Genomic DNA, 72089 nt, shown 5'->3' with positions numbered 1-72089 from the left:
AGCTTAGGGCTATAGTCCCGCATCTACGTTGAGATAAGCAAAAACAGTGGGTGACTATAGAAAATTACAGACTGAGGCCGGTGACCCTAGGAGAACGGCTATGGGCCACAAGGAAATCCTTCCCAAAATGCGCCATTAAACATTTTGCTGTGGGCTCGCTGCTGCGTCTGTGGTGGAACAGGGGTGAAATGAAGGGTCTCGCAACCTGGCCTTCCCCAATGAGCTGCATCTGGGCCCCGCTGATCGGAAATGACATCACAGACCCACAATGGTTTTAGGGATGGTATGAGGCAGGGTTTGAAAGAGTGGGCCACCCGATAAAGCACCAAGGCTGCTTGGACATCCAGGAACTTGAGACAGGCCTCCGAATAGGACCCGTGGAAGTGTTGAAGTTTCTCCAGCTGAAGAGAGTTGTAACCGCACAGAAATGGAAGAAGCTTGTTCGAGAGCTAACTCCCTTTGAGAAACTCATGAGTGAATCGACACATTGCAAAGGACTAATTTCCCAATTATACGCAGCGATCCTTAACGCCATGGGGCCCACAATGGAAAACTTGTGGAAAAGATGGGAAGAAAACATGGGCCAAATTATGACGGATGCTCTATGGGCCAAGATGTGCTCATCAGCCCACAAAACATTAATCTCGGCGAGTACAAGAATCACGGAGTAAAACTGTTACATAGATGGCTGTTCGACCCCCTGAGACTCTTAAAGATGTTTCCCCAGATAAGTCTCATGAGCTGGAGAGGCTGTGGAAATCCTGCAGACTATTGGCATATGTGGTGGTCCTGTCCCAAGTCACAGGCTTACTGGAAGGAGGTTCTGGCATGGATCAGGAAGATAGAGGGAATCCCCCGGGCCTTGGACCCGAGCCTGGCGTCTAACATTGTATCAGCCTTGATAGCCTGAGAAGAGTCCCCACATGACTCGTTTCCTGCTCCTCGCAGCAAGGGCCTGCCTCACCATGGACTGGAAGTCACCGGCCCTCCCATCAGAAGAGGCCTGGGCTAGGGAAGCTATGGACTTGTACAAGATGGAAAACATCACTGGCCTCTTGCATGACATTTCGCCGGGCAGGGAAATGGAATGGGCCCCATTCCTAGAAACCTACAGATAATGGGTCCTCAGCCGCCCACTTGCTGATGTCGAACTTCACCGCTGGACATGGAGGAATAATGAAAGTGTCCCATCTGAACAAGGAGGGCTGTAGGGGGGGCAAAGGGATGTATTCCTACTGACCAAACGTTTACTGGTTATGATGTTAGATTGATTGATAAATGCTCAATAAAATTAAATAAAAATAAAAATATATATATATATATATTATATAGTGGCTCTGTAGTTATGGTTAAGTTGCTGTTACCATAGGAAGAGCACTTTTTTGGGTGGCTTATAACTTCGCTCCCCCTGGATGAATCCTCACCAAACTTTGCAAAAAAAGTATATGGCCACTCTGATTTTTTTTGCAAAGTTTGGTGAGGATTCGTCCAGGGGGGTAGTTATAGGGGGGGTCCCAAAATGTCTTTTTTCCCATAGACTGAATGGGGAAAAACTTTGCGCACGGCTACAGGCCAAACCACTGGACCGATTTTCACCAAATTTGTGGCAGGGGCTTGGTCCCAAAAGCTTGCTTTTGTGAATTTGGTGACAGTCCGTGCAGTACTTTTCTTTAAAACGACCAAAAAGTAGGTCTAAAAAAAATTGTGATATTTATGTCCGCTCCGCGGTCACACTTCACTGTTCTCTCTACGGACAAGATACCGATTGGCTAAGGGGCTGGCGTCATGACTGCGGACACGCGACATCTTTGCCAATTGGCTGCAGTGAGCTGTGTTCTGCATCAGATTGTTTGGATGCGCCCGACATCTTGGATCCGCCAACAGCGCAGCGGCGACCAGCAGCAAAATGCTATTTCGAAAACGGTTTTGCTGTGTCAGAGTGCTTGGGGAGGTTCAGACAGTAAGAGATGAGTGAAAAAATGTATTTGTTCAGGTGGTAGGTGTTAATGATGTATTCCCTATGCCCGCCTTGTTCGGGATGTTTGTAAGTACAGAAAATGCAGGGTCTCATAAGGGTAGTATTTCAGTCCGTGCTGTGCGCAGGCAACCTGAAACTGTTCTAAGGACACGCGTGGTGTTAGCGAACATTGAAATTGAGTACATGCTGTTATTAAATAATTTTTTTTCTATGGGTGTGCTATTGATTTGTATGCCGCCATGAGTGTGACATGCTGCAGTGGTTAGGCCAGGGCCTAGAGTCTTGGATGCATGGCCATAGGCCGTAGGCCGAAGGCCATACGTCCAAGACTCTAGGCCCTGGCCACAACCACCGCAGCATGTCACAGAAATGGATACATGTCACAGAAATGGATACACTTGTAGTATTGCTCATCGATCAGATGGTTGTGGGTAGTATGTACAGTCTTGGGTGGATGGCCGAAGGCCATGCACCCAAGAACAAAGTTATAAGCACTGGAGGTATAAGCCACTGTACACCCATACATTGTAATATGTATGGACATACAGCTAGGAGTCTAGCCTGTGGCACAACCACTGAAGCATATCACACCTATAGATATACCCGTACTACCGCACATCACTCAAGTGGTTGTGGGGAGGGCCTGCAGTCTTGGATGAATGGCCGAAGGCCATGCAACCAAGAACAAACTTATAAGCTCTAAAGTTATAAGCCAAAGGGGCATCTGACCCCAGGGAGGGATGCATGAGGTGGCCCCCCCCTATCTGCCCCCAGGGAGGGTTGCATGAGGTGGGGTCCTCCATTTGGGGTGGGGGGGTGAGGGCCACCCCCTGTTGCAGTACATCATTCGCTGCCAATTTAGGGTGCCCCTCAGCCCCCCCTAAAAAGCAGCCTATGAATTTGTATGATTTATTTTGTTTACCCAACTTCGCTTGGTGCAGGTGGCCACATTAGTGTGGCAATCTGCCCCCAGGGTGCCCAAACACTACTGCCTCATCTATTGGGGGTCCTGCCCCACCTTTTGTGGTGGCCCCCCCACCCCTAATGGCTGGGGGGACACCTCATGCTGCCCTCCCTGAGCCTCCTAGAAAGGGCTGCATGATGTGCCCCCCCACCGTTCGGTGTGGGTGAGGAGAGGGCTGTCACAAATGGTGGGACAGGCCCCCCAGTGGGTGGGGCAGTAAGGTTTGGGCACCCCGGGGCCAGATTGGCACACCAATGTGCCCCTCTGTACCAGGGCAAGTTTCGTAAACAAAGATAAAATGGAAAATGGTGGATCGCTTTTTAGGGGGGGCTCTGGGGCACCCCAAAGGGTCTGGGAAGTTTCTAATGGGATGGGGCATCGAGCCCTCCCCCCCAACCGCAATGGAGTGGGTGCCATGTCATGCAGCCCTCCCTGGGACCAGATATCTGCTCCTAGGAACGGACGCCTGAGCCCAGGGAGGAGTTCAGGACAGCCCCCCCCATTATCTGCCCCTGGGGAGGGCTACATGAGATAGGCCGCCCCTCCAATTTGGCCCTGTGTGGTTTTCCACGGGTGTCCTCTTTTGGAAAATGCATGGAGTTCCCTGTTTTCCCTGCTGGCTTTGACGCCCTAGGCCCAAATCTGTAGGTTGCCCACATGAACAAAATGGGCAGCGGCGAAATGCTTGGGGTGACCAGTGGGTTACCCTTTTCCTTTTGCGCCCCTGGTAGGTGCACCTACACATGTGAGATACCGTTTTCATCGGGACACCTCTGGGAATGCGAGAAGGTAGGCCATGTGGTGTTGGCGGTGTGTTTCGATGAGTGGCCAGAGGGAAATGTCTGAGAATTGTCTGCATTTCCAGCCAATTTCAGAGACATTTCCCTGTGTCCACTCACTGAAACACGTCGCCACCAATAGATGTCATACCTGCTCGCGTTCCCACAGGTGTCCCGACGAAAAAGGTACCTCACAAGTGTGGGTGCACCTACCGGGGGCGCAAAAGGAAAGGTAACCGGCTGGTAACCCCAAGCCTTTTGACACAGCACAATTTGTTCATGTGGGCAACCTACAGATTTGGGCCTAGGGTGTCGAAGCCAGCAAGGAAAACAGGGAACCCCATGCATTTCCCAAAAGAGGACACCCATGGGAATGCACAGAGGGCTGACTTGCGCGAAGCGGCCCAGAATTTATTACCCAGAACCCCAGACAAAGTGAACATTGTGTTTTTTCCCCACCAAATATCACAATTTGTCGGGGATTGTGGCTAATAAAAACTGGGGCAAATTGCGCAAGGCAGACCTCTGTGGATTCCCAGGGGTGTCCTCTTTTGGAAAATGCATGGGGTTCCCTGTTTTCTTTGCTGGCTTCGACACCCTAGGCCCACGTCTGTAGGCTGCCCACATGAACACAATGGGCAGTGGCGAAAGGCTTGGGGTGACCAGTGGGTTACCCTTTTCCTTTTGCGCCCCCGGTAGGTGCACCCACACATGTGAGGAACCGTTTTCATCGGGACACCTGTGGGAACGCGGGACGGTAGGCCATGTGCTGTTGGCGGTGTGTTTCGGTGAGTGGCCAGAGGGAAATGTCTGAGAATTGTGTGCATTTCCAGCCAATTTCAGAGACATTTCCCTGTGTCCACTCACCGAAACACGTCGCCACCAACAGATGTCATACCTGCTCGCGTTCCCACAGGTGTCCCGACGAAAAAGGTACCTCACATGTGTGGGTGAACCTACGGGGGGCGCAAAAGGAAAAGGGTAACCCGCTGGTAACCCCAAGCCTTTTGACCCAGCACAATTTGTTCATGTGGGCAACCTACAGATTTGGGCCTAGGATGTCGAAGCCAGCAAGGAAAACAGGGAACCCCATGCATTTCCCAAAAGAGGACACTTGTGGGAATGCGCAGAGGTCTGACTTGCGCGAAGCGGCCCAGAATTTATTACCCAGAACTCCAGACAAAGTGAACATTGTGTTTTTTCCCCACCAAATATCACACTTTGTCGGGGATTGGGGCTAATAAAAACTGGGGCAATTTGCGCAAGGCAGACCTCTGTGGATTCCCACAGGTGTCCTCTTTTGGGAAATGCATGGGGTTCCCTGTTTCTCCCGGTGGCTTGGACACCCGAGGCCCATATCTGTATGTTGTGCCGGTCGGCAGAGTGTCTGAGATTCCGCTCTGAAAACAGACTTGGGGTTACTTGTGTTTTAGGCTTTCCCCTTTGCGGCCAGGTAGGTGCACCCACACATGTGAGGTACCGTTTTCATCGGGACACCTGTGGGAACGCGGGATGGTAGGCCATGTGTTGTTGGAGGCATGCTTCGACGGGTGAGCCGAGCGAAATGTGAGGAAAATGCATTTTTTCCCCCACATTTTGGACTTTGCGGGGGTGTCTGGGTAATACATTCTGGGGGGATTTGGGCATATCATACCTCTGCGGATTCCTACGGGTGTCCTCTTTTCGGAAATGCATGGGGTTCCCTGTTTTCCCCGTTGGCTTGGACACCCGAGGCCCAAATCCGTATGTTTTGCCGGTCGGCAGAGCATCTCAAATTCCGGTCAGAAAACAGACTTGGGGTTACTTGTGTTTTAGGCTTTCCCCTTGGCGGCCAGGTAGGTGCAACCACACATGTGAGGTACTGTTTTCATTGGGACACCTGTGGGAATGCGGGACGGTAGGCCATGTGTTGTTTGGGGCGTGTTTCGATGGGTGCGCCGAGCGAAATGTGCGGAAAAAGCGTTTTTTTACCCACATTTCGGACTTTGCAGGGGTGTCTGGGTAATAAATTCTGGGGCGATGTGCGCAAATCATACCTCTGCGGATTCCCATGGGTGTCCTCTTTTCGGAAATGCATGGGGTTCCCTGTTTTCCTTGGTGGCTTGGACACCCAAGGCCCATATCTGTATGTTGTGCCGGTCGGCAGAATGTCTGAGATTCCGCTCTGAAAACAGACTTGGGGTTACTTGTGTTTTAGGCTTTCCCCTTGGCAGCCAGGTAGGTGCACCCACACATGTGAGGTACCGTTTTCATCGGGACACCTGTGGGAACGCGGGACGGTAGGCCATGTGTTGTTGGGGGCGTGTTTCAATGGGTGCGCCGAGCAAAATGTGCGGAAAAAGCATTTTTTTCCCCACATTTCGGACTTTGCGGGGCTGTCTGGGTAATAAATTCTGGGGCGAAGTGCACAAATCATACCTCTGCGGATTCCCACGGGTGTCCTATTTTCGGAAATGTATGGGGTTCCCTGTTTTCCTTGGTGGCTTGGACACCCGAGGTCCATATCTGTATGTTGTGCCGGTCGGCAGAATGTCTGAGATTCTGCTCTGAAAACGGACTTGGGGTTACTTGTGTTTTAGGCTTTCCCCTTGGCGGTCAGGTATGTGCACCCACACATGTGAGGTACAGTTTTCATCGGGACACCTGTGGGAACGCGGGACGGTAGGCCATGTGTTGTTGGGGGCGTGTTTCGATGGGTGCGCCGAGCGAAATGTGCGGAAAAAGCATTTTTTTCCCCACATTTCGGACTTTGCAGGGTTGTCTGGGTAATACATTCTGGGGTGATGTGCGCAAATCATACCTCTGCGGATTCCCACGGGTGTCCTCTTTTTGGAAATGCATGGGGTTCCCTGTTTTCCTTGGTGGCTTGGACACCCGAAGCCCATATCTGTATGTTGTGCCGGTCGGCAGAATGTCTGAGATTCTGCTCTGAAAACAGACTTGGGGTTACTTGTGTTTTAGGCTTTCCCCTTGGCGGCCAGGTAGGTTGCACCCACACATGTGAGGTAGCGTTTCCATCGGGACACCTGTGGGAACGCGGGACGGTAGGCCATGTGTTGTGTTTGTGTGGTTTTCATAACGTTTTGACCCATTTGCTGGTGCCCTTTGTCTCACAACCCTTTCATTTCCCAAATGTGACCTACATTTAGTCGCTGCTTTAGCCACCATACACTTTTGTAACCTGCACAAGTCACCTACCCTTGAAAAGGTCTGCCTGTGCTCTTTCAAAAAATGTATGCTTGCCGTTCCTCACCACGTTGGTTTTCATGATTTACACATGCTAAGTGCGTCTGGTCAGGCCGTGAGCGTAAAACTCCTGTGCACCATGGCTCAGTGTTTGGCTTGTGGTATTGCTTGTTTTGTAAAACACTACAAAAAATGTGTGCTCTCCTAACTGCAAGAGTCGGGGGAATGTAGTGGAACATTGCTTTTCTCAAAATTCATAGACGCCATTGCCGTACCAAGCCAACCATGTCCAACACATAACTTTGTTTTCGGTCATTTTCCCGCTTTTCCCCCAATCAATGGCAGTTTCCCCTACCTAGTTGTTGCCTGACCTATGCAAATCACCCCTTCCTAAACTTGGAATTCTGTCTACTTTTCAGAAAGATATGCCTTTTTGTCCTCCAATTCAGCTTTCCTGCCCTTTTCTTCCATTCCCTCCATGCATGACCAATTGGCAAAAATGGCCCAATCGCCTACCTCTCACAAAACGGGTGATAACCACATCAAAATATTTATTTTCCATTTCCACTCAACCTGTTCTTGAAAGCCAGGAAATTGGGGAACCCAGCACAGCAAACCATTTGTTCCTAGCTCTTACAAGGAAAAAATCACAGGCTTCTTTGTACATCATTTTATTGGCATTTTTTGAAAAGACCCAACATTTTCGCCCTTTTTGCTTATTTTCTCTCACCCCCCTACAGCAACCTGGGATTGCTGGGTGGCGTTACGACCGCCTACATGTGGGAATAAAAGGAGCCAAATTTGGCCGAGATATCTCATGTAACAAAAAAGTTACAAGCCATTGAATGGCCACATACCGAAATCACCAAAAAGGCCCTGGCACTGGGGAGAAATACCCATGGCACTTAAAGGGTTAAAAAGTTGTAGCAGAGACATGTAATATAGTTCTTTCTCTTGAAGAGTTTTTAATGACAATTTGACATGATTAATTAAGCTTCATTTGGTAAATTTCACTAAGCTGCCTTCACAATCTGTCACTCTATATCTACATTTGCTTTCATTGGGTTTTATATTATTTTTGTATGCAAAGTTTTGAGCTATGTGGTATAGACACATGTTTTCCAAAGTGCTACTCCTGTTTGGATAGTATGTGTCCAGTAAATTGTTTTTTAAAATGTCTTGGCTGTTGGGATCATTTCTGGCAATTGTTTCTATGTCCTCATATGATTTCAGAACTCTTTTTTATAGATTTAGCAGAACCAAGACTTAGCCATACTATGTTGTCTGATTTTCCATACCAAGCAGTACCCGTTAAACGATCTGCCGCTTCATAGGCGCCACATTCTCTATGAGAGGGCATTTTTATGCCTAGGCTGTGCAATTTCTGAGATAGTGTTTTGTCTGATGATAGGTGATCCCATAGGTCTTGAAGCTCTGTTTTTTCTGCTTTTGTAAAGTAGGCTGTAACATATTGTGCAACAGCAGTGGAATTGTCTGCAATGTACTGCACATCTATGTTTGCATTCCATTAGAGGGCAATGATTGCATTGTAATCATTGATATATTTGGATTCTTCTGTTCTTTTTATGTAATATGTGTTAGGTGATTTACCTTTAACACTATGTTGAACTGAAGACATGAAGTTGTTCACTTCACCTGTTTCTGTAACTGGTCTAGGAAAACCAAAGCGCCATTTGGTGTAGTATTTCCCTTTGTTTTTGTATTTGCGACGACAATATTTGCCACATTTGTGTCTTTGAAATTGTAAAATCTGCCCATGCAGGTCACTATGTGTCCCAAGTGAAGGGATTTCACAAGTGACATATTTCCGTATGAACTGCAAAACAGTGGCATCACTGTCGTGAACAAATTTAGGCGCACCGTTGATCCATAAAAGCATGTGAATATGTGGTGCTCCTCTCGCTTGGTATTCTTTTCTCCAAAAGAAGTGTTGCACTTCTCCGAGGGGAGGAACAGTTATATTGCAAATAAAGTGTAGCATAGCAATGAAACGATGATGGAAATATTGTGACACATTAACTGGATCTAGAGAGCAAAGTTCTCCAGGTGTTATCTATATTGGTTTTGTTGTTGTTTGATATGCGTAGGAACTCATGTAAATCTTCCCATGCATATTCTGCACAACTTAGTGTAACAAACCACGTCTGCGTTCCAAGGTTTCTGATCATATAACGTACGTCTGCGTTCCGTCGGAACCAGTATTCTTTTGTACCATGCATGTTTGCAAACAGATTTGTTATACTTGATTGTAAAACCTCATCTTTTTCTTGTACTTTTTGTATTAATTGCGTAGCTGACATATTTTGAAAGTGGGTTCCAGATTTCAAAATGTTTGCAACTCCGTAACATAGGGTTGCTAGTTCACTTTAAAAGAGTAGGTGGAATATGTATTCCAGATTTTGTCTAAATCTGGGATCTTGCGAATGCATTCGTAATGAGCGGTATTCTGATGCTGTAATATGAGTGGGTATATCATTGTATCTTCCACCTTTGCCAGTAGGAAATAGCAGTGGAAAGGCATGTGCTTATATACTTTTTTTCCCATATGCTCATTGGTGACCCTTTGGTTTGTCGCATTTAGTAAGTTTCTAGTGCATCATCTATGCTTTCATTGGAATGTTGGTACACCATTAAAGAATGCTCTATTGAACGTTGCACTCCCAGAGTGTGTACATTTTCTGTTAGATCTAATTGCAAATAAACTGCTTTGCCACAAATGCCTTTCACCAATTCAGAGAGAGGTAATTTTGCTGGTTTTGGTTGAAGGCGTATAATTGCTTGAAATGGGGGGAACTGTTAGAATTATGATGCTCTCAGACAAATTGAGTTGTTGCAGGGTTTTTGGTAGTGGGAACAATTCCAAATTATTTGTGATAGCACGTGAAGGAGTTTGGTTGTTGTCCAGTTTTGTACTGCAGTAACTGCAACATATTAGGGGTTCACTTATTTGGTATTTGTTTTCTGCTAAAAGGTAGAGAGCTAATTCAAACCATTTGGAATCTTCATTGTCTTTTATTTTGTATGCTATGTCTATATTTTTTGTGTATCTTTTGTAAAACTTTCTGCGGCAACACACACACACATGGTTTGGTACTTCAGCCAATGCACTTTTAAATTTTAGTATTTCTTTTTTGTATGTGTGTAATAGAAGGTTGCTATGTGCAGAATTGTTGCAAGTCTGTTCAAAAACTATTGCATTTTGTAAGTGGCTTTCACTTCCAAAATATTTTCTCTCGATACGGTCGATTTCTTCTTGTAGGTATTTGGGTGTACCATGCAGAAGAGTGTTATTTAAATTGGCTAAATCTGAAGCTGGATTTTTAGCATAGTTTATTTTATACACTAGATTTCTTACATTTGAATGATGTATTGGTATCCTTTTGATATCATGGAAGGTGCTTTTGCAAATACGTCCTGAAATGCAGGCTAATGAATGTCCTTGTAATCCTGTGTATTTGCGCACTGGACAGATATCCATATTTTGCAGCACTTTCATTTTAAGTTTGTCTTTACCTTTCACATACTGATTGAGGAACTGACGTAAAGATTTGAAAGATTTGTTAGGAATGGCACACATTGACGTGCATGGCCATTTGTATACTGGACGGTCTAGTTCAGTCGAATTGAGAGGTAATTCTGAGTTATCAGGGGTTACTTTTCTAAGCAGTGTTTCTTGTTCTATGATGGTATTATTGATTTTTTCATACCCTCGTCCACTGCTATGGATGGCAATTGTGTTTGTTTGATTTTGTTTGTATGCTTCTTCATTACAATATGGTTCTGTGGTTGTTGTGTGACTCCATTCACCTCCACAAATATGTAAGAAGTTATTTTTGTTGACATTCTGTTTATTGATAAGTTTCTTTTGTAGTTTGGTACTTAGTTTTTTAGTGGTTTAATTCTATTTAACACTAATATAAATAACTTCCTTTTGAGAAGGATTGCACTGTCCACGAGAGCTTGCAGGATTAATTTTCTACGGTAGGTTTTAAGGGTTGAGGATGATTTTGGTCCTTTTCTTATTAGATTCTGAAGGACTCTGTGGTGAAACATTTTTGCTAAAATACTTTTTTAACTATGGGTTTCGTGTTACTATATCAGGATTAATAGGAGCGTTGTTAGCAGTAATGGTAGCCGATTTTTGGTAAAGAGTTTTGTGTTTCGTGACACATTTTGATGGAGGAGGTAAAGTTTCGGTAGTTGAAGCTTCCTTTGTTTCGTTAAACGACTTTATTAGCGGTTTTGTTCCAACGTTCTGTACAAACTCTGCTACAGATGGATGCTTAGTTTGGACACTTTTATTTTCATTTGCTCTATTTCTGCGTTCCTTTCTACGGACTTGTTTTTGGTAGGAATTCTTTGGGGTCTGTTGAAAAAAGAAGGCATGGTTTGGTCTGTTGTACAATGTATGTGTGCTGTGTGCATGCATGCATGCATGAGTTTGATGGGGAAGCTCTTTGTGGTGGTGTGTGAATGTGCATTGGTCTCTAACAATGATTTGGGAAGGCTATTTTTCTGTTTGTATACTACTACAATGTGCTTCAGATGAGAGTACAAAGTGAGCTAGTGGTGAGGAGAAGCATTAATAGTGAACGTAATGGTATAAAATTGAAACAGCTGTTTGTTTTCTAGTACTAACATTCTAAGGCTTCTGTATGTTATTTGAGTTCCAAAAACACAGGGATTTGTGAGCCATTCTGCCTGTTATTCTTTGTTTAATAAATGGGGATTTGTGGGTAGAATGGTTCAGAAATCAATGTTTGTTTTGGTGCACAAATTAAATAAATAACCCACACAGTCTCTTTGAGGAATAGTTAGAATATATAGGTAGTACTGTACTTACTTTTTTTGCAGAATGACCAGGTTTCTTCGGATATGTCGTTTGCAGTGTAGATGCTGTTGATTTTCAGGAGAGAAGTCTTCACTGCGATTGTAAAAAGAAGTTAGTAACTTTGTGTGTTCAAAGCAGTGATGTTACTGTACACGTTAATTTTGCATCTTTCGTCGGAGTATTCTCCTTTGATATTTCAACACTGTTTTCACTTCACTAGGTACTGCCTTTGTATGTTATTTGCAGTATTTTAGTTGCACGTGAATCAGAAATGAGTACAATTTTTAGGTTATGAAAATGCCTTGTTTTTTTTTAGCTGTGTTAACCATACCAGAGAGGTTTGTAAGTGATAGGTCATTATAGTACATGGGAAACATTTCACTACTTTCATATTATAAGTACGAATCCAAAAAATCGGGAGACCCTCAGAGGGACATGTCACCACAGCAATCGGGAGTGTTTATTTTTCTCATACGATCGCATTGGAAGTAGCATTAATGTAGGCGGTACACAGTAAAAAATTGTGACATTTTCAAATGGAAAATCGAGTTTCGTGCTAAATAGGGAGGGTTGTAACGTATGTATAGGTTATGCGGGAGACAGTAAGAAGGAGTGCGGTTTGTCAATGAAAAATCGGACATCTTGCACTTAAAGGGGGAGCGTTGGTATGTATTGGCTATGCAGATTTAGTGGCATTAATTTGTTTAAATGAAATCATAAGGGTTGCACATGTTCTCAGATTAAAATATGCATACCTGTACTTTATACTCATGCATGTGTGCATGCATGGAGCTGTACGTAGAAATCTGCAACACTTGCACAGTAGTTTTCGAAGTAGGTGCTTTGCAATGATATGCGACTTGCATTCGGAATGATCAATAGTGAATTTGAAGTACAAAATTTTGATGACAGAGTTAGATGTAGAGATGTTGAATGTGATTAGTGAATGGTTGTGTGACTGCTTAGCTGTGTCCAATGGGGGAATGGATTCGCGAGTGATGTGGAAAGGGTAGAAGGACTGGCTAAGAGTTGCATGCCGCACGTAGACAACGCTTGTCCGCGGGTAGGGTGTGTCACATACGGGGTTCTACAGCAAATCCAGCATGGAAAGGGGACTGTAGGCATCAGCCAATCAGATGTTCACATTGTTCTTTTGTGTCAAAAGACGGTGCGTATACTGAAGATGCCAGAGGTGGAGAGGGTCAGGGTTTTGGTGCTTGGAGATATTTTTGTCCATGGTTTACAGCACTATGCCGAAAGTAGACATGTGGCACACAATTTCGATGTGAGAGGGAGTGGAGGTGGTGTGGAGCGCTGAGACTGATCGCAATGTTGCAGCAATTCTCCGAGTTTGCAGAGAAATGCGTAGGATGACCACTCCCCATGTGGTACTTTTGCACTACGGTGCTTGCCATTTGGGCTACGTGAGTTCACGTACTTTGTTGGAAGATTTGGAACAGTTGGTTCAAGAAGTCATGAACATCTTTCCAACTGCGAAAGTAATTATTTCTGGGTTACTCGCTAGAGGAAAATGGGACAACAGTTCTGTTTTCTGTCCTGATCAAAGTATTGGGAGGTGTAACATCAATTACGGCATGCGTGCTTTCATGTTATGAGCTGGTATGTTTTTCTGCAGCCACAAGAACATTGTTCCCAGTAATGCAGCTTATTTTGAAGCAGATGGTGTTGCGTTATCTTCTTTGGGGAATGCCATGTTCTTTTGGAATGTAAGGCTTGCTTTGGAGAAGGTTCTGTAATGGTTGTAGGAGTAAAGTAAGAAAATATTAAAAAAAATACAAAAGAACAGGTGTCTGTCAGGCATCTGCCAAAAAAAAAACAGCTCTTTTCAGAGCCCACCTTAAAGGGGAGAAAGGGAATAATATTTAAATGTACAGTTGTCACGCTCTGATCCTCTACGTGTCCGGGAACATGGCAGTAGTTTGCAGGCAGCGCGTATTACCAGCGGGGATTCTGGGGTGGAGACGCATGCAAATGAGAATGTGCGACGGTAGGGATTGGTCAGTAAAGTTCAGTGGGTGTGTTCTGAACAGAGAGATTTAGTGAGAATGTATTTTTCCTGAGAGGAGAACAGACAGCTGTGGCTCTGTGTGCTCGAAAACAGATTATCTGGATTTTGGGAGACTCATGGGTACATTGGCTGAAGGTGCATGCAGAACGTTGTGGTATATCTGCAGATCTTGGATTTCCTCTTGTGGAAGTGCACTGGCATGGTTGTGTGGAATGAGGTGGCTGGACTTGGTACCTCTCTGTGCTACTTTACAGACAGAGCGTCATCCTGAAATACTTATCATTCATTGTGGAGGAAACAGTTTAGGCCATGTCTCTAGAATTTCTTTGCAATTTGCAATGAAGGTAGGACTTGCGAAGGTCATGGACATGTTTCCAAATTGCCAAATAGTTTTTTCCCGTATTGCACAAAGACAAATATGGCTGCATTCTTCTCATTTGGTCCACAAATGGAGAAAGCGACAGGCAATGTCAATAAGGCTGTTTGTGCCTTTCTAAGAGATGTCGGCATGTCCTCATTCCACAATGAAAACATTTCGTTTCGCAGCACTTTTATTTTTCGCAGAGATGGAGTCCATCTCACATATGCTTGCAATCAGATTTTTCTTCGCAATGTACAAATGCATTGCGACCTTTTTTGGATTCATAGTCACCTATTTCACAATCCGTTTTTTCCAATGTACAGTTTTTGAAACACACAAAACACCACCAAAAGGCTCTTTGCAGAGCCACCACTTACTCTGCTTGCACCCTCCATTTTTGTACGTCCTACGACTGTCCGCAGACTTTTTGAAAAATGTGCGGGGGCCTACAACGGTCACTTGATAGTTCTATTGTTAAATGAGAAAGGTGGCTCTGAAAAGAGCCTTTTTTGTAATTGTTGTTGTTTTCCAGTTTACTGCTTTTGAGCACACGACACACTAGGAGAGGAGGGCAAAGGAGGGTAAGGAAGGGACACCAACCACGGGTAGAAGAAAGGACAGGTGGAGAAAGGAAGATGTAGGGTGGGCTTTAGTTAGGTAGGGAGCAGTTCTTCTGGTGCTCTGTGACCGTAGCCTCAAAAGCACTTTGAAGACTTTCCCGCCTGCAGAGTACTGCGTCGCAGTACATACACAATATTGTGACCCTTGAAAGGTAAGGGTCAACAGCATGGCGAATGGCTTGTGAAGCAGCTGGAGGGATGCACTCCCCCACACGAGTGTCTCTTGTGATGAGAGGATCGGACACGGAGGATGCTGTGGAGGATCTCAATCTACTATGTTCTTCACATGGTACCACCTTGCGAATGTCTGCACTGTGGAACGAAGTTAGGTGTCGCTTCATGGTTGTCCTACCAAAGCTGTACGTACCAGGTCTCCCGCGACTCAGCACCAACTTGCATTGGTTGCACCTGACCAGGTTCCCACGTGCTTTTGGTACGTTCCCAAAAACGGAAAACAACTGCCACACCCACGACTCCTGGAGAGTGCTTGTAGTGCAGAGTTCCTCCACCTCATTCTCTTCTTCCTCTTCTTCCTCCATCTCTACATACTCACCCGTATTTCCCTATGCAGGCCCTTGGGGAGGTGGTGGCGGTGGAGAGTTTGGGGGTGGTGCTGAGGCTAATGAACAACAGTAGCCATGGATGCCATAAGGATTAGTTGGCTAATGGTCGCTACTGCAGTAAAGGCAGCACAACTCAATCTGCTATAGCCAGAAGAGCAATGAAGATGAGCCCGGAGGTGTGGCCATTTATAGGGGTGGAGGGGTGCGGCTCATGCCCTTATTGATCCCTCAAAAGCGTTGCAAAAATTCTAAACCATACGTTCAAAGGTAGAGCCTTTGTATGGGACATGTGGAAATGGTGATTTTATACTGTAAAATAATTTCCCATGTTTGTATACGTTCTTTTGGAATGTTGCGGAAGCAGACAAAGTGCGCAAATAAGTCCACACGCGCAGCGTGGGCGTGGTCACATGATGACATCCTGAACACATCTGCAAAGGAAATTGGTACCCACTGGACAGCAAATGCAGAGTAATGGACGTGCGCATGCGCGCAAGTGTTCTACGGACACTGTTTGGGTCCTGAAACTAATTAAAAGTGCGACACAAGTGAGGCGGACAGTTAGGGACAGGCACGATATTCGCAGTACTTATGGGTGTAGTGCGCATGTGCGTACATGATCTGCTGACTGTACGGCCAGGTACAGTGTCTTAGGACACCTCCATTTTGTTTGACTATGGACATGCCGACCACTGCGTCTGTTCTACAGATGGTTCCATCTTGGCTGCGGACGGTACAGACAGGTATTGTGTCCTTAGAACACTCCCATTTTGCTCATTTGCATCAGCCCGGACACCTGGTGTGTTCTAAGAACACGTTTATCTCATTTGTGAGCGGTACAGAGAGGTATAATGTCCTTAGGACGCCCAATTCTGTTCATTTACGCACAACTTGAACAGATGGTGCGTTCTAAGATCAGTTCCATCTTGGTTGCCATTGGTACGGGTCGGTGTATTGCCGTTAGAACATCCATATTCTATTGCTTACGGCTAAGTCGAACAGGCGCACTGTCCGCGGACATTTTAACTCTTTTTAAAAACATGTTTTTGCCTCAAACCCTTCTACTAAAAGTAACATAAAAAAACTTTCAATACACACATCAATCAACAAAAATACAGGGGGAAGCAGATACTGAAACAAATATAGGGGAATTAAGGTTCAACACGGGCTGGTTGTGAGGGGATGATTTGTGAGGGGATGAAGGGATGGATATTTCATCAAAACGTTTATTTTCTTCTTGAAGGTTTGGGGATGGTTCACTAGGAAATGGAGAAGGGGGGCAGGTACAGGTGGGAAACTGATATCGTATTTTTCCTCTCACAAATTCCTCCACAAATTTCCTTAAACTGTGAAAATTGTCATTTACTATGTCCATTTTCAATTCTATCCTTTTCAGCCTGTCTTCATCTGTGTCCTTTGTTGGCGTTTCTTCTTCTTTTACCTAGTCTGTTAAAAATAATTATATATATGTTAAATGCCCACAACATACTGACCATTAATTTGCTTGTGCAGAATACTTTGTACCATTATTATCGCTATCTTCGGACATTTCCCCATGCACAAAATTCCTCTCCAGCCACTCCAATGTACTGCACATTTCTGTGTCAAAACAACAGAAAGACATTTTTTTTCTGCCCCTCATACAAAAAAAGTACACACACATATAAGAAACATGAAGTTCACTTACTATTTTCTTGTAATTTGTCTTCTTTGTACTATGTGCATCTACTGTTGCTCCTGGCTGCACAGTTTCTGTGAGGTAATTACGTTGAAGGCATACCTTTTTTTGTTATGGTATAATCCTTTTCATTCTACATGGTCATTAAATGCATGGTTATTGTTTCAGACGTTTAGGTTTATCTATTTACTTATTAGTACATATAATGTCTTTATGTGTCCTTTTTCAAAGTTGTACATTTTTCATATAACACAATAGTACAATTTCTGAAACCCCCTGACTGTTTGGGTACTGTTGAACTCGTCCGCGCCCGTCCGCAGACAGGCGCTCAGTCGTGCCTTTCAAATATCATTAGCGAGGGGGTTCAGTATGTTCTATGTTAGATGTATATAAAGTAAGGAAATTATACTACATATCTCCCAAAATCACATGATGAAAGTGTATATTTAGCAAAAAACCTTTATTAATGAGATGCTATGGTTAAGTTCCTCTTCAAAAAACCTGTGAAATTCAGTAAAAAAAAAAAACTTTGTTTAAGGGACATTATGGTAAGTTGCCCTACTAAAAACCCGTAAAATTCACTAAAAAAAAACTTTGTTAAGGGGACGTTATGGTTAAGTTGCCCTATTAAAAACCTGTGCAATTCACTAAAAAAACTTTACACACGTGACATTATGGTTCAAAGTAAAACCGAAAACCCCCTGAAATTCCCCAGTTATTGTAGGCTAAGTAACCATAACTCGCGCCACCACCTTGCACTGCTAAAACTAACACCCAGGACATCAAAGATGACATCACAAATATCATTGATGACATCACTGATGACATCACATGTCCAGCCCCTTCTTTTTTGTTCACTGCCATATCTAGGCCAGGTGATTTTATTTACTGACAGTCAGAAACTTAACATTCAAAAGGTATTACATTTATAGATGTTGCTATTCTCACATGTTCTTACACTACTTTCCTTAGAATTTACTCACATGTTATGATGTACATATATGGGGGAAGAAGCAGACCTGAAACACAGCAATCATTTTTGTGCGTGAATACAATCATGTAGATTATACACAGTTGCTAATGATACTGCCTCGTGTTTGCTCACTTTACTCTCCGCATATAAGCCCCATATTTGTATTCATTGTATTCTATTCATGTTTTGTGTGTATTAGTAGAAATATGTAGTAAGTGTTGCATTATTACCTACTTAGTACATGTTTCACAGTACAGAAAAGTCTGATACAGAACCATTCACCATTTCATTATATAGCTTTGGAAAATTACACATATTGCACCTCTATGGTGTATGCTGCAGCCAATACCTACATTTCTGTATGAGTAGGTTCCTGTACTAGAAAGAACACTGCAATGGAATGTTTTTTAGAACATTACATTGCGTAATCGAGTATGTAGTTTATTACATATCTCCCGATAATCCCTAATACATTTTTGCCAACATTACATTCACAAACCATTGTATGAAAAGTACATCCAATTGTGATGTCATCAGTGATGTCATCAATGATATTTGTGATGTGATCTTTGATGTCCTGGGTGTTAGTCTTAGCAGTGCAAGGTGGTGGCGCGAGTTATGGTTGCTTAGCCTACCATAACTGGCGAATTTCAGGGGGTTTTTGGTTTTACTTTGAACCATAATGTCACGAGTGTAAAGTTTTTTTAGTGAATTGTACAGGTTTTTAGTAGGGCAACTTAACCATAATGTCCCCTTAACAAAGTATTTTTTAGTGAAATTATATATATATATATATATATATGTATATATATATATATACTTACTGTACTGGTACTGGATTTAGACTCCCTGTGGTCTGAGCCCTCTAACATCCACCCAAGGTCCAAGAGAGGTTCTCAAGGGGACATTTTATGAATGGGCTGTGGGGGCAACAATAGATATTTGCTACTCTGGACGATTTTCAGCTAACTACCTGGTGTGTAAATCTGACTCGGCCATGGAGTCATATATGGATAACCCAGTGGGAATGAAGAAGACATCTCTTTTTTTTTCTTTTTTACATATTTTCATTAGCATTTCATTAAACATGACAATCAGGTGACAAACAGTATTTTGAATGAAGCAAATATCTGTTTCAGAATTGGCCAACAAAATAAACAATAAAGGGGGTATACAAGAAGGGCGACAAAAATAAACAAGTGGTGTAACAACACCAGGTAGGGAAAAAAAACAAGAGGAAAAGGAATAAACAAAGCAACAAATTACACTGTTGTAGTACGAGTTCACCTCAATCTCTACCAGCATTATCTCTTGTATGGGTATAGATACAAATTTCCATGTTGTCCATTTGGCAAGACAAAAATGGGATGTATCAGTTAACAGGGACTCATGGAGGTTTATCATTCGAGGGGTACAATGTAGAGTTAACCAGAGACTTCCATGCCTCGAAGAGGAGGCCCACTTCCTCACCATGCACATCAATGGCCCGACCCCACGCTGTTGTTTCGGCAGTGCTCCAGTGTTGCATTTCTTTCAACCACACCTCAAACCTCGTCCACTTATTACACTTCCACGTCATAGCAATGCATCTCTTACCCAAAATACAGGCCAGATCCATAAATCTGGAAATAGGTTTATATTTACCAGCTCTGGTGTACATCGCCAGAAAGCATTCCTGCAGGGTTCATTGATATCTGGTGATTGCAGCATTTACACAGACCAGTTTGATCGCATTCCAGAATCCCTGCACATGCACGCACTCCCAAAACATATGCATCATGTGAGCATCTGCCCTGCCGCACCTAGGGTAGTTAGATGTTGCATTATTGCTAAACCTAGCCATCCTAGCCGGGGTCAAATATGTGCGGTGCAGAACATTAATCTGAAGGAGTCTGAACCTTGCATTGAGTGAAATATGTTTACCATGGCCTGGCCAAGCACCCATTGCCATTGCTTGTCTGTGAAGGCTGTACCCAAGTCTGCCTCCCAGCTAGTTTGAAGTTGTGTGTGCTCTGTAAGCGTGCCATCAATGAGAGCCTTGTGCACTTGGGACACTGGTCTCCAGCCACTCTCCAGCTCATACATAAGTGACAGGAGTGGATTTGTTTGGGGCTCTGTCGGCCAGTCTGGCCAAGCATGCTTGGCGAATTTGGTGATCCGCATGTATCTCAGGAATTGCCCCGCAGTGAGACCCTCTCTCTGGATAAGGTCTGGAAATTCCCTATAGGTACCACCCTCATACATATCACCCCATGTTACAATGCCCACTTTTTCCCAGCGACGCACAATCCTAATTTCATCTGGGTCCCTTTTGTCGCCAATCAGTACAGGTCTGTGAGGTGAGTAGGGGTGCGGGGACTTCAGGATTGTCAATGTCCTTTGCCAAATTTTCCTGCCCACTGATAATTGCAGCGGCTGGGAGTACCGTGTGCAGGGTGGGTGCCAAAGTATTTCTCCTAACCAAACTGGACAAATCAGGGTCTCAAGCAGGGTGTGTTCCATATTATGTTTATCAGCCAACCATTAAATGAAGAAGAAATCTCTGTATACCAAATTTCACCTGGGTATTCACCCCCTTGCAAAGTTCATGAGACACTGGAGGAAGGCATTGACTTCTTTCTGTCCAGTATGCCCACCCTAGTGTAAGGCGAACTGCATTTTATGCTGCCATGCCCATTGTATAAAACTCTGAAATGTAAATGTCTAAAGCCATCATTAAGTTTACGTGTGACCAATGCTAGTCGAGAGGCTCTCACAGCTATGGAAATATGCTCAACACCTTGTTCTTTTACTGCAGTTTTTATGTTTTTATTCACTGCCGTCAAGAAAGGAGAGTGTCTTAAAAAATGTGTAGTTAATCGGGCCTTCAAGACAAGGAGGTCTTCCTGTGCTTGTTTAAAGGGGGACCTGCCTCGCATGCTTGCCTATATACATAGTTTTGCTTTAAAGCTTGATTAAATATAATGCTGAAAACCTAGCTTTTAATATTTTGTGTATAAATCGATATTTAGCTTAACTGGATGAAATATAAACAACATGTGTGATTTTATTTATTTGATTGTATAATTGTTTGTCCTGCTTTTATGGTGTACAGCCAAAATAACGTGCATTTCATTCATTGATTGACTCTGTTTCAGTATCATAAGGTACCCCAGGTTATTCATAGTGCACTAGGTGGGTTGTTTTATTACCCTACACTCTTTGATCTTGAAATCTTTGTTTAGTAGTTACTATTGTGGGGTTGAACCAAAGAATATGGTGCCCTCAGGTAACCAATAGATAGTGAAGTAATATCACAAATTGTGGATAGCTGCAATGTCTGGTCTAATCAGGCTAAGCCGTTCCCTGATCACAAATTAATAGAAAAAGACCAGATAATTGTGTGCTACCCACATGAGATTTGAATCCAACAAATAAATCATATAAGTCCTTGTTCAGTGAATAAACACTAATCATGTAAGAATCCAAATCAAAGATTTTTGAAAGTTTTTATAAATTATTTTATTTAATTATAATCAGACACGTCTTGTATTCAATTTACTAATAAATCCTGCTGGCATGTGTTTCGACCCAATTGGTCTTTATCAAGGTGAACAATGGGCCAAAATAACTGTGAACATCCCTAAACATAATACATTTACACGATACATCCAAATGGAGGCATTTAAATCCAAAGTAATATCCATCAATACATATATACAAAGTACATTATTGGTATAATTTTCCAAATTCATTTATTGAATACAGTGTGTGATAATATAAAGCAGGCAAATAACAGTGGTGGTGTGTGTCTGTTCATGCAACATGCTGCCCGCTAATATGTGATTAAGGTATGAGTTTGAACTCACCAAAGAAACGGGCCCAGTACTATTCTTCGTCCAAAAGTAACTCTTCAACATACAAGTCCTCATCGATGGAAGTACTATCCTCTAAATGAATAAATAAGCTATGATTAGATTATCGAGTGATTAGTCTGATTAGAATCAATCAATCAAAATAGATATGCATGACTCACCAGTATAGGTTTCACCTGGTATTAAAGGAGTATGTAGAACTGATAAATGAAGGTCAAGTATTCTTCAACTAAAATTCAAATTTGTATCTGCAAAATAATGTTTTAATTAGGTTTTTGGATCTGGATGAGCTATGGTAATATTAGGTTGATCATAAAGTAAAAGCAGTCTTACTGTTTATTACTCTTTAGTAAGATTGGTTTAATCCTAAATTAAGAGAAGTCTCACTGTATATATGTAGTGCTTATAGTGGAATACTATTAGTATATAGGCATTCATATGTTAGCCCAATCTGTTCAGTAGTCTCCCTAGTCTGTGAAGCCCAAGGTCTCCCTTTTCTTAAATTTGAGCTTCTCAAGCAAAATTCAGGATGCCCTGTTAGGGTGCATCCTACCGGCGTCCAGCGTGTCTGTGATCGCGAGTGCCACTTGGAGTCATCAGATTTAACTTGCGGCTGACACCACACGTACGTAACATGTAACGCCATTGCTGCAACGCCAAAATGTAAATAAACAAGTCCCAGTACCAAGTATACTTTAATGTGGGCCCAAAACAATTTTGATATCTCAATTAAAGATACATACAAGATTACTGTTGATAATGTGAGAAACAGGTGCTAACATTATGTAAACAAATGTGTCCTTGTTAGGATGGAAACAATATATCTACCTATATGCGGATAATGAGGGGTTCAAACCCTGAAATTATCCTTGGGGAGAAATGAGTCCTGTGTTTGGTTATTTGAATGTTCTCAGTAAACTAACATGGATAGATGTAAACAATCTATCTGCATGCATCTGTGGATAATGATGAGATCTAACCCTGAAATTATTTTTGGGGAAAAGGGAGTCCTGTGTTTAGTTATTTGATTTTTCTCAGTTTAATTGACAAAATTCGGATTTTAGTATAATGTAAATTACTCATAATAAGTGGTGTCAATATAAACCCAGTAAATGTCACAAAGCTGGTAATTAAGTCTCCACATCAGTATTTGGTCTTTGCAGTCCTGGATTGTGGATGAACTCTTGCAATGTGTATATAAATAAATCCTTGCATTACCTTAAGGTAGCTGGATGACGTACTTTTAATATGTTACATCACCACTAACCCCGTACAGATACATTGACAATTTGGTGCCTAATTTTGAAGCTAATTAACACATATATCCTATTGCTCTAGTTGATCCAATACTTGTTTAGTAGTTAATCCTGGCTATTGACTGGGATACTTTATGGGGCAAGCAATATATAGACCTGTTTTATTGTCCTACATAATATTGTGTGGTGTTGTGTTGTTGGCAACGGAGTTGGGCAGTGACACAAATGGCGATACTCCTATGCAAGGTTTCCGAGTTACTGGGAAAGTTGGTTCTACTGGAATGGGGAGGAGGGTCGACATTGCCCTGATTGGGAGAGGGATGATGGTGGGATGGGTGGGTGTTATGTGTGGGACTAATTATTCGATAGTACAAGGGATTTGACATGACCGTTGTATGACCACCTGTATGACCACCTTAACACCTTATACTGCCCTTCCCATGGCCTCTTTGTACTTGCAGTTTTCTTTACTTAAGTCACAATGTTGAACACTGTCTCTTTGCTCAGGAGAGGGGTACCAGCCAGAGACCTTCAACTGAGCGTCCAAGTGGCGCCTGACCATTTTGCACCCAACTCGTGATAGGGCCACCCCTAATACCGTTACCGCTGCATTTAAGGGCTACAGCCCAACTTATGATGTGGCCCTTAGTATGGGCCCTTTTATTTCACTAGACTCCACTTGGACAATATTATTGTTATTTGATGGTTGTAGCTTGCTCCCATCTTAGATTTAGGTTTAGATTTTTCTTTTATCTCACCCATTTTACAGTGAACACTTGTGTCTGTCTTACTTTGATGCAATGGGCCTCATTAGGACCTTGGCGGCCGCGGAATGAATGGTGCCGTTGAGGGACGGGCACCATTCATTCCAGGCCACCACATTACGAGGTCTGCAGCGGGGCCCGGTCTTCATGCTTGGTCAGACCAGACGTGCAGAGTGAGACCAGCTAGCAGACCAGGATGCTAACAACGGGCCCGTCATTAACCTATGTGGCTCAAATGGGAATGGGGAATCATTTTTCCGGAGCCTAGAAAAGTTCGGCATGACCCGGTTGTTGCCATTTTCTGGGCACCGGAAAAAAATCATTACTGGTGGCAGCTATGCCCTTAATAAGGGAACGGATGTCGCCTGGGTCGTAATGGGGCCCAATGCCTTCCCTAAAGGTAGTTCATAAATTTGTAAAGTTCACATTACTAAACTCTCATATAGACACAGATGGTAGATTTGTAATAGTGCATTGCTGCATGGTGAATCTTGAGGTACTCCTTGTAAATTCATATGGCCCCAACATAGACAACCATGGCTTCTATGTTACTATTGCAGACCTCCTGGAAGCATTCCCGCTAACACCAATTATATGGGCAGGTGATAATAAACACCATACTTAATCAGCAAATTGATAGTATGGGCACTGCACCAAGACCTCCATCAAAGGCTGCACAAAGCATTCTAGACCAGACTGGAAGGCTAGACCTATGCAATATATATGGAGGGAATTGTACCTTAAGATCAGGGAATATAAGTATCATTCCACTGTACATTTTATGTCCTCCCAAATTGATCTTTTCTTGCTCTCCTGATGATTCATACCACGCCCATACTCCGACCACTCTCCCATATTATTACAAACAGACTTAGGTGATAAGATAAGGGATCAGACAACTTGGGGCTTCAAGTCTGCGGCATTACAGGTATTGGTGCTCAAAGTAGATAGAGGGTGACATCCGGTACTACTTTAAACTTAATGACAATGACACTCCTAGGGACGTTAAGGCAAGCCTTTAAAGTTTATATTAGGGGGATGGCAATGTCCAGGGAGTTTGGGGTACTTAAGTCCATTATCAGGCATCTGGAACAGAGTGAGCTCAACTTAAGGGACTTGCAAAACAGATATACTACGAACCTGAACTGCACTTGTTTAAGGGAGATACAAGAGAACTTAGAATGATTCAGGGAGCATGCCAACAGATAGAAGTGAAATAGTTAGGAAATCCTGTTGAAGCTAGGAGTCATGGGGAGGGGGATCGGCAGGGCTGAGTAATATCCAAAGTGGTACAGGCAGAGAGAGGGCCAGTACAGGTAACCTCTATACGTGATGACCAGAGCATGTTAAAATACACTGACCGTGACATTATTGCGGTATTCCAAAAACATTGTTCTTCCCTGTCGCAGGCTAGCATACCAAATGGATATGTATACTGGAAGTGATCACTAGTAATTAACATTGTAAAATATGAGAGCATTGCTGATGAACAACCAACAAGATGGCTGCCTATTACTAGATCTCCGTATCCACCACCCGATATAGCTATCGCTTCTCCATCATTACAGGCATGACCAGTTAACAGAGTGCATAATTCTGTAGCCTATATGACTAAGTCGCTAGTGTGGAAAGTTTGAGAGTGCAGTTCGGATTCCAGGCGGAGATCTTGCTATGAAAGAGTCTCGTCAGCTGCAGCCCAGTGAGATGTGTGATCAGACCAGAGTGAGAGTGCCCGCTGAGTGGGAGGCCTACTTGTAAGTGGGCTGCATGCCACTGAAGCTACCTGATGGGACAGCTGCTGCTGGTGTTATCAAGAGATATACATTGAGGGGAAGGCCCTTGAGCTCCTGTAGGAAGGAGGAGGTAGGTTCCCCTGGACAAAGTGACAGTATGGAGTTGCAGGCGCTGGGCCGAAGTGACACTTTATCCCCTGATTTTAATCCTGCAATGGGCCTGTGTGGCAGAGTACTACAGTGAGACAGGCCCGAACAATCGCCCCAGATGAAGAGAACTGCAGCCCTGCGCCCAGCTGGGGAAACTGTCATAGCTAATTGTGTGTGAGCCCTCCCTACACCCAGTACATACAACTCCGTTCACGAGCGAAGCCATTGAAGTCGATAGCCCGCATTGAAGCACGGGTCTGTAGATGGAAGAGTTGCGCCTGAGGTGGGGGTCGGACATAATTTAGTGCAGTGGGGACTTGGAGGGGAGCCAGGCTCACAATTAACGTGCAAATTCTGCCCCTTTAGCTCTGCACATACTGCTGTTAGCGCATTGAAAATGGCCGTATGAGAAGGGTAGGCCACAACATGTTCTACATGGGCACCAGCAGTGGACACTGGCCTGACTCTGCTGTCAGAGATCATCCAATTTTGTGAGCCTGACCACGTGTGATGCAGTACCATCATAAATATACTGCCTGCACTAACCCCTTTATCAGGAGTGTAAAGGGTCAAAGGGCGGGGCAGTGAGACTTTTTTGTGCTGCACTTCAAGTCTGTCACAGTGCATATCTACCCCGATTTTTCTACTGCCGTCCAATTGTACCGAAGATCTTTGATGGGGGTCAAAAAGACATTGAGAGAAAGGTCGACACAGTATGCAGTGCTTGTCCCTGCACATCTGCAAATCCAGCACGGGGGCAGAGTACACTTCTTTACGCTGCCAGAGGAAGCGGCAGCCTTTATTGAGTCTAACATTCCACCTATTAATGAGCCCTCCAAATGCCCCAGTTACTCGGGTACCTTACGGGCAAGCAATATATAGACATGATTTATTATCCTACATCATTTTGGGTGGTATTGGCAATGGAGGTAGTCGGTGACACAAGTCGCAATCCCCCTATGAGACATTGGCGAGTTACTTGGGATGTTGGTTCCGCGAGTTGTAGTGGAACAGGGTGGAGGTGGAGGGTTGACATCACCCTACTATTCATTCTTTTAAGAAAGAGGCCCAACAGAGATAAACTCTATAAGTGACGACCAGAACATGGTCAAATACACCTACGTGACGTTAATGTGTTATTCCAAACATGTTATTCTTCCCTGTACCATGCTAGCGTACCCAGTGGAACAGTGAATATGAGTGCCCAACTGGAGAACATTCTTCTATCTAGACTCTCCTACAGCGCTGGGATGCAATTTGATAGTCCCTTTACTATTGAAGAAATGATGCAGATCATTGAGAGGCTCCCCTGTAATAAAGCCCCAGGCAGAGACGGGCTGACTCTTGATTTCTACTAGGAATTTGTTGCAATCCTCGCTCCCTACTTACTGAATGTGTGGGATGAGTCTGTAAATACGGGACTGCTCCCCAAAACACGTTGGGAGGCTGTGATTGCAATACTACCCAATCCAGGGAAGCCTAGCGATGAATATGGCTCACACCAGCCACTACCGTTAATGGCCATACCAAAATCTATGCAAAGGTTACAGCGAACCAGCTCTTACCTTTGATGCCCTACCTAATACACCAGGATTAAGCTGTCTGCATCCCTGGGCATCCACCTCCCTGAATATAAGGCGACTGTTTAACATCGTGGCAAGCATTTCACCAGAATAACCAGTGGTGGTAGTAACACTTGAAGCACAAAAAGCTTTCAATATGGTGTCTGGGGTATATCTCTTTGTAGTGTTACACAATTGTGAACTGGGAGAACGAGTGGTGAAATATTTACAACTGCTTTATACACACCTGACGGCTAGAGTGTGAGTCAATGCAGTTCTAGCTGAGAAGAGGGACATGCCTGGGCTGCCCCCTCTTGCCCATTCTCTTCACACTGGCTATAGAACCCATTTTGGACATGATCATGGAACGACAAAGGGTTTGGGGTATCTGATTATCGGGGTCCCATGAGATTATCTCGTTATGTATGCAGAGGACGTCCTTTTGTATATTAGTGAAGAACAGGTGAACCTAGACTCTTATGGATGATATTACGTACATTGGTAAGTTCTCAGGTGTCACAGTGAACTACTCAAAATCTGAAGTCTTCCCACCGAGAGATAACACTCCAAGGTCACTGAGAGCATACCCTCTATGATGGGCACCGAACAGTATTAATTATTAAGGGTGGTGGTATCCAGGTGAAGGGTTTCAATATTCAGTAGCAATCATGGTGAACACGAAAAACGTGTGAAACCTAAACTAAACTAACTGAAGAATATACCACTATCAGTGTCGGTTAGGCAAGCTCTGATTAAGATGATACTCTTGCCCAGGCTACTTTGCTTATTTGCAAACGTCCCATTGTGGGCAGGAAGGGAGTTTTTAATATGTTGCACAGCTCATTGTCCTGATTTTTATGACATTCAGAATCTATCCCAAAAAAAACCACACTTTGAAATATATTGGCTAGCGTCTCAGGCACAATACACGTCCTGTTGGTACGGAGTCGAGAATATCCCACCACACGTGAAACTAGAACATAAAGCAGCAGGGTCATCACACTTGAGGATACTATTGTTAAATACCTCTTACAAAGATGACTGCCCATTCGACACAGTACAGACTACTTTAAGGGCATGGCGGCCATATATCTAAGAACAGGCCCGCTGGACCCATATTGCAAATAGCTTCCCCTGTGGAAACTCCCTGATCTCTGACCCGCATGGAACCCTTAACTCTGTGTACACTGAGATACATTGGGATACTGCACACTGGGTGACCTATTCCCGAATGACCACTTCTTGATTCTGCAATCTTGGACGGTATGACACACTGGTACATCCACAGAGATTCGTTTTTTTATTTTTTTTATTTAAACATGTTTCAGTTTATTACAAGCCTTTCATGATAACACTTCTTTCCACAAACATCCTTCCCCCATGTAAAAAACAGAAAACATTTCACATAGTTAAAAGTCTCCAAAGAATTCATCATTAATCCCCTAAAACCTTTCTGTATCGTCACGTCGACCTTCTCACCTTTCCTTCTGCCATTAAAACCATCATAATACATCTTCACAAGAACACTAAAGTCGCATTATAATTTTAGTACTTCCATCAAGAATGTTGTTACCACTAAAACCATTGCAATATTTTCCCCTAGAACAAGCATTTCCCACCATTCCTCCTTAGCTAACGTCCTACATTGGGTTGCCGTCTCACGCATGTACTTCTTTCTGATTTCAGTTAACGCTCCACAGTCCAGTAGAAGATGTTTCACTATTTCCACAGAAACCTGTGTCTTACAAAATCTACAGGACGGGGTTAGTGCATGAATCTGCTTCTTTGTCCATAGGACCTCTTTCGTAGGAGAATCTTTAATCTTAATCTCAAAAATACTTTCATGTGTTTGCAACTAGGGAATTTCATGAGATATTTTCACAATTGATTAATCAACCTTGGCTCAAAACTCAGAGTGAGTGGCAATTTATAGGTCAATCTTTCTCAATGGTATTAATCCAGTCAAGTCTCTGTAACTGGATTTTAACCTTGTCTGGGTTATTTTAACTTTTAGATCCAGTGCCTCACTGTCTTCACTGCACCTGCTCTCGGGCACAAAGAGGGAGGCCCCTGTTGTTTCATGACCAGGGCAGGTGATGAAGTAACAATACCGGAAAACTCACTGAGTCGTCTCTGGTGGGAGCACGTTGTATTAGGTATTTCTGAGTCAAGCGCTAATCTCGTCACCAGGGCAGTGTGCTGTTGCTCTAATATCGTCCGAGGAGGGGGGGTGTAATGTCAGAGCCATCCGTATATCATCCAAAGTGGACAAGAAGGCATATTCAGGGGAATCAGGCTTGTTGAAAATCCCCTCCAGGTATGAATAGTCCTCCTAACGAGCTGAGTCCATCATTGAAATGGGACCCCCATTCTCCTTACATTTCTTGGCCTGTCTGTTCCCTGGATCCTGTGTTGTTGGCCGAAATCCTGCAGGGAGCTCCAGGAGAGCGGTGTTGTCATCAGTGGAATTTCCCCTTTGCAGTCAGATTTCCCATTGCTTCATCCCCTTACCAGGTTGGTAGCGAGTTGGTATGTTGCAGGCTACGGGGTGCGTTCAACCCGATCCAGTGATATATTCATCAACGACACCTCGGACATTTCCACATCTTCTTCTTCAATCTCAAAGGGTCCGTTCGGGCCCAGGGCTGGGCTTACCTTTAAGAGAGTCTACAGCCTCTTTAGGGCTCTCCCCTCGGTGTAAGGGTGGGTGTAACGCTCACCTGATTCCCGTAGAGGCGCCGGTCTTGACTGGGCGTATACCGTATCTTCAAAGGTGATGTGTAACACACGGCTGGCTCTTTGGGCTGGACCTCCGTGCACTGTATGTCTGACTCGAAGGGTAAGATGTCTGCAGATAGAAAATATGGGATTAAGGAACTGGGTTATTGAATGTCTCTCTCTTCTTCCCTTTCTCTTCTCCTGTAGAACCCCAATGGTTAACGCTCTCACCTTAGGTAAGTGAACGCCGTGCTCTCCATCTGCCTCGGGGCAGGGTGCTGTAACCAGTTTCTTCACTGGATAAGGGGAGCAGGCCTCTTGACTTCAGAGGACTGCTGTCCGTCGTTTACTGCACGAACGGTAAGTTTCGAGTAATTCTAATGTCTTTAAAGTCATTAGTTATGATGTCTCTTGTTTTGCAGGGTTCCGGCGATGGCGGATGACGGGCTGAAGTGAGTTGAAGATGGAGCCCGTGTGATGAATAGAAGCGCCTGGAAGCACGTAAGTAAGCGCTTGTTGCCTGCTTCACGATGCGCTCTAACTGTCTTTTTATTTTGCAGGTACAAGTTCGGAGCGGCTGCAGGGTGCCGGAATACCCACTGGGTTAGATGTGGAAAGGAGTAATAGCACGTGAGTATTAAAGTTCCCCAATGTCTTTAAACGCACCTTGTTTTGTCTTTCAGATGCGGGATGCAGCGCCGAAGGCCTCCGGAGCGTGCAAAGAGTTGGTAAGCTTTTGTCTTTCAGATGCAGGAATGCAGTGTGAAGACCTCCGGAGCGCACGAAGAGTAGGTAAGCCTTTGTCTTTCAGATGCCGGAATGCAGCGCGAGGCGTTGGTGACAGCCGATGGACCAGGTAAGTGAAGAGCTGTCACTGAAGACCGTAATGCTAACCTGTTCTTTCTTGTCTTTATAGGTGTTGCTGAAGACTGGATTCAGGATGGTAAGCCTTTTTCCTTAGGCCCAGGATCAGATGCAGAAGACACGATGAGCGTTCTGCTGCAGAGGATGCAGAATAACGCAAAGCAAGATTCATCCATCGGGTGTGGTTTAAATAGCCTCCTGTAGTGCTTAGGTGTCTCCTTCCACAGCCACACCTAGGTAAGAAAAGAGTTCCTGCTTTCCAGAAGAGTTCCAGTGTTCTGAATCTAGGGAGTGGCTCCTGCCCCACCCAACAGGAAAAGTAGTTCCAAACAGAAGAGGATCAGAGGCTCAACTGGCAGGCAAGTAAGCAGCATGGTCTGCTGCAGGTAAGTCCACCCAAGCATTATGAGCCCGGCGCTTCCAGCGCTGGGACTGGGCATATTTATGAGCCTGGTGCCACTGGCGCCAGGACTGGGTCCAAAAGGTCCCAATTGGGACTGGTTGGCACTCGGAACCTGGGTTATGGATCTGCTTCCAAGGGAGTTGGGAAGACCCTGACCTTTTGGAAGCAGAGATCATGACAGTACCCCCCCTCAAGGCCCCTTCCAAACCGGGCTTCTCCGGGGGCTTTGGCTTGTCAGGAAATGTTCGGTGAAATCTTTTGATTAGGCGAGGAGCGTGGACATATTCAGCAGGTTCCCAGGATCTCTCTTGGGGGCCGTAGCCTTTCCAGTCAATTAGGTAAAATAGTTTAGATTTGGAGATCTTGGAGTCCAGAATGCTTTTGACTTCAAACTCGAGTTCTCCATCAACTAGGATAGGTTTTGGAGATTTAGTTAGTCGGGTTTGAGGTTGCATGGGTTTTAATAGAGAGACGTGGAAGACCGGATGTATCTTCATGTGCGGGGGCAAGTCCAACTTGACCGCTACTGGGTTTACTATGGTAGTGATGGAATAGGGACCAAGGTATCTTGGGTTGAATGTGCGTGGCCCTTTTAGAGGTAGATATTTGGTGGATAACCAGACTTGATCCCCTACTTGATATTGAGGGGCTTCCTTCCGATGTTGATCTGCTCCTTTCTTGTATTGTTCTTTAGCCCTTTGAAGGTGAGAAACAGCTTCCTTAAAGGCTTGGGTGATTGTAGAATGCAGGTAGTCTACTGCTGGTGTTTCAAGATCTTGGAGGGGATCCAACTCCGAGGTTCGAGGGTGACTGCCGTACAAAAGAAAAAACGGGGTTTTCCCAGTTCCCGAATGGACAGAGTTATTGTAGGCATATTCGGCTATCCAAAGGATGTCTTTCCAAGTTTTTTCAGTTTGTTGCAGCTTGTAAATACTGTTCCAGAGTTTGATTGGTCCTCTCGGTTTGTGAGTCGGTCTGAGGGTGGTGACTGGTCGATAGTCTCACATCAATTTGAGCCGACCGACAGCAACTTTGCCAAAAATGAGAAATAAATTGACTACCTCGATCCGAAATTAGAACCGAAGGAAAACCGTGCAGTCAGAAGATGTTTTCGAGAAATTCTTGGGCCAGAGTTGCTGCTGTTGGCAAGCCTTTGAGCGGAATGAAATGCGCCATCTTGGAGAATAAGTCCACGATTACTAGAATCGTATTGTATCCGGAGCATGGAGGTAGATCGGTGATGAAGTCCATAGAAAGCGTATGCCAAGGGCGAGGTGGGATGTCAATAGGGCGTAAGAGGCCTGCTGGTCTTTCCTTTTGACTCTTGTTTTGGGCGCATACTCCACAGGACATTATAAAGTCTCTGATATCTTTTTTCCAAGACGGCCACCAGAAGTAGCGCTTGATCTTTTCTGAAGTCTTGGCCATACCGGGATGTCCTTCCATTAAAGAATTGTGATAACAAGAGATTACTTTCTTCTGTAAATCTGTGCTGGGTAGGTATAATCGTTCTTGGAAATACAATAAGTTGTCCTTTACTGCAAAGTCCTTTCCCTGCAGATGCCAATTCTGTATGTCTGCTGGAGTTACAAGTTGCCTGGCTTTATCCTTAACTTCCTCTATGGATTCTGTGGCGATTACACCCAGAATTCTTTGTTCGGGAATGATTGGTACAGGTTTAGGGTTGATCAAGTGTTCTTCCACTCCCATCCGAGAAAGGGCATCAGCTTTACCGTTCTTTGTACCAGGTCGATAGGTAATTATGAAGTCAAACTCAGCAAAGAATAATGCCCAACGGAGTTGTCTAGAGGATTGGGCTTTTGCGGTTTTCAAATATTGCAGGTTTCGGTGATCCGTAATCACAGTAACGGTGTGTCGGGCCCCCAGCAGATAATGCCGCCAAGCCTTAAAGGCAGACTTGATAGCCAGAAGTTCCTTGTCAGTAATCGTGTAATTGATTTCAGGAGGCGAGAATTTGCGGGACCAAAATGCCACAGGACGTAACTGATTGGTTACCGGGTCCTTTTGTGATAGAACTGCCCCCATGGCAAGGCTTGAAGCATCAGTTTCCACGATGTAGGGGAGTTCGGGGCGAGGGTGTTTTAAGATTGGTGCAGAGATAAATTTAGTCTTCAAATCCTGGAAAGCTTGTTCCGCCTCGGTAGACCATTCAAAACGTTTGTTTTTCTTTAACAAGGCAGTGATGGGCTGGACTATTCGAGAGAATTCGGGGATAAACCTGCGGTAAAAGTTAGCAAAGCCTAACATGCTTTGCACACCTTTTACGGAGGATGGTGATGGCCATTTGAGAACTGCATCGACCTTCTTTGAATCCATACGCACTCCGCCAGGTGATAATATGAATCCCAAGAATTCAACTTCAGTCACGTTGAAAACACATTTTTCCAATTTAGCGAAAAGTTTGTGTTGACGCAATCTTTCGAGGACCATTTTCACGTGTTTCCGATGTTCAGATTCCGATGAAGAATAAACGAGGATGTCGTCAATGTAAACAACAACACACACATCTATGAGCTCTCTGAGGACATCGTTCATAAAATATTGAAAGGCGGCCGGGGCATTGCAAAGTCCGAAGGGCATGACCTGATATTCAAATAGCCCATACTTGGTGCGGAAGGCCGTCTTCCATTCATCGCCCTCTTTTACTCGTACCAAGTGGTAAGCTCCTCTAAGATCCAGCTTTGTATATATATTCATGCTTTTCTGACTTGGTCCAGGAGTTCAGGGATCAAAGGTAACGGATATCTATTCTTAACGGTGATCTGGTTCAGGGAGCGATAATCTATACAAGTTCTAAGGTCTCCTTCCTTTTTTGGAACGAAGAACAAAGCTGAAGAAGCAGGGGACTTGGAAGGACGAATAAACCCATTTGCCAGGTATTGATCCAGGTATTGTCGAAGGTGAAGGTTCTCAGGCTCGGTGAGGGCATAAATTCTACTACAAGGAGGAGTAGATCCAGGTATCAGGTCTATCTGGCAGTCATAAGACCTATGAGGAGGTAGAGAGTTAGCCTGATCCTTCCGGAAAACATCTTGGTATTCTAGGTATTCAGGAGGTAACTGGGGAGTCTCTGAAGAAATTGCTGCCAGTGCAACACCAGGTGGAGGGTGACAAGTAGAGACACATTCTGGAAACTGGACCGTTCTTGCTCGCCAATCGATCAGAGGATTGTGTTTCTCTAACCAAGGTATTCCTAGAATAATCTGAAACTGAGGGGCCTTGATCACATCGAACACGATCTTCTCATGGTGTCCATCTTGACTTACTAGCGTCACCTCTTGAGTGGTATGCGTTACTGGCCCGGAGGCTATCTCCGTACCATCCACCATAGTAATGACGTCCTTTACAGCCTTGGGACAAAGAGTTAGATTCATCCTCAAAACCATTTCATGATCCACATAATTGCCGATGGCACCGCTGTCGACGTAAGCTTCAATTGCATGTAATCGATCCGGATTATCAGGGCTAATGAGGACCATAGGTATGACGAAATGCGAGGTCACGGAACTGGTTTTCACGCTCGGCAAGAGGACCTCTATTCTTGTCGGGCGAGGTCGTTTCCCTGCTCAGAGTTTGTAACTTTGGTAACTGCAGCTCCTACTGCCTTCTTGGCAGGTTTCACCGGACAGTCTCGAAGAAAGTGCCCTGAGTTTCCGCAATAGAGGCATAATTGCAACTGTTTTCTCCTTTCCCGCTCCTTTTGTGTTAGAGGACCTTTCAGACCCCCTATTTGCATGGGTTCCCCGGAGTCTACTCCTTTGGAAGGAGTTGGCGGTTTGGGAAATACTCGAGCATCAAACTTGGAACGATCGGCCTTCCTGTTCTGCAGTCTGTGATCTATTTGAACGACTAAGTCTATATAGTCCGAACAATCTTGTGGTGGATTCACTACTTGGGCTAACACATCTTTGAGCTCTCCACGTAGACCTCTATAAAACAGCGTAATCCTTTTGTCCTCAGGCCATTGAGTTTCCACTATCAGTCTGTTGAAAGACGCAATATAAGCCAAAAGGTCTTGATTACCTTGTCGCAACGAAAGAAGCTCATTGTCCAAGGCCTGCCCCTGTGAATGTCTTGCGAACAGTTTTTCCATACTGAGCTGAAAAGCTTGAAAATCATGGAGGACCGGATCATCTTGATTTACTAGAGGGATCGACCAGTCTGCCGCATTGCCACTAAGGTACGAAAGCACGAAAGCTACTTTAGCTTGATCAGTTGGAAAGGCTGCTGGCCGGCATAAGAAATGCAACCGGCACTGATTGATAAATACTGCAAACCTCTTTGGGTCACCAGAAAATCGTTCGGGCGGAGCCAGAGGTACATTCCCAGGTAGGTTGATCTGCACTGGATTCATAGAGGATGTAGAAGGAAGATTTCCCCCAGATGCGGGTAACGGGGTCTGTCCGGCTTGTGACTGTAGAAATTGTCTAGCGAGATCATCTGTTCGCTCCTTGGAAATAATCAGTTCCCTTCTTAGAGCGTTCGTTTCCTGACGGGCTGCATGCACTTCTGCCCTTAGTTCCCCAAGTAACTGGGCTAGCTGGTCGGTATCCGAGGTTTCCGTAGCGCCTGGACGGGAGTTTGTGGTAGGCTTTGCGTTCTGTAACGCTCACCTGATTCCCGTAGAGGCGCCGGTCTTGACTGGGCGTATACTGTATCTTCAAAGGTGATGTGTAACACACGGCTGGCTCTTTGGGCTGGACCTCTGTGCACTGTATGTCTGACTCGAAGGGTAAGATGTCTGCAGATAGAAAATATGGGATTAAGGAACTGGGTTATTGAATGTCTCTCTCTTCTTCCCTTTCTCTTCTCCTGTAGAACCCCAATGGTTAACGCTCTCACCTTAGGTAAGTGAACGCCGTGCTCTCCATCTGCCTCGGGGCAGGGTGCTGTAACCAGTTTCTTCACTGGATAAGGGGAGCAGGTGTCAGCACCGACTTCTAATACAGTTGTAGAACCCTTTTTTATCTCTTCAACCTCCTCACCTGTGGAGTCGAAATCCTCCTCAACTGGGCTGAGCGCTCGATGTGCCGTGTAGTCCTTTTCTTTTTTCCGAGGCTGAGCGTGTCTCCCACAAGAGGAATCCACAGTGAGAGCGTGTAAATGCGCCCTGACCGTGTCCCACTCCCGGGAGGGACAAAAAGGGGGAAAAAAGCCAGAATAGGCAAAAAAACCCTGGAACCGGCAGGTATCCTGATGGTAGTTGGGCGTGTAGGCAGATGATCAACGGGAGAAGGCAACAACAGGACCCAGTAGGAAATGTACACTCCAGCATACACCGGAAGCGAAAGTAAACAAAGTCAAAGGCAGAAAGCCGGGCACGAAGGAGGGAAAGTAGGAAGGAGGGAGAGAACAGAAGGCGGGGACCTGAGAAGGAGCGGGAAGAGTAAGAGGGGTGTAAGAGGAAAGGCTCGAGGAGCAAGAGGAAAACAGCGTGTAGCAAGACCGCGGCTGCGAAGAAAAGCAGCTGACCGTGGAAGGTTGCAACGCGCTGGACCCAGGGAGAGGAGTGGTTAAATACCGCTACGGTCCTCCTAGCGGAGAAAGACTAGACCGCTTAGTGAACGTAGCATCTACGTGACGGAAATCAGGAAGTCCGTAAGCGGCAGCGGGGCCAAAGACGCCAGGTGAGAAAGCGGCGCATGACAGCATGCCCCCCGCCAAGGCCCAGGCCACCCGGCTTACCGGGATGTAAACGGTGAAACTTCCGGAGAAGGACAGGAGCATGGATATGTGTACTTGGTTCCCAAGAGTCCTCAGTATGGGAAAAACCCTTCCAATGCACCAGGTATTCCAGGCGCCCTTTGCGGTACCTGGAGTCCAGCAACCTGGATACTTCATACTCAGGTGTATCAGGCGAGTGAGAGAGAATGGGAAAAGGGCGAGCCCTTAGTGACTGTTCGGCACTCTTCAAAAGAGATGCGTGAAACACTGGGTGAATTCGCCTAAGAGAATGTGGCAGTTTTAGGCGGAAGGCCACTGGATTAATTTTGGCAGTAATGGGATAGGGACCAATAAACCTGGGGGACAGCTTAGACGGGCGAGACCATATAGGAAGGTATTTGGTGGATAACCACACCTTGGAGCCAACGTCCCAATCAGGTACTACCTGCCGGTGCCGGTCGGCTTGCCTCTTATATGCCTTGTCTTGGACGTCCCTTATACGGAGTAGTACCTCCTCTAACGCCGGAAGTGCAGGTTTGCAGGAAAAATGGGGAATGATGGCTCGGGGGTGAAATCCATATGAGCAATAGAAAGGAGACATCTTGCTTGCAGAATGACTGGCATTATTATATGCGAACTCCGCCGTCGGCAGCATATCCACCCAGTTGTCTTGTTCAACAAGTTTGTAATTGGTAGAACAGTGTTGGAAAAACCTGGCACGAAACGCCTGTAAAAATTAGCCAGGCCCAGGAATCTCTGAACCTCTTTAACGGAGGAAGGAGCCTGCCAATGGAGAATAGCCTCGACCTTCTTTTGATCCATTTGCACTCCTTGTGGTGAGAGGATAAACCCCAAGTAAGGGACCGAAGATGCCCCAAATACACATTTTTCACGTTTGGCCAATAAACGATGTTTCTTAAGGCGCTCCAGGACCTCTGTAAGATGCAGTAGATGCTCCGACATAGACTGTGAAAAAACAAGTATGTCGTCCAGGTAAACTACTACTGAAATAAACAATAAATCTGAGAATATTCGGTCTATGAACCTTTGAAATATTGCTGGAGCATTGACCAGTCCGAAGGGCATAACCTAGTATTCGTACAGACCAAAGGGTGTCCTGAAGGCCGTCTTCCATTCATCTCCTGGACTTACTCTGAGTAAGTGATAAGCATTGCGCAGATCCAATTTGGAGAAAACTGTCGCTCCCTGTACTGATTCCAATATGTCAGGAATGAGGGGCATGGGATATCTGTCCTTGCAAGTTACCTTATTGAGTCCCCTGTAATCGTTGCATGGCCTGAGGTCCTTGGAATCCCTCTTAGGAATAAAAAATAAGGGAGCACCCGCCGGGGATTTAGAGGGTCTGATGAGACCGTTGCACAAGTTGTCATCCAAATACTTCCGTAAAGCGTCCTTTTCAGTCTTGGATAAGGCAAACATTCGGCCAAATGGCACTAGGGCATTGGGTATCAGCTCAATGGAGCAGTCCTCCGGTCTGTGAGGTGGTAATGCCATGGGGGCGGATTCCGCAAACACCATAGGGTATTCTTCCAATATCTTGTCAATGGAATGCACCCCAATACTCGTGGGGAGAACAGTGGGAGATATTTTTACCTCCTGGTAATGTGCCTCTTGAAAGCAGTGTGTCTGGCAATAACTGGAATTAAAATGCAAACTATTGGACTTCCAGTCGACATGGGGATTATGTTGTCGCAGCCAGGTAATCCCCAAGATTAAGGGAAAATGGGCTGCTCGAATGATATCAAAAGTAATGACTTCTGAGTGCTGAAATATAGTTAGAGGAAGGGGTTCGGTAGTCTGAACAATGAGTCCTGAGCTCAAAGGTGTGCCGTCTACCCCTTCTACTTTCTGGCTGTGTCCGCGATCTATCCGTGAAGCCCCTACTTTGTCAACCCAAAGGGTGTCAGCGAAGTTCCCTGCGGCACCGCAATCCAAGAGAGCCAGCGTCTCTACCGGGTTGCCATTGATAGTAACCTTGACCGTTATAACCATCAGGCGGGAATCTTCTGAAGGGTTCGAGGAATCAATAGACATAGAAACGTAGGGACTGGAAGACTGCCCTCGATAACCCGTCCCAACTAGGTTCGAGGGTTTGCGTTTTCCGCCGGTTTCTTGGTAAGTTCAGTACAGTTATGCACCGTGTGGCGATCAGAGGCACAATAGGCACATAGGCCCTGTTCCCTTCTCCTCCTTCTTTCTTCAGGCGTAAGAGAACGGCGAGTAGTGCCGATTTGCATGGGCTCATCGTGAGGTTTGAGCGCTGTTGAAGGTGGTGAGGAGGTCCTTGAAAAGGAGGTACGCGTCTTTCTTCTTTCTAGGCGTCTTTCTTGCATCCTGAACTCCATCTGAAGGGCGGCCGTCATCAGATCCTGCAGGGAAGTAGGCCGAGGAAAATGAGCCATTTCATCTTTTAATTCTTCCCTAAGACCTCGGCGGAACAGAATAAATTGGGACTGCTCAGACCAACCCGTCTCCATGGCCAATCTCTTAAAGGAGGAGATATAAGACAGCACATCAGCTTGTCCTTGACGAATGTCCATCAAGTCTTCACCAGCTGCCATTGAGATTTCGGGTCTTTCAAAGGTTTGTTTGACATAATCGATAAAGGCATCGAAATTCTGTAGGACAGGGTCATTTCCGGTTACTAGAGGGGTGGCCCAAGCAAGAGCGTTCCCTGTCATATTAGACACCAGGAATCCAACCTTGGCATGATCAGAGGCGTAAGTGCGGGTTCTGAAAGAGAAATACACCTTGCAAGCATCAAGAAATTCTTTCAGGGTCTTGGGGGAACCATCGTACTTCCCCGAAGACAAAGGCATAGGAGGCAGATCTGTGTTGGGGGGCTCCCTTACTGCTACCATTTGTTTTAGCAGGTTGTTTTCGGTTTTTATATTTTGCATTTCTAGAGAGAGGCTTTGTACTGCAGCAATTAGTTCCTGTACTTGCTCAGGAGTTGCCATGGTTGTTGTTTGTTGGCGTTGCAAACTGTCAGCACCGACTTCTAATACAGTTGTAGAACCCTTTTTCATCTCTTCAACCTCCTCACCTGTGGAGTCGAAATCCTCCTCAACTGGGCTGAGCGCTCGATGTGCCGTGTAGTCCTTTTCTTTTTTCCGAGGCTGAGCGTGTCTCCCACAAGAGGAAGCCACAGTGAGAGCGTGTAAATGCGCCCTGACCGTGTCCCACTCCCGGGAGGGACAAAAAGGGGGAAAAAAGCCAGAATAGGCAAAAAACCCCTGGAACCGGCAGGTATCCTGATGGTAGTTGGGCGTGTAGGCAGATGATCAACGGGAGAAGGCAACAACAGGACCCAGTAGGAAATGTACACTCCAGCATACACCGGAAGCGAAAGTAAACAAAGTCAAAGGCAGAAAGCCGGGCACGAAGGAGGGAAAGTAGGAAGGAGGGAGAGAACAGAAGGCGGGGACCTGAGAAGGAGCGGGAAGAGTAAGAGGGGTGTAAGAGGAAAGGCTCGAGGAGCAAGAGGAAAACAGCGTGTAGCAAGACCGCGGCCGCGAAGAAAAGCAGCTGACCGTGGAAGGTTGCAATGCGCTGGACCCAGGGAGAGGAGTGGTTAAATACCGCTACGGTCCTCCTAGCGGAGAAAGACTAGACCGCTTAGTGAACGTAGCATCTACGTGACGGAAATCAGGAAGTCCGTAAGCGGCAGCGGGGCCAAAGACGCCAGGTGAGAAAGCGGCGCATGACAGCAGGCCTCTTGACTTCAGAGGACTGCTGTCCGTCGTTTACTGCACGAACGGTAAGTTTCGAGTAATTCTAATGTCTTTAAAGTCATTAGTAATGATGTCTCTTGTTTTGCAGGGTTCGGGCGATGGCGGATGACGGGCTGAAGTGAGTTGAAGATGGAGCCCGTGTGATGAATAGAAGCGCCTGGAAGCACGTAAGTAAGCGCTTGTTGCCTGCTTCACGATGCGCTCTAACTGTCTTTTTATTTTGCAGGTACAAGTTTGGAGTGGCTGCAGGGTGCCGGAATACCCACTGGGTTAGATGTGGAAAGGAGTAATGGCACGTGAGTATTAAAGTTCCCCAATGTCTTTAAACGCACCTTGTTTTGTCTTTCAGATGCGGGATGCAGCGCCGAAGGCCTCCGGAGCGTGCGAAGAGTTGGTAAGCTTTTGTCTTTCAGATGCAGGAATGCAGTGTGAAGACCTCCGGAGCGCACGAAGAGTAGGTAAGCCTTTGTCTTTCAGATGCCGGAATGCAGCGCGAGGCGTTGGTGACAGCCGATGGACCAGGTAAGTGAAGAGCTGTCACTGAAGACCGTAATGCTAACCTGTTCTTTCTTGTCTTTATAGGTGTTGCTGAAGACTGGATTCAGGATGGTAAGCCTTTTTCCTTAGGCCCAGGATCAGATGCAGAAGACACGATGAGCGTTCTGCTGCAGAGGATGCAGAATAACGCAAAGCAAGATTCATCCATCGGGTGTGGTTTAAATAGCCTCCTGTAGTGCTTAGGTGTCTCCTTCCACAGCCACGCCTAGGTAAGAAAAGAGTTCCTGCTTTCCAGAAGAGTTCCAGTGTTCTGAATCTAGGGAGTGGCTCCTGCCCCACCCAACAGGAAAAGTAGTTCCAAACAGAAGAGGATCAGAGGCTCAACTGGCAGGCAAGTAAGCAGCATGGTCTGCTGCAGGTAAGTCCACCCAAGCATTTTGAGCCCGGCGCTTCCAGCGCTGGGACTGGGCATATTTATGAGCCTGGTGCCACTGGCGCCAGGACTGGGTCCAAAAGGTCCCAATTGGGACTGGTTGGCACTCGGAACCTGGGTTATGGATCTGCTTCCAAGGGAGTTGGGAAGACCCTGACCTTTTGGAAGCAGAGATCATGACAGTGGGTGAGCAGACACTCCCAGGCGCAAGGCCTCACGGCTTTGACTCTTGTTATGGGAGGTCAGCTCTCCCAGTGCTTTGCCTGGCATCTAGTGCGGGGATCATTTGTGACATACTGATCTAATCTTTTTAGGAGATCTTGCGTTCTAAGATATAACAATTAGATGGCTGATGCAGGAGGGATTAAGGTGCAGTCTCATGATGAACGTACAGACAGTCACTTCCTACCTTGCGCAGTTCCGCAGAGGGACAGCCTACAAGCCGAGTCATCGCAGAGTCACAGCCACTAGCAATGGGGTACAGACATTGATTCTCTCCCAGCATTCCTCCGTTCCTCTCTTTCAGCTGCTTTCCCCACCTGTAGTTGTTAGTAGCGCGGGCAAACTTTGAGTACAGTCCTCCGGCAAAAAAGTATTTTCACAGTGGCAAAGAACTATAGAGTCAACGGCAAGCGGTAGGCCTTCAGACCCTGCAGCCCTGTGCGGACTTCAGGGACTGCTACTCTCGCTACTCGGCTTCGCTCTGCTCAGAGCATTGTGAGGTTTCCAAGCGCCGGGTCTGCCTCCAAGCAGTCAGCAGCAACAACAGACTTGTGCAAACAGAATCTTCAGTTCTCTAGGTTGAGGGCCACCGTTTCACATAGGTGGGAATGCTACCCGATTGAACCCCCAGAAAGTGATCTCCTGGCCTATAAAGCAAACTCTAGTGGCTGCCAGAGGATACTCACCTCTTTATGTAACATGATTATGGACACAAACACCAGTAGCAATGGCAAAGAATAGGCACATAGGGGCTACGGAGCTAGCCCTTGAGATATCAGACAACCAGTGGCTAAGATATGAACTCTATCTAAATCTGTATTGATAAATACGAGGTTTACATTAACTCAGTACAAGGTATTACATATGTTGCATTATAAGCCCAGTAGGCTGAAAAAAATATAACAAAGGCAGGAAGTAGCTAATGCTGGTTATTTACATATGTTGTCGAACTGGCCTACTCTCTTGGAAGTTTGGCGTGAGGTGTATAAGACATTCTCCAAAGTGTTACATAGACATCTAGAGGTTACTGCCATGAACAGCCTCTTTTTTTTGGATCTGGAGTGCGGTCCCGGAAAGGCTCACAGGGTATTTCCTGAATAAGGGTTGCATAATTGCTATACAATGTATCCTCAAGAAATGGAAAGGTCATGCATCCACCATTGTGGAGAGACTGGCTGAAAGACTTGACATGGGCCAATGACTGTGAGAAGGCATTTATCACAATGCAACCTAGGACCTCCAGCCCTAGAGACATTTGGAGTGAGTTCTGTGGGTTTCTTACACCAAACTGAATGGATCAGCCCTAATAGAGGAATGTACGAACAATTGAATTGCTGCGATACAGATATCTAATCTTTGTTATCATGTGATGGTTTGTACTACTATACTTAATGCTGTACTGTTGTGATGTGATGGTGCCTACCGAACACAAATAAATAAAGGCATAGCTCTCAACCATTTGTCTTGCAAAGGCGGGTGAAATCACCCGATTTTGTTTCTGGCGGGTGAGACGCCCATTGGAATGAATGGGCGTGCAGGAGGCCTGGCGGGTGAGTCAGCCCTTTGCAAGGCGGGTGACACCCGCCAAAAGCGGGTGAGTTGAGAGCTATGAAAGGTTTAAAAGAAAACATTGTAAAATATTAAATTGAGACAGTTAACAATATTAATACAATTAAACTATTTCCAGTTAGAAAAACACAGAGCCCACGAAGTAAACGTCAATTACTGGAGTGTAGCAAACACACATCCCACACTAAAAGAATGAGACAGAGAGATAGAGTGAGACAGAGAGAACCAGAGAGAGAGAGAGAGAGAGAGAGAGAGAGAGAGAGAGAGAGAGAGAGAGAGATGGAGAGACAAAGAGAGAGGCAAACAGAAAGAAAGCACACATAGAGACTGAGACAGAGAAAGAGAGTGTCTCGAGCCTGCCTACCTGGCGCTTGTGGCAGACATGGAGATTTTGCCACCATTGAATGGTTCTGCACGTAACTTACGTTCTGTTCCTCTACGGTCTAGTCTTCCGGACCAATCTTTGTTTCCTTTATTAGCCCCGCCTTTCACTTCCGGCTTTGCGTTGCAATCCCCTGTGTTACTTTCGCTTTTGGTAAGACGCTACTGTGTTTTCCGCTTGCAGCTGCCGCTGCCCTGCTGTTATGTTTTTCTCTCCTTTGCTCTTGTTCTGTGTCCCGCTTCAGTTTCTGCTTCGTTTGCTCCTCCGCCTTCTGCTCGCTCGTCTGCTGCCGCCTTCCTTCCATGGTGTCCTCTTTTCTTTCCTTTATCTTCTCCGTTTGGTTTTTCTCCTCTCGTCCTTTTCCTTCTGATCTGTTGCTCTTTCATTCTTTCCTTGACTCTGCCTCCTTTTTTCTGTTTGCTCTCTTTGCTGTTCGGGCACTGCCACTTCCCGGTTTTCTCCTCATTTCTAAGTTTGGTGGACCTGCCTTTCCTGGTTTACCATTTCGTCCTTTCATCCCATCAAATGCTCCATGCACTTTGAACTGTATTCTTGTGACTTCCATTCTACGTGCTACATTGTACGTGCTACAGAGACCAAGACCAAGGAACGTCTTTTTTTCAGTCAATCCACCTCCCAAGAGGTTCTTTTTTAGCCTTTTTGGCTTTTTTGCTCTTCTTACAGGTGTTCTCGGGCAGAGGTTCTGTGTCTGCCGTCAGTAACCCGCGACATAGTGGCTTCCATCCGAGGAAGGCCGTACCTCTTCCAAAAGAAGACCAGCAGAATAAGGAAGGACAGAAGACCTGTGTTATCTTCCGAGGGATCAGGTGAGGAGAAGGAGGAGGGAGATAGTACGGATTTGGGAGTTCATATTGAGGAGACTTTTGACAGAGCGAGAGAGAGCGAAGGGAGTCGGAGGGGTTTAAGCGCACTGAATGAATGCTCCGACCTAAGAATAATTGTAAGATTTGTTATTTGCAGCTTTGCAAACATAAACTATTTGATCTGACCAAAAAACATGGCACACTACTTTAAAGCCATAAGCTTTTTTTTGTGCAAATCTATTTCTTATTATTTTTCAACAACACAGTATTCCATATTGAATAACAGTTATTATATAATAGGTCGCCTGCATAAATAGGCCAATACAATTCCAATACAGGGACTAGAATTATATACATAACAAAGATGGCTCTCCTTTCCCATCAGTACATTACAGCGCTCTTGCATCTTTCAATATATTCCCACATTCCTTGTCTGAATACTGAATATAGACTCAAGGGGGTTTCAAATCTGGTGAGCAGACAAGCTCTTGCAACATTTGGCCCCAGTCCAGCTCTATTCCTTCCTCCCTTTTCGGATTCTTATTTTTCCGTAAAATCTCCACTTCTGCTAATCCCATCATAGCACACCTCTATGCTTTGTTGTACCAGTGGGCCTTTGAGCATTTCCATGTTATTCCTAACCATCTCCTAGCCAGTAGCAGCATGAACTGCGCAATCCATTTCCGGGTTTCATGTTCCCCGCTTCTAGAGCCTGATACATGTACGGTAAACCCAGCAAATCGGGGAATAGTTTGTCCTTCCTACCTACTAGCAATAAGGAATAATACAATATCAAAAAGGAAGGTTGTAACGCTAGTCACTCATATAGCCCTGGTTTCAACATACTGAGAAACTGTGCTGAAATAATGGACCTTTACAGTAACAATTTAGTAAAAAAAATAAACTTGATTGGATGAACAAATAAAACTTCATCACCCTTGATAACATTTTGTAGCACAATACACATTATTAGGGGGGGCACACATCAACAAGTTAGTGTAGAGAACACATATACAAATCAGCCCAAGATCATCAATTGTGTCCACCAAAGATTCTTGGAGCATGGGTGCATCAATACCTCTTTCAAAACTACCAAACAAACACTACCAACCATGCCATACATGTACATGTTTCTGTCCCTCAGCCCTAATCAGTTGGACATTCCTCAGAATGCTGTTGCGTAGAAAACTTCAACATGTGTGGTGGAAGAACACATCTACCAAACTACTTCCAGGGTTATCTGATGATGTAAAGAGTAACATCCTCAGTCTAATGTGGTTCTATTAAAGGACTAAAATAACACCCCTCAATGCTACTTCATTGAATTTAATAGGTCTACCTGGATCAATTTCCCATGGACACCGCAGACTTTGAATGTCGACAACACCACCAATCCTGGTTAATGTAGTGTGGATGAATTAATCATCCAGAGATCAATCTGCAATGGAACCAAAAAAGAAGCCCATCTTGCTTAACTCTGATCATATACAGCTAGCGTACAGTGTGCTGCAAGAGCTCAAATCCTAATGTGCCCACATCACATATCAATCATATCCTCCTAACTTTCATGAATCACAAATGGGGAACCCTCATCAGTACATTTAATCCTCCAATAAGTGGATCAAATGGTATTACTTTGTTTGTTTCTACATTCCTTGAGTGTAACTACTGTTGACTCGTGGATCCTCTGCAATATGGGGAGTGACAACAGTGTATATGTTCACGGTATGTGACGCGTATAGTGGCGGCCATCTTAGAGGTGCTGAGCTCGATAGGTCAGACAAAGGGCCTTCAAATTGACCCTGCGGTCTACATGGAGACAAAGGAGCTTGGCTAGAACAGCTGAAATATGGGTACATTTTGAGAAGCCGACATCCAAACGAACAGCAGTATTTTGAAGAACTTGGATTCTTCTTATAAAATATTTGGGTTTGGCTAAAAGGATGGCATTACAATAGTTGAGAATACCGGAGACTCCGAAGTGTCTGGGCTAAGAATGGTAAGAAACCTGTCTTGCAAATTGAACTGACCTGCAGTTCAGGTGATAAAGAAGCAGAGATGTTGACTCCCACAATTTTTACAGAGTCTACCTGTGAGGGGAACATCCCTAAACTGGGGGCCAGAAATCAGGAGCCTAGAAGTGATTTGTATTTATTTATTTATATTGCGCACCTAACCCCTAGAGGGGTAGCAAGGCGCAGAAGCAGCAAGAGGATTGCGTAGCTTGGTTACATACAAGGAATGAGGTCCAGCCGTGGTTACAGTGCTGGACACGTCAAAAAGAAACAATGCATGCCGATGAGGCCTGTGTTACAGAAATATACAATATAAGCAATACTATATAAAAAAAATCAGTTGTCTCATGAAAAGGTATCTACACGGAGCAATTGACAACCTAAATGTACATATATACAGTCATAGTGGTGGAGCATCAGGGCAACGGGAGAGCAAGAGTTCGTTATGTGTCGAGAATCTTGAGCCAGTGGATGGTCTTAGTTCTGAATAGGCGGTAGGGGAGGTCCTCCCTGCAAGGAGGTGGAAGGGAGTTCCAGTATTGTGCTGCTTTAACAGGAAAGCTGTTCCCACCCGACATAGAAAATTTAAACCTAGGCACCAGGAGGAGATTGGAGTTGGCCATTCTAGAGGGGCGAGAGTAAGTAGGTCTGGTGAATCTAGTGATAAGATATTGAGGGGCTGCTTGGTGGAGGCATTTGTGGGTCAGGGAAACCGATTTGAGGAATATTTTGTCTTTGGTAGAAAGCCAGTTGACAGACCTTCTAGAATCAGAGATGTGGGCTTTCTTTGGGATACTGAGGGCTGCTCTTAGGGCGTTATTGTGAAGGATCTGAATTTTGTTTGTAATATATTTATTGCATCCTACATCAAGTGCTTTACAATAGTCCAACTTGGACAGGATCAGAGCCCTGGCTTGGGTGATGCAGTTAGACGGGGAGAGAAAAGGTTTGGCTGCTCTGATGAGTTTACATGTATAAGATGTGGCGGATGCCATAGCATTAACATGTTTTTTGAAGGTGAGAGTGGAGTCTAGGTAGAAGCCAAGGGTTTTGACCTCCTTGGCTACCGTGATCTTATTGTTGTCAATTACGAAAGAGGAGTAGTTTTGGTGTAGTGTGTTAAGGTTGTGTGAGGACCCTAGAATGAGGAGTTCTGTTTTGTCATCATTCAGGCATAGACCGTGTGAGGCCATCCATGCCTGGATGATGAGGTACACTTTGTTGATGAAGGCCAAAACCTTGTCATAATCCCCCGTCAACGGGATGAGGATCTGGGTATCATCGGCATAATTAGTGTAGGTGATACCCAGACCATCTAGATCATCAAAAAGGGGCTTCATGAAGATGCTGTACAGGGTTGGGGAGACGCAGGATCCCTGAGGCACGCCGCAGGTGATAGGAATTGGGTCGACTGCTGCTAATAGGGAAAAGACTCTCATTGTGCGGTTATTTAGAAGGGATTGGATCCAATCAGTTGCCTCTTCCGAGAAGTGGGCGGCTTTTTGAAGGTGGTCACATAGGATCTCGTGGTCAACCAGGTCGAAGGCAGCCAAGAGATCAAGAAGTAACAGTAGTGCCACCTTACCCTGATCTCTCAGCTCATCTATCTGTGCCTTCACATCTATGAGTGCGGTTTTGGTGCCGTGTTGAGGCCTGAAGCCCGATTGTCTGACTCCTAGGAGATGGAAGTGCTCAAGGTGATGTTGGATTTGTTGGTATGCTATTTTGTCGGGGATTTTAAGGAGGAATGGTACTGTATTGATGGGGCGGTAATTAGTGGGAGTAGAGGGGTCTACATTCGGTTTTTTGAGCAGGGGGAGGACCCATGATTGTTTCAGATTGTTAGGTACGCTGCCTGATGTGAATGACGCATTTATTAGTTTGGTAATAAATGGTGAGAGATCACGAGCCGCATCCTTTATCAATTGTGCGGGGCATAGGTCCCCATGGCAATTTGAAGGTTTGAGGGTGAGAATGACCTTTTCTACCTCTTTGGTGGATACTCTGTGGAAGTTAAAATGGGGAATGTGCACAGGGGGGTGTGTCTGAGTTGGGTGTATCTCTTTAGGGGTGGGGATGCTAGGTTTAGAGGAAGAGAGAAGGGAATCCTTTTTAATGTTTATCTTTGTCTTGAGAGAGGAGATTTTGTTAGCTAGGGCATTTTGTATACTCGTGCAACAGTTTTTATCCTTGAGGCACGAGTCAGGAGCTTGGATGGGAGATTCAACCTCTTTTAGTATTGTAAATAGCTCTCTGGTGTTGGATTTGGCTTGTGAGATTCGAGTGCTGTAGCACATTTGTTTGGCCAGGATGATTTCTTTTTTATAATGAGAGGCTAGTTTGCTCAAGTTTTTCTTGTTTTTCCTGAGGGAAGTGATCTCCAAATTTTTTCACAGCGTCGCTTTTCCTGTCTGAGGGCTTTAAGATGAGGAGAAAACCAGGCGTTGATGTGTTTTCTTGGTTTGCTCTTTTTTAGCTTCAGTGGGGCTATGGCATCAAGAGATGAGAGCATGACCCTGTTATATATGTCTACCATCAATAAGGGATCTGTGTGGTCCGGAATGGCATTCAAGGTCGGTGCGATTAATTGGATCAAATTTTCAGAGGTGATGTTCTTTTTATTTCTGGTCTGAACAGCTGGAGCTATACTGTCAATTTGCGCTGGTGTTGCCTCTAGGGTGAACGAGATCAGGTAATGGTCTGTCCAGGGCTGTGGAAGTATAGAAGAGATCAGGGTTGTGCAATTGTACACAGCTAGCCAGTCCAGGGTTCTACCTTTGGTATGAGTGGGCTCTATGATCTTCTGGGTAAAGCCCAGTTCCTCTAAGGTATTATTTATTATTGTGGCATTAGCATCTGCGGGGTCGCTAAAACCAAGGTTAAAGTCTCCTAATACGATACTTTGTGAAGAATTCTTGAGTTTATTTGATAGGATATTTGTGAGGTCTTATTCAAATGACCCTAAGGGGCCAGGTGGTTGGTAAATAAGGTGAATGGAGATGGATTGTGTATTAGATAAGGTTAACTTTGTGGTTAAGGATTCACAAGATCCTATGTTGGCTGGTGACTCAATGGTCAGAGGGATTTTATTTTTAGCTATAATGGCAAGACCTCCGCCTCGAGAGGCGGTACGATCGAGTCTTAGTAGAGTATAGTCATCTGGTATGGCTAACATAATTGTGGGGCCTGCTGTTGGATGTAGCCAGGATTCAGTAACGGCTAAGAAGTCCAAGTCTTCATTGTAGAGTAGGTCGGCAATGTCTGTAGCGTGGGCTACCAAAGTGATGAGGATTTGTGCGTGTCTTTCTGGGCGTGGATAGGTTCACGATAGAGTCTGCTGTTTAGTTGAAGAGGGTGCTGGGAGGGGCTGTGGGGGCTACTAATAGCCTTGCTTTGGGCTGATTTGGTTAAAGGGTCATAAAGCCTTGTGAGCCTTGCACGTAGTTTGAAGTTCCTCTGGAGGACAGTGCAGGGTGCAGAGGTCAAATCAGTTGGTTTGTGAAAAATCTGTGGGGACTCGTGTGTAAGTGAGTTTGGTATCATGGTCGGGTAATGGATATTCGTAATATAGAGAAGTGATCTAAGTAGAACAGTATAGAGCGTATGGAGATACATTGTGTACGTGGATAGGATAATATAGGTGCAGGGTGGTTGTTGGCAGTTAGCATACATTCGTGAAGCACCTGGGTATGAAAAAGCAGCAGTATGAATGCAAGGGCAGTAGCACACCACAGAAGGACTAAATGCAATTCTGTGCACAGGGCACCTCTAGGCTAGTCAATGCAATCACAAGTGGGCTAAATGCAAATCTCGGCGCCGGGCACCTCTAGGCTAGACAATGCAAAATATAGATACATTTGGGTGCGGTGCATCAGTTAAGTGTAATAGTCCACCTTAGATAAAGTACATATGCTAAATGGTGCAGTAGGGCAGGAAAACCAGTTATAACAAGACATAGAGGATGACAATACACGTGGTTCAGGCTAGGGCCATGGTCATAGCAGTCAGGCTGTATAGGCATAGGCAGTATGCAATAGGCGTATACGGTAGGTATGCAATAGACGTGCCTAGAGCTTGGAGGCAGCAAGATATATATACATGTAGTGTTGGTGGACCAGTTAGTTGAGGGTCACAATGGTGTATAGATGGCCAGATATGTAGATACTAGAATTCAGTGTGCCAGTTCAGGCTATGTTACGCGTACACAGAGCATGATTGGCTTTATGGCGATTTATGCTGGACGGCGTAGGATAGCGGCAAGTAATTTGAGCAGTCTAATATATATAATATATATATATGATATACTAATGGTAAAATGCAGTAATTACTCACTATGTAAAGAGTCAATAGAGGTTGTGCCTTGTGGTGGCTCAGGGTGGCTGTTCAGTTTGGTCCCTGATATTCCTGGCCGCGATGGATTTTCATCCTCCGGTGGGTGTAGTAAGATCCGACATACGTTTGCGTGTACAACTTTGTGTTACCGAAGGGGTTTGCGAGAAGTGTCACGCGCCGTACTGCCGGTGCGGACAGGTGCAGACAGGTAGGGGCCTTATTCGTTGTGGGCCTTTGTCGGGGTGGGCCGGCTTCCGCCTCTGGCTCACCGAGTGATTTTGAGCTCGTCACACAATGGTTGCTAGGCAACCGAGATAAACAAATGGTGCGGGAGCAGGGCGGCGGCCATCTTAGTGAGCTGCATCTGAGCAATGGCTCCTCGTGGTGGTGAGAGGGCAGGGGGCTCTTTGTACCTTGCTGGAGACTCAATTAAGTAATGTAGAGTGCCACGATGGGTAGCACTTCTGAAGGCAGGCCGTGGATGTCAGGCTCCGTTGTCAGGAGCGCATACTCTGTGCTGCAGGGCTGAAGTCCAGATGCCCCTGCAGCGCACGGTGACCAACAGCTAAAATATATACAGCATATATATATAGCATGATATACAGCAGGTCGACCAACAGCTAAAACCGTGGTTTTGTCACGGTTCAGCTTGAGTCAGTTAGCACGCATCCAGTCACTTATGGCTGCCAGACAAGTATTCAGGGCTCCCTCTATCTTCTGAGGATGTTGGTCTACTCAAAAGATAAGTTGGGTGTCATCGGCCCATGAATAGAAATGGAATCCATGGGTGTGAATCATAGATAGTAAAAAGCAGGAGGGACAATGCTGAACCCTGAGGGACGCTGCAGGTGAGTGAGGATGGCTTAGATCTAGCCTTCATACCTCGGCCACTGTTGTCGGCGTGGCTGTCCCTTAAAGGGTTGAAAATTAAGCAGCTTCTTGTCTCGGAGAAAGAATCCACTTCACTATGTAAGGCTTGTGATGAAGAAGTGGTGCACAAGGAGTAATGAGGATTACAAGTGATTTCTTTACGCGCATTCTGCCACTCCTGGAAATCACAAACAGTATATTCTTTTGATGCCCTTGTTTCCAGGGTCTAGAACATTAGTTGAGGTGAAAGAAAATGTCCTGCTTCTACAGCAGGGGCATGCTTAATTTACTGGCACGCCTAAGTGCAGCTTGCATACAAGACTTTAGTCTAACGCTATGAGAATTACGATCAAGCTAGCTGAGATTACTTTGCATGCATTTGATAGACTCATGTAAGTCTATTGAAACTCAATTAAATGTGTAGACTCTACACACGTCTATTCTTTGTACACCTTTACAGTGCTGCATCTTGAACTACACGAGTACAACATGCCACCTTGAAAATGTTCAAGGCAAATAAACAAAGCGACTAAGATATGGGCTGAAGACTGACTCTAATCCATTCATGACACGTAATTGGTTCAACCTGGAAACAACGCCTGGCAATTAGTTCAGCAGTCAGTTTGCATATCCGTTCCTCATAATTCATTTCCCAGAGGAACTGTAATGCATTTAACTAGAGCGCGGCGCGACTGCATTGCATGGATCCAGTAACATCTCCCTACCTTGGAAGCTTAAGTGCAAAAAATTACATTAAACACAATTATCATTAATGTCGATCAACAGGCAGCGAACACTGGCAGACATTTCCACAACATTGTGCATTATTAGGGGCACGCTCATTAACAATTCTACTCATCAATTATTCGAGTTAATCTGCCTAACTCCATTAAAATACTCAATGTATTGCTTGCGAATGGAAGCCTTGCATAGCACAGCAGTAATGTGTTCTTAAACATCGTTTAATCCATCAGGCTACCTATACAGAAGTCTGCATTGAGTTAAAGTAGAGCAGGATTTGAAGGCACGAATTTCAAAAAATATTGTCTCAATGCGGGAAGGTAATTCACGGGTCTGCTGACTGAGATTAACACCAGATAATGGCCTGGGGCCCAAGGTAGAGGCCTGAGGAACGTAAGGGCCTTAACAGGAGCCGAGGGCCAATACCTAGCTCTAGAGCTCCTCCATAGGAAGATATTGCTCTTCAACTTTCTCTTGCTTTTGATTTCTGTGGTGTCAATAGGCTTTTTAAAGTTATGAAACAAACCGGTGGCCATTTTAAAAGTTAAAAAGAACTACATTTTGAAATGGCTGGCGGGGAAAATTGAAAAAGGCACTACTTCTAGTCCTTTCTCTTTTTCAGTGGTGGTCATCATGATGGGAGGGTGTCACAGACAAACAGACTTTGTGAAGATTGAGGATTGGTAAGAGGCAGGTGGGTGGATCAGGGAATAGGATTGGGTAGAGAGTCAGAGAGAATGTGGTGGAGGCTAGGGGCAAAGTTTGCGAGGTTCCTGGGAATAAATTTGGTGGCATCAGGAATATCAGGGAGCTGGATAGGCTTGCCAATAAAGGGATGAAAGGCCAGCCTTCAGAAATCCCTGATTGGGCTATAGGCCTGACAGCATCACCTCACTGGTTCTCATCATGATTGCACAAGGAATTCTGCTGCTTTCTGATATCAACGTTTAATGTTAAACTCTGAATCTTTTTGTAATTACATCTGATGAAAATCTCAGGCAATTTTCAGAATCGCTAACAGTGTGGTTTTGGTATACAATGAGACAGGGTCCAGGAAGGATTGCATATGGCTACGAATTGTAGAAATTAGGTCAGGGCTTGCAAGCTGTGATGCTGGCCTTGGCATCCACTTCTGTGCTCACACTCACTAAAAGAAGTGGTGACTTCCAGAATGGGAGATTTTCAAAATGGTCTCCTTGCCAAAACAAACCCTATTAAAATGGGATTATCGCGAAAATGAAGGCGGATGGCTGGAAGGCTACACATGAATCTTAAACACTGGCAATTGCTCTGGCAATTCTCCAGATCATCTCTTTTCAGCTGCCATGCCATTACAGAAGGGCAAAGACAATGGGCCTCATTACGAGTCCGCCGGTAACCGCGGTGGTGAAACCGCCTGGTTACCGCCGGACTCGTATTACCATTCTGCCTCCGTGATTCCCGGAATTACCGGGGCATTACAACCCCGGTTTTCCGGGAATCATGGAGGCGGAATGGTGTTAATCCCCATTCCCATTGAGTCCTATGGAAATGCTGCCAGTGTTTCCTCGTCCACCTGCAGGCGGGCGGAGTTAAACCCGCCAGGTCAAACCTGGCGGGAACTTACATCCCGCCTGCAGGGGTCGGACTCAGGCGGTCCGGAAACAACGGTGGCGGCGGGTTTACCGCCACCGTTATTTCCAGACTGCCTGGGTCGTAATGAGGCCCAATATGTCAATCTGGGTTGGTCCCACACCATAAATGTTCATTCCTGCACAAATTGATATTTTCACATCCCTTCTGCACGCGGCCAAGTGCTGCCTGAGACCTGCTGTGGTTTCATTGGGTGTCACCCGTGAGGTGTCCTATAAAAATCAGCTCTTTTTCCTTACTTCCTTTGCAGGTTATCCCCTCTTGTGCATTCTGCTTGATTACTTACGGTGCAGCTGTGTCCTTTTAGACTTCTAAGATGGTCAAATGGTTCTTCAGGTGGCTACTGCATCTTAACCCATCTTGTGTTTGCCATGCACCAGCTCAGGCTCAGGGTACTGAGAGAGTGCAACCACCATTTATGGGTCAGGAACTGCCTAGACACACAGGCTATCTGGGACGTGGAGCGGTTTGCATGGAGGAAGGGAGGTGGCAACAGGTTGATAGGGCCACTGATTGCTGAATTTGTTGGGGTGTTTGCTAGGGTTGAGACCAAGGATTTATTTTTAAGAACCTGCCCTTTATTGTGCCAGAATACGTTCAATTATGATGTAGTGTCTTGGCAACTTTATTACTTTCAATTGTTAGACATTCCTGAGCCATGCTGTCGATCTGCATTGGAAAGTTACAGCAGTGCTGCTCGTACTGGCCTTGCAAACGCATTGATTAAGTAAGGCTGCATGACACTTGAGCCACACTGCTATTGTAATAAATGTCAGCACTGCCTCAGCAGGGTCGGTGGCTCGAGTGCATGGTGTGGGCAGCGGCAGGCAGCCACAGCACCAGTTGCCGCTGACAAGCTCCAAGGGGAAAAGGGCATTCATAGGTATACGTGCCACTATCAGTGAGATGCTTGCTACGGGCCACCTCTCCAGGTGAGACCACTCAGGGGGCACATGCTGGGCCTTGCTAAACTGGACAGAGCCAGCATGGGGTGCCTCATTATGCTTGTGAGTGCCACACCACAAAGTCACTGAGTTTAAAGCATACTGGCTCATGACTATGATCAGTGCTGCACAGTTGCTGGTGACATTAGTGGGCCAGGGGGGCACCCAGCACACAGTGGACAACATCAGGGCAGTCACTGGCAAAGAACAGCATCACAGTGGCAACGCCATTGAAAAGGCATACAGGCATATAGACCCTTGGAAGATTTTGATGCAATGTTTGACAGGCAATTCTATCAGTTCTATAATGATTTTATCTACATTTGTCCATTACTTTACTATAGGAATAAAGCATGCTTGTTCTAGTTTCTGTAGCTTGCAGTTATTATGTTCCTATAAATCAGGGGGAATTGACAATGAGGATAATGTGTTTAGAGAAGCAATTCAACATTTGGGGCCTGATTTTAAAAAAGCCCATTTGAATGGGAAAACTCAATTGAAAAAGGCTTTGTAAATCAGGCCCTTGGTGTCTTGTTTCAAGAGATAAATACTTTGCTATGTTATCCTATTTTGATTGCTATTTGTAAATTGCACAGTTGCCATGGGTAGTGCACATGTCACCCCCCAAACTGATGGGGGAGTTGCATCAGCAACCCCAAATATGTTGTCACTGTGGGAAGCAGCAATCTGTGGTGGCAGCAGTGGGCCGTGGTGTGCTAGAAACAATTTGGCTCCTGAAATGTATTTACAAATTAAGCATTGCAGAATCAACCTGTCTCCATGGTGCCATCTTACCGGGACACCTGTACAATTTCATCACTTGCGTTGGTTTCCCGCGTCATCTTTGACGGATGGCAGAGACCCTTGTAGGGTATGTTGCTGGCCTTGAGCTTTCTTTCCCGTCATGCTCTATCTGGGAGAGTAGCTGTGCTTACCTCACACCCACCCTAATAGAGCTGTGGTCGGCAGATTCTATGTCGCATTCAAAAGCAGGTAGAGCAGGGTTGATTCCAGATGGGTCACCGGGTTACACCCCTCATCCGGTCACAGTGTGGCGACTGGTCTTCCACATGGGGCAACCACGCAGGACAAAACGCATGGGATGTACATGGACTGTGAAGCTGGCATTGGGAAGTCTAAGGGCCGGGGCAGGCAGGTCAAGTGGTGATTTTGTTTAGCAACAGGTGAACTAATGGATTAATGTGTTATAATGATATGATTTTCATGATCCATTATATCCCTATATTTTCACTGGTCTCTCAATTCACAGAAGTGCTGCAGAGAATGACAATATGCCCTGACATTTCCACCTGTTAATGGCTACTGAATGTTGAATCATCATTCAAAGAGCACACTTATAAGTCGATTCTCTGCGCTGTTTATTATTCTGCTGTACAGTGTAACTTAGTCAATTTCTGTAAAATCTTAATTAAAAGGTCCTTATACAGGGGAGAAATAAATGTTTCCTTCGTTACACTTTTAAGTATTAGTTTAGGTATTAACCTTGTGCAATCATGAAATTATTTGTCATTACAATTTGCACTCATTGAACTACGGCCATTCTAAGTTACAATGTGCACTCAGGCACTTCTGCTGTCACTACAATTTGCACTGTTAGAACTACTGCATAGAATAAATGAACATCTGAGAGCCATTCAGTTGCAGGATGAGAGACCGACTTTGGTGGTACATTGGAAACAAGAACATGCAAATTACGCTGTGGGTAACATTAGATTCTGCTGTATCGACAAGACAAAACCTCATCCACAAAGAGGATAGAATGAAAATGTTCAACAACAAGAAGCAAGAAGAATATTCTGCTTTCGTTCAACTATATATGACTTAACAAAGACCATGAATTTCTGTCCTGATTAGAACACATAGGGCCACATTACGACCCTGGCGGTAAGGGGTTAACAGCGCCGTAAAAGGTGCCGGCACCGTTAACCCCGTACCGCCTCATTACGAGGTCCCCTCGCGGGACCCAGTAAGTAACGCCTGGTCAAACCAGGAGTGCTTACCGGGTCCCGCGAGGGGAAGAGGGAGCAAACAACGGGCCAACTCGTAATGACCCGTTGTTTGCTCCCTCTCCCATTCCCATTCGGCCCTATGGGGGCTGAAATGGGAATGGGGAAGGACCGCTTTCGGGTCCTTGGAGGGAGGAATTACCGTGCCTTCCGAACTCGGAATGGCCTGGTAATTCCTCATTCTGTGGACCCGGACCCGGACGCGATTTCGGCAGCATGGCTACCGCCGAGGTCGTAATGAGGCCGATAGGGCCTCATTACGACCCTGGCGGTAAGGGGTTAACGGCGCCGTAAAAACTGCCAGCGCCGTTAACCACGTACTGCCTCATTACGAGGTCCCCTCGCGGGACCCGGTAAGTAACGCCTGGTCAAACCAGGCGTGCTTACTGGGTCCCGCGAGGGGAAGAGGGAGCAAACAACAGGCCAACTCGTAATGGGCCCGTTTGCTCCCTCTCCCATTCCCATTCAGCCCTATGGGGGCTGAAATGGGAATGGGGAAGGACCGGGTCCGGGTCCTTGGAGGGAGGAATTATCGGGCCTTCCGAACTCCCAATGGCCCGGTAATTCCTCATTCTGTGGACCCGGACGCGATTTTGGTGGCAGCCATGCCGCCAATAGCGGCATGGCTTCCACGAGGTCATAATGAGGGCCATAGAATGTGAAAACATATATTAAATAAATTGACCAACCATTGTAGAAAATCATCATATAACTACAAGGTACCTTGATGTGGTTATCAGACGAGCATATTCCATTGAGGAAATGTTTTGGTGAAACAATAATTATCGTGAAATGTCCATATATCAATGTATGTCAGAGAAGCAGATATACACATTTTTCATATGAAATCACAGTGAACACATTCTTACTAGCCAGAGTTGTATTAAAAAGAATAAGTTAAATATTGAAGTTGAGCTTGGTACCATACGTTAATAGAAGACATTAATTATATAGGAAACATATCGATATTTTGCTTTGGCACTAATTTTGAGATCAGCAACAGCGAATAACAATAATTTCAACATTTCCTTTGTTTAATAAAACTTAGGCATTAAGAAATGTTGGCATTCAATATGAGACACATCACATGCACAGATAAGTGACATTAATTTATTTATGTAGGAGCTTCTCATTTTATCAACAATTGATATTTAGGAAGGTTCAGTTATTTAATTTAAATGATAGCCAATAAGGCAATAATATCTGTGATTGTATAGCTAAGACAAATCAAATTACTTGTAACCGTCTATTAACTTAGAACAGCAAGCTTTGTGCACCTATTCCAAGATGGCATATATATTTACTAAACTTTTGGAGTTGGACTTAATCCCTAATTCCATCGTTTGTGAGTAGCAAAGCATTACTATTTAAATATTTCAAAATGGCGTCCGAGTTTATCAGAGCACCACGTCCACACAGTTATCATGCTGCAGCCATAGTGTAAAGTGAAATGACAGAAGAAGTTCATGAGTGCACATTGTAACGTATAATGGCCGTTGTTCAATTAGAACAAATTGCAATAGCAAATAATTCCATTAGTGCACACTGTATAGGACAAACCTATACTTAGAATTGCATCCAAGGAAAAATGTGTTTTCTTCCTAGGAAAAATAGCTTTTAAATCAGATTGTACAGAAATTGACTAAGTTACAAGGTAAAACAGAATAATCAACAGTGTAGAGAATCAATTTAAAAGTGTTCTATGATGATTTAAAAGGTCAAAGGGTGAGGCAAACCTCTCTTCTAAAACACAGCCTCCCGGCCACTGCCAGTAGTGGCCACCAACTTGATGGAGGGTGAAAACAGATTATCCTTTGATCAAAAGGCTTTTTGCCTATCATTTGACCCTCTTGCCAATAAATAGGGTGGTGGTCTTTACTTGACCAAAAACTATGTGCCATGTTTTCCTTGCCTCCAAATAGTTTGTTATGACTCCAGTTGTTCAGTATGCATTTTGGTAACATGTATGTGTCATTTACAGGAAGGCACTGCCGGGACACATTGTCTTGATCTTTGTGCAAGCATACAGTCTCCACTTGTGTCCATGCAGAATGTCATATGGTGCTTGCGCTTAGGACGGGGTATGCATAGGGACTGACCATTTTTGAGACTTTGGAAACCGCATGCCTTCAGTAGCCCAACGTGTTCCGTGCCCTAAAAATCTAAAACGGAAATCAAAGAGAGAAATGACCATACTGCTTAGCGCCAAGCAACAGAGCTTCTTTTAAAGTTGAACTGCTGTTCCGATTTCTACTGATTGCCACATCTAGGGTCTTTGGGTCAATCCCATGTTAGGATTAATATGCCCCCACTATTTGCATCACAGCTTAAAATGCGTTCAGGCTCACATTCATTCGTGTGACGCAGATGTTTCTTCTACCAGAGTTGGTGCCTGAGGCACGCAGGTTTGTCTCTCTATCCAGGCGAGCTAGTGTGTACTGTACCATAACATGAAGTGGTGGAAGAGGAACATTTCCATTGAGAAAGACACACGAATGACGAAAACAATCTAACATTTCAGAATATTTTGTGAGGTCTTATACACCTTTTTTGTCCATTTGGTATAGTCAATAGAAAAAGGCATGTTTGACATTAATGATAACCAACCTGGGTTACTTCCCACGTACACGTCAAGAGAATAATCCTTGTATTAGTTGACAGTTTTTGATTAATACCACTCAAACAAGTTGACTTGCAGCCAGCTTGCTGACAGTGGCCCTCATTACGACCCTGGCGGAGAACCATGGTGCAATTTGCACCATGGTCCATGGCGCTAAGCTGCCAACTCCGCCATGGTGGTTGGCGGACTTACCGCCCCATTCCGACCTTGGCGGGACGGTAAATCCCCAATCCCCATTTACCCTTCCCCATTCCCATTTTTGCCCCATAGGGTATAATGGGAGTGGGGAAGGCGTTAATTACGCCACCGTAAATTACGGTGGCGTAATTAACAACAAGTCCCGTAGCGCCATGGATTTTTCCGCCCGGAAAAAGCAGGCAAAAAAAGCACCATGGCGCTACGGGAACTCGTAGTAAGGCGGAAAGGTACGCCATGCATTACGCCGGCGTAAACCCCTTTCCGCAAGGGTCGTAATGAGGGCCAGTGTATGCAATAAAAAAACACCAATAAATCCATTAATACATTATAGCTTCAAAGTAAAACATTCAAAAGAAAAGCCGTTTTTTAAATGATCTAAAAAGTAGAAAATGGGCATAGGTTTATTTACATATCAACATTTAATTAAACAAATATAGTCAACCACGTTGAGTCAATGAGGCTTTGAGATGTTCCGATGCTGAACCATCGCTTTGTATTGAGAAAGTGATTATATAAGACAAATTCTATTCTGAAATATTCATGTTACCGGAGGTGTTGCTAGGTCTGGAAAAGATACAGGGCTACACTAATGTTGGGACTGTCGCAACTCGGGGCTAGCTAACCCTTTGGTTGTAACCCCATAGCTTCTAGCCAGGGCTACAACCAAAAGACCCAGCACAATAGCCCCTATGCCCCCAGTAGCAACACCTCTGCTTATTGCGTTATCTCGTTTGATCAAAAATTGATAATATGACCACAACTTGGACGATGCACTAAAGTCGAAACATTTTCAGTCAGTCAAAACACTTTATTTGGGCTTTATGCCATAAAAATATACAAAATGCAACAATTCCATATAAAATACCAAACAATGATAAGAATCTCAACATGTACACAATAACACGATAAAGTAAAACCGAGGTACAAAAGCAGGGCCCACATTGACTTATGATGTCATATAAATCCTGGCTAAATTGAAAAAGTCCCACTTTTTCAGTGGCAGCATGGGCTTAGATTTATAAAAATTTCCACTTTTACTATGACAATTTACAACAAATAAAACGGATGTGCAACCACTTGCATAGTTACTAATAGCACATAATCAATCAGAGTGAATATTAAAATAATCTTTGACAAATCATTGTTCAAAAGGCAAAAAGTGTGTCTCAGTGGATCCAATATGGTGTGATTTTGTCAGAACCTATCAAGGTATTTTTCTCCAGGAATCATGGGTTATGGAACCTATTCCATTCCAGGGGTATGCAACATTTAGGATTCCTGCTACCAAGGGGCCTCGAGGTAGGCCGTGGGGGAGGCTGGGGTTTATTGATGTGGCTTGATGTAAATTTGGGTTGGGAGTTGGAATCAATAGATACAATTAGTCCAGACGTACAACTGTTGGTGGTGTCTGCTCAGCTGGGGTAGAGTTTTCTGTTGTTTAACCTTTATAACAGACCTAATGGGGGGTTCAGGCTTAGAAACCCTTTTGAAGCTTTAGAAATTGTGTAATTCCAATCTGACCCCTGTACCGGGGAGTCAGTATGTTTTGGTTGCGGGAGACATGAACCTCCAGTTGGAACCACCCTCAGTTATGGCGGACCTCTGGGAGGACCATGACTGGTCTATTCCTCTTTTGCTGTATAGTCCATCCAGAGAGTCCACAAGGCAGCAGTGGAGTCAGCATGCATTATTGCCAATCTGCATCTTAGAGCCTGTTTTGGCAGATTGGCAAGAGACCTGCTGGCACAATCAACTTTTAGAGGTGCCCAGGGACAGTCCCACATTGATTACTTCTTCATTACGGCCAGCAACTGGTTTAGGACCATATAAATGGTCGTAATTGATAAGAGCGAAGGTGACCATTGGCCATTATCCCTGAGTTGTGACCTGGATAGTGGTGGGTCTCAAGGTGGGTCACCTTGGAGGACTAGCCAAAACATAATTGTGAAAGGGCATGCTAGGAAATCCCTGAAATGGGTGGACTGGTCTGGGAGGGATGCAAAACGGAAGGTTTGTGCGGCCTTATGGGACAACGTGGGTGCCATCTGTGACCACAGCCTTTCTGATGGGGCTGTCATTGTGGAATTTTAGAGCATCTGTGAGTACGTAATGCCATTTCTGACTGCCCGACAGGGAAAGGGTAAATCGAGGCTTGAGAAAAATAACCCGGTATGATGAGCCAGTTTGATAAGGGTGTGCTCCAAGCTTTAAGATTAAAGTACAAGCAGCTATTATCCGCAAAGAGAGAAGCATATGCAATGAGGTCTTGGGGAGACTTGTATGAGGCAATGGAATTAAGGGATATGGTTTGATTTTGGAAATTGGTTACACCATGTGAGCTAAGCTTTGAGGGGGCATTACAATGTTTTATACCGGGTGTTGTATGACAGACACATTTTTCTAACCTATATTAAGACGGGGGGGTCAGCGGAGATGGATGATAGTGGTGCCCTGTCAGCCACCCCCAATGAAGGGGTTTTGTCCATCTCTGTTAAAGAGGTGGGGGAGGCCTTACGCTCTCAGAAATTCTGTAAAGCTGCAGGGCTGGCCTTAATACCGGTGGGTTTCTACCGGGATGAACCATTATTTTGGATCCCAGTGTTGTCCAGAGTTTTTAATGCAGCCATGTGTACAAAAGTAGTCACTAGCACTTGGAGAGAGGCCACAATTGTACCTTTATACAAAAAGGGAGGCAAGGAGCGGCCAGAAAATTACTGCCCTATATCTTTATTGGATTGTATAGGGAAAACGTTTGGTTAAGTATTGCAAACTAAACTAAAGGATGGCTGGACGGCTCAGGCATTGTTAGTAATGCGCACGTGAGGTTCAGAGTGGGTAGGGGAACTGTTGACCACTGTTTCTTATTGTTCTTACTCATTGAAAAGTAGACCAAGTTACTCAAAATTAAGTTATATGTAATTTTCATTGATTTGAAAACAGTGTTCCACTCAGTCCCCAGAAGAATATTGTGGCAGGTTCTACAGTAGAGAAATTTACCACAACCCTTATTAGAAGCATTTACATTGCTCCATGTTAAGACATTAACATCCGTTTGTTATGGAACAGGTGGGGAACATACCAAACCCTTTGAGGTAAATAGGGGGTTCAGAAAGGAAGCGTTGTGGCTTCGTTCCTCTTCTTGCTCTATATCCAGGAAGTAGTGGATGCCTTGGAGCTAGGTGTGCTGGATGCACATAGAATTGCATCAAAGAGATAGCCCTCCCTATTTTTTGCTGACGACGCAGCAATCCTTACAACAACCACGAAGGGTCTATCAGTGGTGCTTGATATTTTCCTGGGGAAATGCAAGGTCCTTGGGCTAGAAGTAAACTTAAGCAAAACCAAGGTTATGGTTTTTAAGCCTCATTTTACTAAGTCCCACAAGATGAGGGGTATGATAGAGGGTCGCAATGTGGACCAAGTTAGGTGCTTCGATTATTTGGGGATCAGTTTCAATGATGTAGGAGGCTGGGCTGATCAACTGATCAAAGCTAAGGTTAACCTCCCCAAATATGGTGTGGGCATTTCATTGTTTTTCCATAGCCAAAGTAGCGGGGCAATCTTGCTGCCTATGGATATGTTTGACAAGCAAGCCCTCCCAGCATTATACAGTGCTGAGATATGGGGTTATATTCCTACAAAAGGTTTATCTTCCATTGAGAATATATTCTTAAAGAAATGATTGTTGTTACCTAAAAATGCCCCAACATCTTTACTCTATTTGGAACTGCAAAAATGACATATGGCCGCCCAGAATGCCCCAAGAGCAGCCCTGTATTGGCTACGACTGTGGTTGTCCCCTGGTTTGTCTCCGTACTGCGACGCACTTATTGATTTTTCTTAAGCTGGATGGTGCTGCTAATTGTGGGTGGGTGCAGCATGTGAAAACTATGTTAATAGGGCTGAACGTTAGGCTCTCTTTGGCTTGTCCCCTCTGAATGTTGTTCCGCCTCTAAATCTGTTCTGAAGGCTAAGGCCAAAGCTACAGCCATGGTCAAACTGGAGTCTTCAGCTAGTGCCCTGAATAATGGCCCGGAATTTCTGGCTATCAATATGTTGGGGAATTGCAAACACATCCTAGACGAGATTCACCCTCGCTATGAGAGTTCACTTTATGCACACTTTAGATTAGGATTTTTACCTACAGCACACCATACCCATTCTTGGTCTGTTCCTAATACTGCTGACAAATCCTTATGGCACTTTACGTTAATATGCCCTGCTTTACTTTCCTTGAGGCAAAGTTACCTGAGACCCATCCTGTTGGTGCTGAGCATAAGAAATAAATGCAATGCTATGTTACTTTCTCTTTTTCCTTGGATTGGAAGTGTAGAGGAGGAGCCATTTACCTCTACGGGAAGTCCCGACCCTATTATGCCTACATGTTGGAAACCAAAAAATGCGACATTATCTAGGTAGATGGGTATCCATTGAGAAAGCCCTATATATGATATACCCGCAATGAAATGACAGTCTTTTAAAGGAAGTTCCGGAAGAAGTGTGAAGATGAATGAAAGAGAAGACTGGTGACATCACAAGTAGCAGAAATGACGCACCCAGAAGAGATGCCAATGAAGAGAATATATAGACCATATAGAATCTGATGGCAAAGTGAAGAATTGAGTAGCATTTCACGTGCGGAATGAAGATTGCACGTGCAAAGAGCACAGAAGAAAATGCAAGCTGTTTTATAAATGTACAGATGCGGAAACGCAAGTAGGCTAAGTAATCGTGAAGGCTGGCTATGCGTAGTGAATAGACTGCAGGCGTTGCCGCCATTATATATATGTGTATAGAATCTGGATGTTCCATGACGTATTTTAGCAAACTGAGACCCCATAAACAGAAGAGCTGAAAGTGTGGTGCAGTTGAAGAAAACAGCTGACAATGAGGGAAGATTCGAGAAAGTTGTCTGGCCCAGTGTCAAGAGTTGAGGCAGCCAAGAAACTGGTAATAAATTCAAGAAGCTACAATGAACGTGAGAAGAGAGGCAAGCTCCTGTTGAGGCGTAATGGAAAAACACTAGAAGTGCCAAGTTTTAATCATTTAATAGTGTTAAATGCAAAGAAGGTGCTCAAAACACGGTCTTCTGTCACATGGTCAAGATGAGATTAAACCATGCTCACACTTGAAAGCATCTTCATAGCACTCATAATTATCTAGTATATCTTCCTCTTTTCTCCATGGTTTGAAAAGTTGTAAAAGAGACATGTAATATAGTTCTTTCTGCTGAGGAGTTTTTAATGACAACTTCGCATGATTAATTAAGCTTTGTTTGTTAAGTTTCACTAAGCTCCCTTCACAATCTGTTTCTCTATATCTACGTTTACTTTCATCGGGTTTTACATTATTTTTGTATGCAAAGTTTTGAGCTATGTGGTACAGACAGCTGCTTTCCAGAGTGGTACTCCTGTTTGGATAGTATGTGTCCAGTAAATTGTTTTTCAGAATGTCTTGGCTGTTGGGATCATTTCTGGCAATAGTTTCTATGTCCTCATATGATTTTAGCACTCTTTTTCTAGATTTTGCAGGACCAAGACTGAGCCATACTATGTTGTCTGATTTTCCGTACAAAGCAGTGCCGGTTAAACAATCTGCTGCTTCATAGGCCCCACATTCTCTATGTGAGAGCATTTTTATGCCTAGGCTGTACAATTTCTGTGATAATGTTTTGTCTGATGCTAGGTCATCCCAGAGGTCTTGAAGCTCTGTTTTTTCTGCTTTTGTTAAGTAGGCTGTAACATATCGTGCAACAGCAGTTGAATTGTCTGCAATGTACTGCACATCTATGTTTGCATTCCACAATAGGGCAATGATTCCATTATAATCATTGATATATTTTGATTCTCCACTTCTTTTTATGTAATACGTGTTTTTAGATGACTTACCTTTAACACTATGTCAAACTGAAGTCCTGAAGTTCTTTACTTCACCTGTTTCTGTAACTGGTCTGGGGAAACCAAAGCGGCATTTGGTATAGTATTTATCTTTGTTTTTGTATTTACGGCGACAATATTTGCCACATTTGTGTCTTTGAAATTGTAGCATCTGCCCATGCAGCTCACTATGACTCTGTTGTGAAGGGATTTCACATGTGACATAGTTTTGGATAAACTGCAAAACAGTGCTATCACTGTCATGGCCAAATTTTGGTGCACCGTTGATCCATAATAGCATGTGAATATGTGGTGCTCCTCTCGTTTGATATTCTTTTCTCCAAAATAAGTGTTGCACTTCTCCAAGGGGAGGAACACTTTTATTGCAAATAAAGTGTAGCATTGTAATGAAACGATGATGGAAATATCTTGAGACATTAACTGGATCTAGAGAGCAAAGTTCTCCAGGTGTTAATATATCTATGTTGTTTTTGTTGCTGTTTGCTATGTGTAGGAACCCATGCAAATCTTCGCATGCGTATTCTGCACAACTTAGCGTAAAAAACCAGGTTGGTGGTCCAAGGTTTCTGATCATGCAACGCACGTCTCTGTGCCGTCTAAACTAGTATTCCTTTGTACCGCGCATGTCTGCAAACAAATTTGTTATACTTGATTGTAAAACCTGATCTTTTTCTTGTACTTTTTTATTAACTGAGTAGCTGACATATTTTGAAAGTGCGTTCCAGATTTAAGAATGTGTGTAACTCCATAACATAGTGTTGCTAATTCACTTTTGTAGAGTAGGTGGAATATGTATTCCACATTTTGTCTAAATCAGGGATCTTGGGAATACATTCGTAATGAGCGGTATTCTGATGCCCCAATCTGAGTGTGTCTATCATCGTACCTCCCACCTTTGCCAGTAGGAAATAGCAGTGGAAAAGCACATGCTTCTATACTTTTTTCCCAAATACTCATTGGTGACCCTTTGATTTGTCGCATTTGGTAAGTTTCTAGTGCATCCTCTATACTTTCATTGGAATGCAATGGATGAATTGGGTAATGGTCTAAGAGAGTGGATACTGTAGCTGGATCCAGAAGTTCAAATTGTCCAGTTTCTGATGGCTCTTGAATTATTTCAGTTGTTTGCCTTAAGCTTTCATTAATATTTATTTCCTTGTAGTACTCATTGTTGTCTTTTAGATATTGCAATGCTTGTGTAACTTTGTGTAAGTCCACTAATTGTTGCCAAATTTTTTTACTCCTTTTACCAAGACTATTAAAGAATGGTCTATTGAACGTTCCACTCCTAGAGTGTGCACATTTTCCGTTAGATCTAATGGCAAGTACACTACTTTGCCACGAACGCATATCACCAATTCAGAGGGAGCTAAATTTGCTGTTTTTGGATGAAGGTGTATAATTGCTTGAAATAGGTGAACTCTTTGAATTATTATGCTCTCATATAAATTGCACTGTTGCAGACTTTTTGGTAATGGAAACGATTCCAAATTATTTGTAATTGCACGTGAAGGAGTGTGGTTGTTGTCTTATTTTGCAGTACAGTAACTGCAACATATTAGACGTTAAGTTACTTCATATTTGCTTTCAGCTAAAAGGTACAAAGCTAATTCAAACCATTTAGAGTCTTCATTGTTTTCTATTTTGTATGCTATGTCTACATTTTTTGTGTTCCTTTTGTAAAACGTTCTGCAGCAACATACGCACACATGGTTTGGTACTTCAGCCGATGACCTTTTAAATCTTAGTATTTATTTTCTGTATGTGTGCAATAGAACGTTGCTATGTGCAGAATTGTCGCTACTATGCTCTAAAACTGTTGCATTTTCTACGTGGCTCTCACTTCCAAAATACTTTTTCTGAATATGGTCCATTTCTTCTTTTAATTATTTGGGTGTACCATGCAGAAGAGTGGTATTTACATTGCCTAATTCTGAAGCTGGACTTTTTGCACAATATATTTTATATACTACATGTCTTACTTTAGAATGATGTACTGATATTCTTCTGATATCATGGAATGTACTTTTGCAATTAGGCCCAGAAATGCAGGTTAGTGAATGTCCTTTTTAGTCCTATGTGTTTTCGCACTAAACTAATATCCATATTTTGCAGCACTTTGATTTTACTTTTGTCTTTACCTTTTACATATTGATTGAGGAACACACGTAAAGACTTGAAAGCTTTATTTGGAATGGCACACATTGATGTGCACGGCCATTTGTATACTGGACGGTGTGGTTCTGCTGAATCGAGAGGTAATTCTGTGTTTTCAGAAGACAGTTGTGTAAGCAGTGTTTCTTGTTCCATGATGGTAGTATTGATTTTCTCATACCCACGTCCACTGCTATGGGTGGCAATTGTGTTTGTTTGATTTTGTTTGTATGCTTCTTCATTGAATTATGGCTCTGTGGTTGTTGTGTGACTCCACTCAACACCACAAACATGCAAAAAATTATTTATGTTCACATTCCTTTTATTGCTCAGTTTCATTTGTAGTTTGGTACTTACTTTTGTTAGTGCTTTCATCCTTTTTAACACTAATATGAACAACATCCTTTTGAGAAGGATTGCACTGTCCACGAGTGCTTGCAGAAATAACTTTCTATAGTACGTTTTAAGGGGTGAAGATGACTTTGGTCCTCTTTTTAGTAGATTCTGAAGGACTCTGTGACGAAACATTTTTGCTAAAATAATATTTTTACTATGGCTTCTTCTTACACTATCAGGAGTATTAGGAACATTGCTAGCTGTACTGGCAGCCGTTTCGTTGACATCATTTCTGTGTTTTGTGATACTTTTTGATATAAGACGTACAGTTTCGGTAGTTGAGACTTCTTTTATTATGTTACCCAATTGCATTATGTGGTTTGTACCAAGAGTCTCCCCTAACTCTACAACAGGTGGCTGCTTACATTGGGTACCTTTGTTTTTATTTGCTCTAATTCTATGGAGCTGCTTTTTGGTAGGCATTCTTTGGTGTCGGTTGAGAAAAAAATATATTGTTTGGTCTGTTGTCCAATGTATGTCTGATGTGTGCCTAAGTGTGATTATGAAACTCTTTGCCACGGTGTGTCAACGCACAGTGACCTCTAACTATCATTTGGTAAGGCTACTTTACTGTTTGTATAATAGTACAATGTGCTTTAGATGAGAATACACAGTGCCCTTGTTGTGCCGAGAACCACTATTAATAACCAAAATGGCAAAAGCTTGCTACCGCCACTTATTTTCACAATCTAACCTTCTACGGATTTCCCTTGTCATTTCAGTACCAGGCACACAGCCATTTGTCACCCATTCGACGGGTTAATCTTTGTCCTACAATTGGATATTTGTAGGCCGAATGGTTTACAAATGAATGCTTCCTTTGGTGCCCAAAATAAACAAATAACCCACTCAGCCTCTTTAAGGAGAAGTTACAATATGAATGTTGTACTGTACTTACTTTTTTGTGCACGATGGCAAACTTCCTTCGGATATGTCGTCTGCAGTGTAGATGTTGGTGATTCTCAGGAGAGTAGTCTTCACTGTGAATTAAAAAAACAATATCAATTACTTTGTGTGTTTGCAGCCGTCCAGATACTGCAGCCTTCACTTGTACTTCGTTCATCATACGATTCAACGTTCATGTTTCTACCCAATACAGGTGCACATTTCACTTCTCTCTGCGCACTCTTTGTATACTACTTTCAATATGGTACTTCAAAGTCCTTCAAAATATCTATCTTTTTTTAGGGGTTTGAAAATGCCTTGTTCTTTACAAAGTGTAGTATACATAGGAGAGAGATTTGTAAGCGATAGGGCAACATAGTAGATGGGCAAAACTTTTGTACTTGTTAATGCAAAGCACGATATCCAAAAATCGGGTGACCCTCCGAAGGACATGTCAGCACCACTATCGGAAGCGTTTACTATTCTCATACCATCACATTGCAAGTAGCATTACTGTTGCCAGTACAGAGGACAGAACTGCGACATTTTCACATACAAAATGAAGGTCAACCCTAAATTATACTTCTCAACTCACACGCTTTTAGCAGGTGTCACACGCCTTGTAAAGGGCAGACTCACCCGCCAAGCCTCCTGCACGGCCATTCTTTCCAATGGACGTGTCGGCTGCCAAAAACAAAAAAAAGCCCATTTCACTCATTCTTCACACAAAAATGGTTGAGAGCTATGCCTAAATAGGCATGCTTGCAATGTATGTACAGGTTATGCTGAAGAAAGTAAGCAGTCGTGCCAATTGTTAATGGCAAATTGGCATTCTTGCACTTTACTGGGGGTAGCGTTGTTATGTGCTTCCTATGGAAATTTACCAGCATTATTTTGTCTATTTTAAATTATAACACTTCCACATGTACTCTGATTAGAATGAACATACCTGTACTCTATACTGATGCATGTGGTCATGCATGGAGCTAAACGTAGAAATTCGCAATCCTTCCACAGTAGCTTGTGAAGTAGGTGCTTTGCAATGGTATGCGATTTCCATTAAGAATCGTCAACAGTAATTTTGAAGTGCGCAATGTTGATGACGGAGTTAAAATTAGCGAGGTTCTATGTGATTGGTGACTGATTCTGTGACCGCTTAGCTGTGTCCAATGATGGACTCGCTTTCGTACCGCTGTATAAAGGGTAGAAGGACTGGGTAAGAGTTATGTGCCGCACGTAGCCAACGCTTGTCCGCTGGTGCGTGTCACATACGGGTTTCTACATCTAATCCTGCATGGAAAGACGACTGTAGCCATCAGCCAATCAGATGTGCACATTACTCTTTTGTGTCGCAAGACGGTGCGCACACTGAAAATGGCAGAGGTGCAGAGGGTCGGGGTTTTGCTGCTCAGAGACATTTTTGTGCAAGGCTTACAACACTATGCCGAGAGTAGGCATGTGGCACACCATTTCGATGTGCGGGGAGTGGAGGTGGTCTGGAGCGCTGACACTGATGCCAATGCAGTGGCAATTCTGCAAGTTTGCAGAGACATGCGTAGAATGACCACTCCTCATGTGGTAATTTTGCACTACAGTGCTTGCCACTTGGGATACCTGACTTCACGTTCTTTGTTGGGAGATTTGGCACAGTTGGTTGAAGCAATCATGACCATCTTCCCAACCACCAAAGCTATTTTTTCTGCTTTACTCCCCAGTCTACAATGGACAAACACTTCTGTTTTCTGTCCAGATCAAAGCATTGAGAGGTGCATCATCAATCGCGGCATGCGTGCATTCATGCTGCGGGTTGGTATGTTTTTTTGTAGCCACAACAACATTTCTCCCAGCAATGCGCATTACTTTGAACTAGATGGCGTTTCACTATCCTCTTTGGGAAATGCGATGTTCTTTTGGAACATAAGGCTTGCTTTACAGAAGGTTTTGTAATGTTTACAAGAGTAGAGCAAGGACAAAAACTACAAAAAAAAGCATAAAATACCACATGCATGTACGATATGTGGCCAAAAAAAAAAGGTTCTTCTCAGAGCCTACCTTTAAGGGGAAAAAGAGGATTAGTAATTTAATGTACCATCGTCACGCTCTGCTCCTCTACATGTCCGCGAACATGCCGGTAGTTAACTGCCAGCACATACCGCCACCGGGGACTGAAGGGTGGAGCCGCATGTAAATGAGAATGAGCAGAGCTAGGGGTTGGTCCAAAAAGTTCAGTAGGTGTATTCTGACCAATGTACTTTAGTAAGACCGTCTTCTTCCTCACAGGACACCACACAGCCATGGCTTTCCATGCTCGAAAACAGATTGTCTGGATTGTGGTCAACTCATGGGTCCATTGGCTGAAGGTGCATGCCGAAAGCTGCAGTTTATCTTCAAATCTTGGATTTACACAGGCGGAAGTGCACTGGCATGGCGTGCGCGGCATGATATGGTTGGACTTGGTACCTCTTTGTGTTACTTTGCAAAGAGAGCGTCCTCCAGATATACTCATCATTCATTGTGGCGTAAACAGTTTAGGCCATGTATCTGGAATTTCTTTACAATTTGCCATGAAGGAAGGACTCGCGAGGCTCATGGACATGTTTCCAAATTGTCAAATACCTTTTTCCCGTATTGTCCAAAGACAAATATGGTTGCGTTCTTCTGCATTTGGTCCACAAATGGAGAAAGCGAGACACAATGTGAATAAGGCTGTGTGTGCCTTTTTA

This window comes from Ambystoma mexicanum, chromosome 2p, assembly GCF_040938575.1.
Source record: "Ambystoma mexicanum isolate Mex_15411 chromosome 2p, UKY_AmexF1_1, whole genome shotgun sequence".
In the NCBI taxonomy this organism is placed as follows: domain Eukaryota; kingdom Metazoa; phylum Chordata; class Amphibia; order Caudata; family Ambystomatidae; genus Ambystoma; species Ambystoma mexicanum.
Note: the sequence above shows the minus strand (reverse complement) of the source record.